The 72089-nt window shown below is 37.1% G+C and overlaps 2 protein-coding genes across 4 annotated transcripts in view; one reads left to right on the top strand and one right to left on the bottom strand.

Moving 5' to 3' along the window:
- Window positions 1–33030: 33030 nt before the first annotated feature.
- Window positions 33031–47191, top strand: LOC107831452 (serine/threonine-protein kinase MPS1-like). 3 transcript variants are annotated; one of them, XM_075232865.1, is made up of 6 exons: window positions 33031–33572; window positions 34499–34909; window positions 35199–36127; window positions 42948–43148; window positions 45804–45965; window positions 46128–47191. In XM_075232865.1, exons 1-6 carry the CDS (start codon window positions 33383–33385, stop codon window positions 46704–46706), a joined length of 2472 nt encoding a protein of 823 aa, XP_075088966.1. In that variant the 5' UTR covers window positions 33031–33382; the 3' UTR covers window positions 46707–47191. The 3 variants fall into 3 exon arrangements, with proteins under 3 accessions (XP_075088966.1, XP_075088965.1, XP_075088967.1); XM_075232864.1 differs by having other exon boundaries at window positions 33033–33572; window positions 34499–34918; XM_075232866.1 differs by lacking the exon at window positions 42948–43148 and having other exon boundaries at window positions 33033–33572; window positions 34499–34918.
- A 22244-nt stretch (window positions 47192–69435) lies between these two features.
- Window positions 69436–72089, bottom strand: part of LOC107787841 (uncharacterized) — a 2669-nt gene continuing 15 nt past the window's right edge. The window contains exons 1-3 of the mRNA XM_016609446.2: window positions 71313–72089; window positions 69883–70248; window positions 69436–69808 (exon numbers count right to left, since the gene is read on the bottom strand). The exon at window positions 71313–72089 is cut by the window's right edge and continues 15 nt beyond it. Coding sequence (XP_016464932.1) covers window positions 69537–69808; window positions 69883–70248; window positions 71313–71928 — 1254 coding nt within the window. The 5' untranslated portion in view covers window positions 71929–72089 and the 3' untranslated portion in view covers window positions 69436–69536. The remainder of the gene's footprint in view (window positions 69809–69882; window positions 70249–71312) is intronic.

The following is a 72089-nucleotide window of genomic DNA, read 5'->3' as shown; positions in this document are numbered from 1 at the left end:
GTTCAGAAAATCGCAGAAGACTGCCAGTATATATTAATTTAAATGGTTGGTGCTGTTTTGAACAAATGAGACAGTTCCGACTCGAAGTTCCTATAGACATGCTTTATATACGTTAAATGATTTTAACACTTTTTAACAGGAGTCTTACAAACATGGTATCTATATGCAACTTTGTTATTAAGCCTACAGTTTGCCTAATGGTATCATTATGTGCAGAAAATATAAACCCCTATGAGCATGGTATCTATATGCGTAGTTGCATAAAGTTTAGAAGTTAATCCCTATAGACATGCTTTCTACGTGTAGAGTTGCACAGACCAGAAATTAAATCCTATAGGCATGGTTTCTACCCTTTGTGCATAAAAGTAACCCCCTCCCTTTTTCACTAAATCCCCATGAGTTTGTTTAAATTATTACAGGCCAATAAAAATAAGACAGAAATTAAAAGTACATCAGAAATCACAGCTACATCCGAGCAGCATAATTCAGACTTAGTGTCTAACAATATGAGATTGAACCACTTTCGAGATCAAGATTTCCAAAGCCTTCTCTTATCTGGGGTGTTTCAGAGATCCAAGGAGTTTTAGGAACTCCAGGCAGTGCTTACACCCAAGATGTTAATTAGAAAGAATTACAGTGCAGTGTGGAAGAGCCAACCCTCAAGTGTCCAAGTTCAGAGGGAGCTCATGGATCCCAAAGCAAGGCTCACAAGAGGGGGGCAGAACTTAATGCTCTAAGAATGAGTGCAAGTGCAATAGAGGGGTAGGGGTGCCAAGGCAGGCTGGTGGTCGTACCTAGTCATAAGGTAGACTGGCACACCCCTGACCAAGACTGTTTAGCCAACAAATATGAGCACAGACCTGTTGAAGGTCAGGCTATGGTCCAGACAATGATTAGGACATTGTTATACCATAGTCTTAAACTCAGAATACATGTAAAGGGGAAGGGGAATGGGAATTGGAAAGAGTTTAGGACAAAGGGAGTCTAGCCCATACACATGAACAACAATGTCAAGTGTTGTCATGCTTTCTGGACCATAACTCAACATACAAAGGGAATTGGGGGTGGGAGTTCATGTAAGCACAGAGAAAAAAAGTAAGTAAACTTGTAGAAATTACAGCATCGAAACAGTAAGACAAACAGAGGAAAGGCTGAAGAATAAACATGTAGTGGAGAGGCAGAATATAAACAAAGAGAAACATACCAGTTGCAGAAAAAGTAAGCAAAGGGAAAAGCAGGATTTCTTTCAGCCAAACCACAATCAGAGAAGAAAGCTTTAAACTTGTGAGTTCAGAGAACTCGAATGTTTAAGAAATTCTAAGTGTATTTGAGAGAAGTAGTGACTTGTTCTGTTAGAACTTGTTCTTGAAAGAGAAAAAGGTACAAGTATTTATATCTTTGAAAACGAGTAGAAAACAAGGTAACAAATAAGGTTTTAACACAAACATGGAAATAATCACAGCCAAAATCAATTAACACAGGTTTTTCCCTTTAATCAAGGGATTACTGCTCAACGGACACTAACAGAATTAACATAAGGAAAGAAGGTCAATTTGTAAGCAGAATGATTGTTGCCATAAAAGGAGCAGTAAAACGATATAGTAAGGGATTAAGTCTAAATATAGGAGTGTACTTATTTTTGGAAAAGGTCTGGTAAGGCCAAGCAAAGAGAGAGAATCAATTAACCCTTAACGGGCGAATAAAAAATCAGAATTTCATAAGGAAAAGTTTTGAAAATCAATCACAGAAGGGACTCAATATATAAATGAAGTGCACGAGTAATAGACATGTGAGGCCAAGCTATGGCAAGAAGAAACAGCATACAGTAATAGCGTGATAGTCACGTAGGTCAAATTTCATTGGTTTAGTAATAGAGAAAAAATCAGAAGCATGCAAAAGTTAGGTGAAAACCTTTCTGAAAATATAGTCGAGTTTGACAAATAGCAAGAACCTAGAACAAAGGAATCACATAAAGAAAACGAGATGCTTGAAGTAAAGGAATCAGATGGAGCGATTTCAAACAGGCGAGTTGCACAAACAAACTCAAGAACTCGAACAGACCCCAAAGAACTAGAGTTTTCGAAATCAACAGAGTTTAGAGGCGATAAGCAAGTGAAACAAATAAACAGTCTCAGAATCTCAAATAAAACCCCAAAAATTAGGGTTTTCAATACTAATCTGGCGTAAACAAAGTAAATCAAACAGATAGACTCAGAAACTCAAACAAATCTCCAAAAATTAGGTTTTCAACACCAGTCGAACTTAGAGATGATAAGCAGATGAATCGAACAAAACATTACAAACAGACTCAGAAACCCTAGTTTGAAATCAAAAGATTTGGAAAAGGAAATTTGGGGAAAACGCATAAAACATCAAATATTGCACAGATCAAGCACAGATCTAAACAAATAAACGAAAAAGAACCTCGAATAGGCTAGGGTTTCTGAGAACCCTAGAAATGAGAAAAGCTTGGAAGAAACAAGATCAGATCTGGAGTTGATAAGGTCAGAATCAGGCTCAGGAGGCTAAGACACGTCGGAGCAAGGCCGAAGATGGCTGAAAACCTTGAATCGACGAAGGTCTGGGCAAAGACCCTTGAAGACTAGCCTTAAAACTTCAGGTATCTAGCACGTGAGAGTAGTAGGGGTAAGTATAGGTCGTCCATGGTCAAAACAGCCATGGATTCCGGTGGATTTGGGGTTGGAGGTGGCAGAGAGCGATTAGGGTTTCGAGAGAGCTCAAGAGCATTTGAGATAAGAGAGGAGTTAGAGGCGGCGATTCTGAAAGAATGGGGTAGGGTTTAGGGGTCGTTTGGAATTAAAAAGGAAAGAAGAGATCTGGGTCGTTGATCAAAAATGATCAACGGCTCAGATTTTTTTTAAAAAAGAAACGGGCGGGTTTGGGCAATTGGATCAGGTAATTGGGTTGAAATTGATTTGGGGGTTGGGATTGGGTTGAATTGGTATGCAAATTGGGCTGTAATTGAAATGTAATTGGGGCTAAATTTTAAATAGTCATTTTTCCCATTTTATTTTATAAAAAATAGTAAAAGGTTTTTTTTCTGAAACCAATTGAAGGTACTAAATTAATAAATAATATACAAATATTAAATTAAAAACACTGGAAGTAATTTTATAATTATAAAATGTTGTAAATCATAAAATAGGCTATAATTGTAATTACATACAATTTAGCTTTAAAAATGCCAAATAAATTTGTAAAATATGCAAAAATTACCTTAATTATATTTTGGCGTAAACGTGAGAACGAAATGAGTTATTCACCAAAATGATAATTTTGGGAATAATTATTGCATTTTTGTGGTGTAAAAATAGGCAATAGGTAGGTTTAAAAATCATTAAAAATACCAAAATTGTTGGGTGTGCTTACATATGCACGTATATGCTATTTTGGAAATATTTTGGGTATAAAATTACCTAGGGAAAAATTGGGTATCAACAGCTGCCCCTCTTTATCTGAGGAGGATGAAAGAGTTGTCGGGTAAAGACAAGATGGCCAATTTTGACCGGAAGTGGCGTTTTGAAAGGAATTTTGACCGAACTCTGGTTTCTGAGCTGCCTACATATCCTTGGTCTTACAGGAATCAGGCCATATGTAGTTCAGGAACCATTGACGGAATATGCCGATTGTGATTTGAAACGGACGGACGCGATGTTTAGATTGAGAGAGGTTTCTGAAAAATCGATAGGCTGGGGGAACCGGAGCGGGATCGCTCCTTCTGAGACGGTCGTTGCCAGCCGGTGTACCTGCAAGTGGGCAATACAACATAGATTGTACATAAATTTAAACGTGATGCAAGTTCCCATTGGACCATGAATGTTGTCTTTGGATGGTTAGGATGACGTCCTTGGACCATGACGTCCCGGGCTATGAAGAGCGTAAATAAAAATTTGCAGACCATGAAATGATGTTCTCGGGCCATGTAGATGATGCCTCCAAACTATGATGCCTTTGAATAATGATATGCAAAAGATAAAATGGGGTCCTCATGCCATGACATGGCGTTCTCGGGCTATGCAAATGGTGCCTCCGAACAATGACGACTTTGGACAATTTGGCGATCTTTCAGCCTATGAAATGTAGAAGGTGGTGATCATTCAGCCCATGAAATGTAGGATTTGGCGATATTTCAGCCGATGCAAGACGTAAATAAAAGGTGGCGATCTTTCAGCCATGCGAGAGAGATAAGGTGGCGATCTTTCAGCCGATGCAAGAAAATAAAGTGGCGATATTTAAGCCATGTAGGATGGAGACAGAGCTTAGTCTCAGAAGGCAGAAAGGTAGACTTATGCAATGCAGGAAATGCAGATGGAGGCAGAGCTTAACCTCGGAAGGCAGAAAGGTAGCCTTATGCAAAATGCAGATGGAGACAGGGCTTAGTCTCGAAAGGCAAATAAGGTAGCCTTATGCAATGCAGGAAATGCAGATGGAGGTAGAGCTTAACCTCGGAAGGTAGAAAGGTAGCCTTATGCAAAATGCAGATGGAGACAGGGCTTAGTCTCGAAAGGCAGATAAGGTAGCCTTATGCAATGCACGGAAATGCAAGATGGAGACAATGCTTAGTCTCGGAAGGCAGAAAGGTAGCCTTATGCAATGCAGAGGAATAGGATGGAGACAATGCTTAGTCTCAGAAGGCAGAAAGGTAGCCTTATGCAATGCAAAGGAAAGAAGGATGGAGACAATGCTTAGTCTCGGAAGACAGAAAGGTAGCCTTATGCAAAATGCAGATGGAGGTAGAGCTTAACCTCGGAAGGCAGAAAAGTAGCCTTATGCAATGCAAAGATATGCAGATGGAGGTAGAGCTTAACCTCAGAAGGCAGAAAAGTAGTCTTATGCAGTGCAAGAATGTAAAAGGATGATTAGTAGTAAGATCTCTTAGCTGATAGCCGATTATGACAATATGACTGCTGGGGAGATTGTGTACGGATAGCAATTGCGGGCACGTGATGGTTCTAAGAAGTTGCATTCTTAGGAAAGTGTGAGTGCATAAATATATCTAATGATATTGCAAATTGAGTGCCTGCATCCAAAGAAAAATTGTGAGTTCTGTAAGGGGAAAAGGTTAGTTCGTCTTCCCCGGGATCTTGACGTTGCGTGTCATTAGGGTAGTGTCGCTAAACAACAGCAATCCGGATAATATTTATGCATGATTTAGTAAATATAACGTAAGTATATAATCGAAAATAGTTTTCTTTAGATGAACCAACGACTGCGACGTGGTTCCAGACATTGCAACCTCTTTCGCTCCGGAATTTTGAGGGTCCTCCTCAAAATTCTGTCCCAGTTTGCTGAGCGGACATTTCTGACGGCTGTGCTGAATGACTAAAAAAATCATCTTCAAAATTTTGAGGGTCCTCCTCAAAATTCTGCCCCAATTTACTGGGCTGGCGCTTCTGACGATGCATGGACTAAAATCAACTTCGGAATTTTGAGGGTCCTCCTCAAAATTCTGCCCAGTTCCAATAGCGGTGGGAGGGAGGAATGGAATTTTTATTAAATTGTGACCGAACCCATAGGGCTGCCTACGTATCCCCTCTTAAACGGGAATCAGGTCAGGCGTAGTTTAAATTACATCGTAATAAGTGGTTACACATAGTATCGTTTCACTGCATCTGAATTGATTGGCTTCGGTTAGACTTCTCCATCCATTTCTGCAAGAATAAGGGCTCCCCCAATTAGAACCCAGTGAACCATGTACGGACCTTGCCAATTGGGAGAGAACTTCCCCTTGGCTTCATCTTGATGTGGGAATATTTTCTTCAACACTAGCTGCCCCGGTGTAAACTTCCTTGGCTTAACTCTTTTGTTGAAGGCTTTGGACATTCTGTTCTGATACAACTGACCGTGGCAAACTGCATTCATCCTTTTCCCATCTATAAGGGTTAACTGCTCGTAGCGACCTTTTACCCATTCTGCATCATCCAACTCCATTTCTTGTATGATCCTTAAGGAGGGAATTTCTACCTCGGCGGGGATGACCGCCCCTGTACCATAAACCAACATGTAGGGAGTTGCTCCGATCGATGTGCGGACTGTGGTGCGGTATCCCAATAAGGCGAATGATAATTTCTCATGCCATTGTTTGTGCCTTTCGACCATCTTCCTTACTATCTTCTCGATATTCTTGTTCGCTGCCTCCATAGCTCCATTCATCTGAGGCCTATAGGCTGTAGAGTTCTTATGTTTGATCTTGAATGTTTCACACATTGCTTTCATCAAGTCGCTGTTGAGATTGGAACCATTATCAGTGATGATTGATTCCGGAATTCTGAACCGACAAACAATGCGGTCGCGGACGAAATCTGCCACAACCTTCTTAGTGACCGCCTTGTATGATGCTACTTCAACCTATTTGGTAAAATAATCGATTGCCACTAAGATGAACCTATGCCCATTTGATGCGGCAGGCTCAATAGGTCCGATAACATCCATTCCCCAAGCGGCAAATGGCCATGGTGAGCTTGTTGCAGTAAGCTCGTTTGGAGGCACTTTTATCATATCTGCATGTATCTGACAGCGATGGCATTTGTGAACATACCGGATACAGTCTGTTTTCATAGTCATCCAAAAATACCCTTCTCGGAGTATCTTCTTTGCTAAGATAAAACCATTCATGTGCGGCCCGCAGGTCCCTGCATGCACTTCGTACAATAGCCTGGATGCTTTTTTTGCTTCGACAAACCTTAGTAAACCCAAATTGGGAGTCCTCCTATACAAGATTTCTCCACTGTGAAAGAAGTTGTTGGATAACCTACAAAGTGTGCGCTTCTGAGTAGCGTTGGCAAGTTCTGGATATTCCCCTGTTGTCAGGTACTCCTTGATGTCATGGAACCATGGTTTTCCATCCACTTCTTCCTCAACGTGGGCGCAATAAGCTGGCTGATCATGAATCTTTACTGGGATGGGATCAATGAAATTTGTATCTGAATGCTGGATCATGGACGATAAAGTACCTAATGCATCAGCAAACTCGTTCTGGACTCTAGGGACGTGCTAAAATTCTGTCTTTGTGAACCTTTTCCTCAACTCATGTATGTGATGCAAGTAGGGAAGTATCTTAGAGTTCTTGGTTTCCCACTCTTCTCGAACCTGATGTATGAGCAAGTCTGAGTCCCCGATCACTAGCAACTCCTGAACGTTCATGTCAATGGCCATTTTGAGCCCCAAGATGCAGTCTTCATATTCGGCCATATTATTGGTGCAAGGGAACCTAAGCTTGGCGGATACCGGGTAGTGCTGGCGGGTTTCTGATACTAGGATTGCTCCTATGCCAACTCCTTTAAAATTCGCAGCTCCGTCGAAAAACAACCTCCAACCATCATAGGATTCTGCAATATCTTCTCCTATGAAAGATACCTCTTCATCGGGAAAATACGTTTTTAGGGGCTCGTATTCTCCGTCCACGGGATTCTCGATGAGATGATCCGCCAAGGCTTGCCCTTTGATTGCTTTCTGGGTCACCTAAACAATGTCGAATTCACTTAGCAGGATTTGCCACTTGGCGAGCTTGCCAGTGGGCATGGGTTTCTGGTAGATATACTTTAGAGGGTCCATTCTGGATATGAGATAAGTAGTGTAAGCACAGAAGTAATGCCTCAACTTCTGCGCGACCCAAGTCAGAGCACAACAAGTGCGTTCTAAAAGAGAATATCGGGCCTCGTACAATGTGAACTTCTTACTGAGATAGTAGATGGCCTGCTCCTTTCTCCTTGTTTCATCATGTTGTCCCAGAACACAACCGAATGCTCCATCCAATACCGCAAGGTAAAGCAATAGGGGTCTTCCTGGCTCAGGCGGAACCAAGACTGGTGGCGTTGATAGGTATTCCTTGATTCTGTCGAAGGCTTTCTGACAATCATCAGTCCACTTGGTAGTAGCATCCTTTTTCAACATTTTGAAGATAGGTTCACAAATGATAGTGGACTGAGCTATGAACCGGCTAATATAGTTGAGTCTCCCCAGGAAACTCATCATGTCCTTCTTGTTCTTTGGCGGCGGCAATTCTTGGATAGCTTTGACCTTTGATGGATCCAATTCTATTCCTCGACGACTCATGATGAAACCCACTAATTTCCAGAAAGAACCCCGAACGCACACTTGGCGGGATTTAGTTTCAGATTGTACCTCCTCAGTTTGTTGAAGAACTTTCTTAGGTCTTCCATGTGATCCCTGTCTTTCTTGGATTTGATGATGACGTCATCCACATATACCTCGATCTCCTTGTCTATCATGTCATGAAAGATGGTAGTCATGGATCTCATGTAGGTGGCACCAGCATTCTTCAAACCGAATGACATCATTTTGTAACAGTACATTCCCCATGGCGTGATGAAAGCCGTTTTCTCTGCCCACACGCCGGTCACCAAGCATGTGTGTCACCTCATTTATCAAAACAGTATGAAATTCTGGGGTTTCATACCCTCAGGTCTAGATTTACAATTGTTACTTACCTCAAACTGAATGAAATCCTACTCCGCGACGCCCTTGCCTCTCGACTCGGCCTCAACTCCCATTGAGTCTAACCAAAATCATAATCTTAACATCAATATATGCTAAGGGAATGAAGCCCATGCAAAAATAATCAAATTACATCAAAAATCCCGAAACTGGTCAAACCCGACCCCCGGGCCCACATCTCGAAATCCGATAAAAATCACATCAATGGAATCCCTATCCTCCCACGAGTCCATACATACCAAGAACATTAAAATCGAACCTCAAATGGCCCCTTAAATCCCAATATACACTCTCCAATTTCAAGCCCTAATTCCCCAAATTTAGGCTTTAAATCCCACTAATTTCATGTCCAATTAGTTAGAAATCACCATAGAATCGGGTATTGAGTTCAAAAATCTTATCTCCAAGTGCTTCCCTTCGAATCCCTCTTCAATCCCTCTCAAAAAGCTTCAAAACCGCTTAACAATGGTGAGAAATGGCCTAAAAATTCGTGAAGATGGCCTTATATACATTCTGCCCAGGTATTTTTCCTTAATCGCGATCGCGGAAATGACCTCGTGATCGCGAAGCATAAAAATTGACTGCCCTCATTTAACCCTACGCGATAACGTAAACCTCCACGCAATCGCAAAGAACTGCCTCTTCTAACTCACGCAATCGCGGTCTCTCCCATGCGATTGCATAGAACAAACCTCACCACTTCACACCAGCTCTTTCTCTTCTACGCGAATGCGACTTTGGCCATGCGTTCGCGAACAATAACCTCCCAAACAATTGCGATCGCGTTCTGACCTTTGCAATTGCACTGAACAAATTTCACCTCTGCCCCACAAACCCTACGCAATCGCGGACTCTTCTACGCGATCGCGAAGAACAAAATGATACCAGAAAACCTGCTATCTCCTCAAGTCCAAAAATGCCCCGTTGAGCATCCGAAACACACCCGAGGCCCTCCGGACCTCAACCAAACATGCCAACACATCCCATAACATCATTCAAACTTGCTCCAACCTTTGGAACACTCAAAACAACATCAAAACATCAAATCACCATCGGATTCAAGCCTAAGGATTTCCAAACTTCTGAATTCCGCAAACGATCAAAAAGCCTATCAAACCTCACCCGAATAACCTAAAATTTGCACATACGTCAAAAATGACTCAACGGACCTACTCCAATTTCCGGAATTCTATTCCAACCTCGATAGCAAAATTTCCACTGGCGACCGGAAAATGCCAAATTTCCAATTTCGCCAATTCAAGCCTAAATCTACCACGGACCTCCAAAATACATTTTGATCATGCTCCTAAGTCCCAAATCACCTAACAAAGCTGTTTGAACCATCGGAATTCACATCTGAGACCTTTTTCACATAAGTCAACATCCGCTTGACTTTTCCAACTTAAGCTTACTTAAAAGAGACTAAGTGTCTCATTCCTCTCCAAAACCACTGTAAACCCGGACCAACCAACCCGATACAACATAATACCACTAAACAACATATAAAGAAGCAGAAATGGGGGAAATGGAGCGGTAACTCATGAAACGAACGGTCGGGTCATTACAAGCTATTTCAAAAAAAAATTAAAAATATAAATTCAACGCTCACGTGGCGATATAAGGAAGATTGTGATTATGCCTTGTGAAATGTGAAAGTGAGGTGTACTACCTCAGTTGTGATTCTTGTTGTACATTCTACGTGAAAAGACTTGTTGATTTGAACGGTTATTGTCTTTCCTTCACTTGTTGTTACTTAGAACTTTTATGGTACTTGATCACTTGTAGTTCCTATCATATGTTCTCTCTTGGTTGTCCTTTATTTCTCTAATTTCCATTGTTGCCATTTACTTTTTTACTTTCCGTTATTAGATTATATTATACTCTATTCAGTTTTATTTGTCTAGTTGGTGTCTTAACCTGGCCTTATCACTTCTCTACCGAGGTTTGGCTTGATAGTTACTGGTTACCGTTGTGGTGTTGTAACGACCCGATCGGTCGTTTTGAGCATTTGCACTTCGCTCGCTAGATCTCGGGCATGACTAGCCTCGTATGATGTATTATGACTTACGTTGATAGCTTATATGAATCCACCAAACTATAGAGCACCTGATCCTCTATGAGTTTCTACTAAGAATACTTATGAAGCAGTAAGTAAAAGACACATGGGATTTTTACGTGGAAAAATCCCACTCAAGGGGACAAAAACCACGACCTACACTTGTAAGCTTTCAACTTTACTAACTTGTAATCTCACTATTACAAGCCACTTTGTAATAACTCTATTAAAAAGACTTCAACTTAACTAACTTGTGATACTCTTACCACAAGCCACTTTATCACTCTCTAGTTACAAAGACTTTAACTTATGACTAACTCTAGTCACAACACAAACTTAGAAGGTTTGTGATTTTTGGGTTTCCTAAAACACAGCTTCTAAGAAAGCAAGATAGGAGTTACAATAAAGAATAAATAACAAGATTACAACTCAACTACTGATACACATAGACTCATTGTGAAACTGATCCTTTAGTGGAGTTGTCTTCTTGTTCTTGACACACTTGTGATTTCAATGCTAGATGAATGCTTTACTACTTAAGAGAATATCACTAAATGCTCAAGTAAAGTTCTTGTGCCTTGCACCAGGTTTTTATACTACAAAATACATCACAATGGTGATGTCAATTCTTGATACATGCTTCTTCCCAATGAGAAGTGATTGTCGCACTATATGTTGTACTGTCGTGTATACAGTTGCAGATAGTCACTTTCTGCATTTGCGTTCTAGTTGTTGTTAACTTTTACTTCTGTCAGAGAATACCAAGGGATCAGGTCCCTATTGTGATCCTCTTTGTAGTAGTTCATTTGCTGGAGATCGGACTGGACTTTGTTCATTTGAGATGTGTACCAAGTGAGTCAGGTTCTCTATCTGGTTCTTAACAATAAGTTTGTTAGATCATCAAAACATAAGAAGCATAAGGCAAAGACATTGAAAACCCATCAATTTCCCCCTTTTTGATGATGACAAACTTAGGCTTTGATAGTATTTGTTTAGAGCAGAAATAACCAGATGAGGTACCAGGAACTTCAAGAGTTCCCCCTGACTTTTTGCTTTTTATTCCCCCTTAATCAGATCCCCTGTTTTTGCATCAATTTTTCACAAGTTCAAGTTCCCCCTGACCTTTTGCTTTTGATCCCTCGTTGACAATACACACTACTCACTAATATTACAATGCATGCACTACTATCTATCTTCCCCCTTTTGGCATCATTAAAAATACACAAGCAGACAAACGGCACAAAGAAATCTAACATAGCCAACTTATGCCATATATGTGCACACAACATGACAGAAAAGAGAAGCCAAAGAAAAAGAGCATTGTGTAGGCAAAAAGAGGAGTTGTTTCATTGATATTAATAATGGACTGAGCAAAACAGGAGCAGTAATGGTGAAATCTAGCATGCCATCAGCAAAAAGATAAACAAAAATAGAAACAGCAGCCATAAAACATCATAACAGAAGACACTGGTCATTAGGGGGTATCTAAGAGGCACTGGAAGAGGAAGGCTAGGAGAGAGAAGCAGTAAGGATTTTGAGAACCAGGTCCAGTCGGGCATTTGCAGACAGCTACTCTTCAAGCAGTTTTGTGCGAAGCTTATCATTTTCCTTTGTCAGGCGGGCAATTTCTTCATTAATGGAACCGGGTCCTTTAACCGCTTAACTGAGCTGAGTTTCTATTATGGTATTCTGAGCCCTCAACCTTCTTATCTCTTTAGAAGCAGTATTTTGAGCATTTATCAGTTCAGAAATGATCGAGATGTTTCCACCAACCCTTTCTACGCACTCACATTCTTTCAGAGTGGTTTTAGAGAAGGTTTTCTTGCGTGTGCCCACTCTGGGATTACCCAAAGGGACCTGGTAAAATTTAAACACTTGAGTGAGGAGAAAGTCATATGGTAGCCTATGATTCCCACCTTTAAAGTTTGCCATTTTTTTCATATGATCTATCATGATTGCTGGCAGATTGATTGGGACAAACTTATCAATAGCCTCCATTAAGACCATATCAGATTTTGTAGCAATAGACCGCCTCTTAGAACGAGGTAAGAGCACCTTATTAACTAGTTCAAAGAGAAGTTGATACTCAGGAAGCAATACCTTCTTATGCACATGTTCCCCTTGCTGAATAGCTTGCTCTTTCATGATAGCTCTCCTAAAGTTGGCACCACAGACACCTTTGAATGAGGACATTCCTTCACATGGAATTTGGAGAACCTTCCCCAATGTTGAAGCGTCAAGTACAATGTCTACTCCATTTACTAGCACACAGATGTGATCCCCCTCAACAGTGAAGAGAGATGCGTAGAAATTTTGTACCGCATCTTCGTACACCAAAGGCATGTTCCCTTGAAACAAGTGTTATCATTGCTGAAATTCCACTATCTCCAAAATTTGCCTCATACTAGCCATCTCTGAAATTGTTGGATCAAACGTACAACCCCACAAGACTTTCTGAGTTTTCAATCTCTCCTGCCAAAGACCGTTGTCACTAGGTATGGTTTTCAGAGAACAGGTTCCCTTACAGTTTCCCATTTTCATTTTCTGGAATCTTCAACAGACTTCCCTTTCCAACTTGCAAGCCCTACAGTATATCCTTCAAATATATCTTACTCAACTATACTCTTTTAGACTTAATGCTACCCATCACGGATGTTCCACTTTGTTTTTCAATAGCTTTATCGGAAGCTCCATCCACAGACTTCTAGATTTTAATGGGTCGTTCTACTAAGGAACTGAGTTCCTTTAGAGCATCTTTGTCAACCTCATCCACTGGAACACTTCTGTCAATCACAAATTCCCTTTGTTTCATTAACCTCTTCTTCCCTGTCTTGACATTCCTCTTACTTTTCTGCAAGGTAAACTCGTAGCCCTCTTTCTACTATAACCTAATAGTGGGTGACTTGGAAGAGGATTCTAAGGGCTTAGGATAATCAAGAGGTTCAGGAGTGGATTTATCTAAAAAAGAATCAGGTCCTCCAGCAGTCCAGCATGCTTTCTAGGACAGTTTCATAGATTAGGTACTCGAAGAGTACCATGGTTCTTTCATCACCTAGGAATGGAGTTTCTTCCCCCTGATACTTAGACAAGAGATAGGTTCTTTCACTCAACAAACTTTCAGTAGCGATAGCCATGATGTTGTGTGCTGCTTCCTTTTCTGGTGACTCTATGAGAGCCGCTAAGTCCAAAAAGGAGGAGTTCAGATACTGATTAGGATCATCCTCAAAAACCTCTGACACCTGAGATGTGACCCTTTCTGAGTGTTCTTTGGTGAGATAAGAGGAATGAGGAGACATAGGGTTTTCAACACATGAAAAGGAGACAGAGTTTGACAGAAAAGGAAAAACAATAGGAAATAAGGAGGAAACAGGTGTGGGTATAGTAGTATTGGAAGGAGTAGAAGAGTGAACTTTTGGAGATGACTTTAAGCATGATAGGGAAGTGGGAGTGGTGTTGATGGTGGGAGAAGCAACAATTGTTCGATCACCATTATAGGAGGATTTGATAGGGAATTTAAGTGACACAGAGATGAGGAGAGGATCATAGAGATACAAAAGAAATGAAGGTTCATGACTTGCTGTGAGAGAGAAAAAGAGTTTTATGAGAAGAAGGGCTATGATGAGAAGAGAGAGAAACGGGTTCTGAAAAGTCCTGAAAATGGTAGTAGGTTTGTGGGAAAACGTTATCGTGCAGAGGGGATGAAGGGATTTGAAAGACAAGGCATGACATGCAGATTTTGAAAAGTTGGATGATGTGGCAGTTGAATTAATTTTGTTAACCCTTTTTGAGAAAGCATTCAAAACAACATATTACTATTAACCTGTGGTACAAGAACCTGATGCCCCGAACAGTTTTTGAAAAAGATTTTAGCAGCTCTTCTTTCGCAATTCATAATTTCACCTTTAGCTTCTATGATCGTCATGCGTGTTTACCAACAACGGTATCGATGTGAGTTAGTCTTGGCTAGAAAACACTTTAGCTCATTTTACCTGAAGGTAATTTTCATAGCCAACTGATGGAAATCAGGTTCTCAATTTGGCTTAAATACCCCCAGCTTCACCTTGTTTCTTTCAGAGAGTTCCCTACTCAAGGATTTTATGAAGATATCTGAAATTTGGTCTTCTGTGCTGCAGAACTTCATACAGATCAACCCTTTCTCCACATTGTCCTTCACAGAATGATGCCATACATCAATGTGTTTGGTCCTTTAGTGTTGTTGATACCCAATTTTTTCCAAGGTAATTTTATACCCAAAATATTTTCAAAATAGCATATACGTGCATATGTAAGCACACCCAACAGTTTTGGTATTTTTAATAATTTTTAAACCTACCTACTGCCTATTTTACACCACAAAAATGCAATAATTATTCCCAAAATTATCATTTTAGTGAATAACTCATTTCGTTCTCACGTTTACGCCAAAATATAATTAAGGTAATTTTTGCATATTTTACAAATTTATTTGGCATTTTTAAAGCTAAATTGTATGTAATTACAATTATAGCCTATTTTATGATTTACAACATTTTATAATTATAAAATTACTTCCTGCATTTTTAACTTAATATTTGTATATTATTTATTAATTTAGTACATTCAATTGGTTTCAGAAAAAAAAACCTTTTACTATTTTTTATAAAATAAAATGGGAAAATGGCTATTTAAAATTTAGCCCCAATTATATTTCAATTACAGCCCAATTTGCATCCCAATTCAACCCAATCCCAACCCCCAAATCAATTTCAACCCAATTACCTGATTCAATTGCCCAAACCCGCCCATTTCCTTTTTTAAAAATCTGAGTCGTTGATCATTTTTTATCAACGGCCCAGATCTCTTCTTTCCTTTTTAATTCCAAATGACCCCTAAACCCTACCCCATTCTTTCAGAAGCGCCGCCTCTAACTCCTCTCTTCTCTCAAATGCTATCGAGCTCTCTCGAAACCCTAATCGCTCTCTGCCACCTCCAACCCTAAATCCACCGGAATCCATAGTTGTTCTGACCATGGACGACCTATACTCACCCCCTACTACTCTCACGTGCTTGATACCTAAAGTTTCAAGGCCATACTTCAAGGGTATTTGCCCAGACCTTCGTCGATTCGAGGTTTTCAGCCATCTTCGGCCTTGCTCCGGCGTGTCTTAGCCTCCTGAGCCTGATTCTGACCTTATCGACTCCAGATCTGATCTTGTTTCTTCCAAGCCTTTCTCATTTCTAGGGTTCTCAGAAACCCTAGCCTATTCGAGGTTCTTTTTCATTTATTTGTTTAGATCTGTGCTTGATTTGTGCCATATTTGATGTTTTATGCATTTTTCCCAAATTTCCTTTTCCAAATCTTTTGATTTCAAACTAGGGTTTCTGAGTCTGTTTGTAATGTTTTGTTCGATTTATCTGCTTATCATATTTAAGTTCGACTGGTGTTGAAAACCTAATTTTTGGAGATTTGTTTGAGTTTCTGAGTCTATCTGTTTGGTTTACTTTGTTTACACCAGATTAGTATTGAAAACCCTAATTTTTGGGGTTTTATTTGAGATTGTGAGACTGTTTATTTGTTTCACTTGCTTATCGCCTCTAAACTCTACTGATTTCGAAAATCCTATTTCTTTGGGGTCTGTTCGAGTTCTTGAGTTTGTTTGTTGATCGCGGCGAACTCAACCTTACACAACGGTAGGAGGAGCAGGTGCTAATACTTTTACCCGAATAGTGGTATCGGGGTCAATTTCCACAGGAAGCTTGGAATGGAGTTGCGTATTTGTTTAGACTAGGAATGCGTGTTTGCTCCTAATTGTGCTTCTACCATTTTTTGGGTTTTTGTTTAATCACTACTATTATCAACTACAAGTTTAAGCTAATTTATGCTAAAAGGGTATGTTCTAAGTTGTGATTAATATAGATAAAAGCACTAGGGTCGTGGCATCACTTAGGTGGTTAACTAATAGGTAGAGGTTACCAATAATAGATTGACATATTTGGGATCAATGTTATAACCGTGCACATTTGTACTCACTCTCACACCTCTCGGTAGAGAGAGCAATTTTGCCCGATTGACTCTCTCGAGATCAATTGGGTAGGCCAATTAGACCAAGCAACTAGGGTTCAAGTAGGGTGATTACTCTCTCGAGGTTTAACCCGTTAATTGGGACTACCATTTCTCATGGATCCACCCCAATCCCTTGTTGGGTCAATTCTGGGGTCATAGACTCTCTTTCTCAAGAAAGGTCAAGACCCACTAAGCTAGAATCAATGTTTGCAACCATCAATCCTTAATTAAACCATAAAATTAACCCAAATAACAAACACCCAATATCAATCTATCAATAAGAAGCAACACCCATTAATTACCCATACTAGGGTTAAGATACAACCCTAGCTAATGGGTTTAGCTAGACATAATTAAAGCAGAAAATGAAGAAATAGAAGATGAAACAACCATATTAATTAATTGCTAATGTTAAACTACAATAATCTATGATGATTAATGGGTGCACTTCATTTATATACTGAGTCCCTTCTGTAATTGATTTTCAATACTTTTGCCTTATGAAATTCTGATTTTTTTACTCGCACGTTAAGGGTTAATTGATTCTCTCTCTTTGTTTGGCCTTACCAGACCCTTTCCAAAAATAAGTACACTCCTGTATTTAGACTTAATCCCTTACTATATGGTTTTACTGCTCCTTTTATGGCAACAATCATTCTACTTACAAATTGATCTTCTTTCCTTATGTTAATCCTGTTAGTGTCCGTTGAGCAGTAATCCCTTGATTAAAGGGAAAAACCTGTGTTAATTGATTTTGGTTGTGATTATTTCCATGTTTGTGTTGAAACCTTATTTGTTACTTGTTTTCTACTCGTTTTCAAAGCTATAAATACATTTACCTTTTTCTCTTTCAAGAACAAGTTCTAACAGAACAAGTCACTACTTCTCTCAAATACACTTAGAATTTCTTAAACATTCGAGTTCTCTGAACTCACAAGCTTAAAGCTTTCTTCTCTGATTGTGGTTTGGCTGAAAGAAATCCTGCTTTTCCCTTTGCTTACTTTTTCTGCAACGGGTATGTCTCTCTTTGTTTAAATTCTGCCTCTCCACTACATGTTTATTCTTCAGCCTTTCCTCTGTTTGTCTTACTGTTTCGATGCTGTAATTTCTGCAAGTTTACTTACTTTGTTTCTCTGTGCTTACATGAACTCCCACCCCCAATTCCCTTTGTATGTTGAGTTATGGTCTAGAAAGCATGACAACACTTGACATTGTTGTTCATGTGTATGGGCTAGACTCCCTTTGTCCTAAACTCTTTCCACTTCCCATTCCCCTTCCCCTTTACATGTATTCTGAGTTTAAGACTATGGTCTAACAATGTCCTAATCATTGTCTGGACCATAGCCTGACCTTCAACAGGTCTGTGCTCATATTTGTTGGTTGAACAGTCTTGGTCAGGGGTGTGCCAGTCTACCTTATGACTAGGTACGACCACCAGCCTGCCTTGGCACCCCTACCCCTCTATTGCACTTGCACTCATTCTTAGAGCATTAAGTTCTGCCCCCCTCTTGTGAGCCTTGCTTTGGGATCCATGAGCTCCCTCTGAACTTGGACACCTGAGGGTTGGCTCTTCCACACTGCACTGTAATTCTTTCTAATTAACATCTTGGGTGTAAGCACTGCCTGGAGTTCCTAAAACTCCTTGGATCTCTGAAACACCCTAGATAAGAGAAGGCTTTGGAAATCTTGATCTCGAAAGTGGTTCAATCTCATATTGTTAGACACTAAGTCTGAATTATGCTGCTCGGATGTAGCTGTGATTTCTGATGTACTTTTAATTTCTGTCTTATTTTTATTGGCCTGTAATAATTTAAACAAACTCATGGGGATTTAGTGAAAAAGGGAGGGGGGTTACTTTGATGCACAAAGGGTAGAAACCATGCCTATAGGATTTAATTTCTGGTCTGTGCAACTCTACACGTAGAAAACATGTCTATAGGGATTAACTTCTAAACTTTCTGCAACTATGCATATAGATACCATGCTCATAGGGGTTTATATTTTCTGCACATAATGATACCATTAGGCAAACTGTAGGCTTAACAACAAAGTTACATATAGATACCATGTTTGTAAGACTCCTGTTAAAAAGTGTTAAAATCATTTAACGTATATAAAGTATGTCTATAGGAACTTCGAGTCGGAACTGTCTCATTTGTTCAAAACAGCACCAACCGTTTAAATTAATATATATTGGCAGTCTTCTGCGATTTTCTGAACCTCCTAAGTTAACAAACATTTTCTAAACAAACTGGCATTTTCTGAAACTCACTTTTTTCTGATAAGGTTCGTGAAACTCTTTTTTTTTCAACTAGTCTGCATGTCTTCTGAAGCTCCTTTCTTTTCTTTTAAATATTTTTCAAAATGGTACACTCTTTTCTGAAACTCGTTTCACTTTGAAAAAAAACTGGTAACTCTTTATAATCAGTCTGCTTTTCGAAATCGTTAGTTCTATCCAACACATAGCTAAAAGTGGACTAGTCTTTAACAACTGCATTCGAGCGAGCCTAATGTGGCTTCCTGTCTAAAAGTATGAGTTGAACCAGTCCGCTTATCGCTTTAAATTTAAAGACCAAACTAGTACATGCAAGACATGCTAAACTCCATGGCTTATCTGATTTAAGGAGGTTCACCTGAGCCTTACCTGCTTATTTGCTTTCCCCTCTACTTGTATTATGTGTTTTTGATTGATGCCTTAGTATTTTTGTCCTTTGAAAACTCTCAAAAGGCCCCAAATATCTTTTCCTTTAGGATTAGTAGTCCTAAATACCCCCGGGACTGATAGGATTGGGATGGGTACTAGCATGCAATAAGTAACGAAACTTTCTGCGCTTTAATACCTTAACGGGGTGGGAAGGGTAGAATATGGATATGATGACCGGTGCGCTAATATCATGTGTGACCCCTCTTCTGAGGATTGATTGTTGGATATTGCATTGATGTGATCCATATTTTTTGTAAACCGACCCCTCTCCCCTTTACTTGTTAATTTTTAAGTTTTCTTTTAAATTAATTTTCCAAACTCTCTACTCCTTCAATTCTTAAACTTGTTTGCAAAACTATGTGAAAAATCCTTTTCTTTTCTACTTGTCTACTTAAAGTCACAATTGTAGCATGGCCGGGAACCACACCAGTGAATCTTGAGGGGTGCCTAACACCTTCCCCTCGAGATAATTTCTAGCCCTTACCCAACCTCTGGTTTTCCAACTCAAACCTTTCTTAAAAGTGTCCTAAAGCACTATAATCATTAGGTGGTGACTCTTCAACTTCTAAGACCCAATTCTCGAAAGGGAATAGAGTTGTCTTCCCAATGTCGTATACCCGATTTCGACCCACGTATAGAAAAAGGGGGTGTCGACAGCATGGCGACTCTGCTGGGGATTCTTTAGGCTTTTACCACTCCATGCTGCTTGTGACTCTATTATCTCATTAATTGCTTTATTTACTGTCTTTTATTCTATCACTACGAAACTGGCTTGGCTCTTCATGTCTTTTCTTTCCTTTAACTGCTTTCCTTTACTGCTTTATTTCAATACTATTGTAATTACTGCAATTATTGTAATCATTTATCTTATGAACGTGGAAATACATGTCAATTTGTTTCATTCTTGTAAACTGCATCTTTAACGTCATATTCCACTTGTGCCAAACAAATACCATAGCAACGCTTATAATGAGTGGTTGCGCTCTTCCAATATTATCACCCTTTAAATTTGGCAAAGGCGTATTTGCGATAAACCCAGTCGATCAGCGGTGCAGTCGACAGTTCCGTGCCTTTCCCTCTTGAGTTGTCCGCTCAAGGGTACCTGTCTAATACCCCAATAGAAACCTTACTCTGTTTAACTGTGCATGCATCATGGTCAAACCTAGCCGAGTCAGTTATGTTGTCCACATAATGACTCATTAAGATAGCCTTGTCCGAAGTCCACTAGGTTTCCTTGAAACCCAAACGGACACCTACATGTTCTGTGCATTTATTTGGAGAACTAAATGCTTGTTATGCTGATTATTGGTATTAAATAGTCGAGTCCGGTGGGGGTGAGGTCTTAACCCTTTTGTTTTGCAGAAAATGAATGACAAAGTTCCTGACTTCGGTATGGTAAACATACCTTCACTCTTGCAGACTTGGTGGAGAAACCTCCCATCGAGCAACCAAATCAACGAATGGAAAGAGAGAGTCACCAAGGCTAGTGAGAAGCTAGAATACCTGGAGTACAACTTGCTGGAATTGGAAGGGAAAGTGAGGAAAAGAGTCATCGACTGTCAAAATGCTGAGGAAGGCAAAGGAGAACGTCTGGCGATAGCATTTTTACTGGAAAAAATCTGCGCGAGCTGGAGGACTTGATCAATGAGAACATTCAACCTGAGGAAGGTCCTTTTGGGACCAAGTAGTTAGGAGTCTTTCATTTTGCTTTAATGATGTAATAAGGCCAATGGCCACTAGTGACATTTTACTTTCCGTTATTTAGTGTCGTTTTGGATTCGTCTTATTTTTATCAATAAAATGAGGCATTTAGCATTATAAGTTCTCCAAATTAATTTGTCGCTAGGCCTACCTCGGGCACAACGAGGCACCCAAATTAGGACGCGATTTATATTCTTGCACAATGTATTTAAATACTACAACATTTTTCCTCATAATTCGCGCTAACTTGTTACCTTTTTTGTTTTTCTTTTATTTTTATTCCCCTGCCCAAAGGTTAGTTCGTGCACTCTCGCATCATCATTTTACTTCACAAGGCCCTCTATACAAGCTGTGAACCGAGGAGAACGCCTCAGCAATTGGTCAATCAGAACCACCAGGGCCCGGAAAGCTTCGGGGTAGCAAGGCTAAACAAAAGCACCATGCATCACATTTTTATTTTTTACTAGCTGATTTTATTTTCGTATTGTCGTTAATTTTGAAAAGAGCTCTGATATTCAAAACAATTATGAATTCAATCGAAGCATTTCAGTTTATTATATATCTCGCTCTTATTAATTTTTCTATCATTCACTTTATTTTACACAGCATTACTATTACTTGCCTTGACGATGAACCAATGATTGTGACTTGCAACGAGACCACGCAACAAACGGATATGGATTCAGAAGAGGATGATATACTAGAAGAGGTCGTCAGAGGGGTTGAGAATTTTGAAAATAGACCTAAGTCTAACTTGGACGAAACTGAGGTCGTTAATCTGGGAGATACAGAGAATGTCAAAGAAACGTGCATCAGTATTCACCTGTCACCATCAGAAAAGAAAGAGTACACGGAGTTCCTAAAGGAATATGAAAAAATATCCGCCTGGTCATATAATGATATGACTGGTCTCAGCACATCCATTGTAGCTCACAAACTGCCAACAGATCCAATATGTCCGCCGGTAAAGCAGAAGCTTAGGAAATTCAAACCCGACATGAGTTTGAAAATCAAAGAAGAGGTTACCAAGCAAGTCAAAGCCAAGGTTCTCAGGGTAGTAGAGTATCCGACATGGTTAGCCAACATCGTGCCAGTTCCAAAAAAGGATGGGAAAGTTAGAGTTTGGGTTGACTACCAGGATCTTAATCGGGCCAGTCCCAAAGACGACTTCCCCTTGCCTAACATACACATTCTATCGACAATTACGCCAAGAATGAGTTGCAGTCTTTTGTTGATTGTTTCGCTGGGTATTGATTGTCTTTCATTGAGCAGCTCTTGGGGATTTTAAGTTGGACCTGATCATATACCTGTTCGCCAAGTAGTAAGTAATGTCTGTTGCTTCTGCCCAAAATTCCTTGGCAATTCCTCTGTTGATGAGCATTGTCCATTTCTTCCAGAGTTCTGTTCTTCATTTCAACAACACCATTTAGATGTGGAGTCCTTGGTGCCGAGAAATTGTGAGTGATCCCATTTCCATTACCAAACTCATCAAATCTTGGCATTGACATATTCTATTCTATGGTTAGATCTGATACGTGCTTCTTTACTTGGACCTTTCTGAAAAGTGTCGCACATACTTCAAAAAAAATTCCTTTGCTCTAACAAGCAGTGTCCAGGTGGATCTTGAATTGTGCAGCCCACGAACCAGGTTCATCTGAGCCAATAGAACGAGTAGTGAGTCATATTTCGTTGCTTCAGTTTCCACTACCATCATGGAGCTATTTTCTGCATCTAGTTCCCTTTCTGATTCACTGGAGGAGTCTCCCTAAGCAGTTAGAGCCTGCTTCACAATATTGTCAGTTGCACTTTTTTGACTGAATCGTTTGTTTGGAACCGGGTTCCTTTTTGCTGCTTTGTCAGGGTTTTGTTTGTATTGCTCCTGTTTCAGAAGTGGACAGTCTTTGATGAAATGCCCTGACTTTCCGCACTTGTGATAGAGATCATTGTCCTTGCCTTACTTGAACTACCCCTCTTTGGTATACCACCATTCCTTCAAACCATCTTTTGAAACCTTTTAGTAAGATAGGTCATATCACTATCTTCTTCACTTGAGTCACTGTTTTCAGCCTTGAGTACCAGGTTCTTTTATTTCTTTGGCTCTCTCCTTTCACTGTCTTTCCTCCTTTTCATTTCGTATGTCTTCAGATTACCAATCAGCTCATCCATGGTTAGAGTTTGTAGATCTTTAGCTTCAGTGATGGCATTTACCTTACTCTCTCAAGAACCAGGTAGAATACTGAGAATTTTCCTTACAAGCTTGTTTCTGGGAATAACATCTCCAAGTGAATGAAGCTCATTTATGATGGATGTGAATCTAGTGTGCATATCTTGTATAGACTCATCATCCTTCATCCTGAAGAGCTCATACTCAGAGGTGAGCATGTCAATCTTGGACTAAACCTGAGTAGTTCCTTCATGTGTGGTTTGCAATGCTTCCCATATTTCTTTGGTAGAATCATAAGCTGAGACTCTGTTGTACTCATCAGGTCCTATACCACATAGCAAGATTTTCTTGGCGCGATAGTTCTTTTCTACGGCTTTTCAGTCAATACCACTGTACTCTTTCCTGTCTTTTGGCACCATTGGTCCAGTTTCTCCAAGCTTCTTCATAGGAACATGTGGACCATCACAGATGATGTGCCATAGTTCTGAATCTTCGGCCATTATAAAATCATGCATACAAGTCTTCCACTAGCCATAGTACTGACCATTGAATCTAGGAGGTCTGTAGGTTGATTGTCCTTCCTCAAAGTTGGGTGGAGCAGCCATTGAGATCCCTTCTAGGTGTTAACCTTTTAGAAAGAACCTGCTCTGATACCAATTGATAGATTATATGAGTCCACCAAACTATAGAGCACCTGATCCTCTATGAGTTTCTACTGAGAATACTTATGAAGTAGTAAGTAAAAGAGACACGAAATTTTTACGTGGAAAAATCCCACTCAAGGGGACAAAAACCACGACCTACACTTGTAGGCTTTCAACTTCACTAACTTGTAATCTCACTATTACAAGCCACTTTGTAATGACTCTATTACAAAGACTTCAACTTAACTAACTTGTGATACTCTTACCACAAGCCACTTTGTCACTCTCTAGTTACAAAGACTTTAACTTATGACTAACTCTAGTCACAACACAAACTTAGAGGGTTTGTGATTTTTGGATTTCCTAAAACACAGCTTCTAAGAAAGCAAGATAGGAGTTATAATGAAGAACAAATAACAAGATTACACTCAACTATGGATACACATAGATTCATTGTGAAACTGATCCTTTAGTGGAGTTGTCTTCTTGTTCTTGACACACTTGTGACTTCAATGCTAGATGAATGCTTTATTTCTTGAGAGAATATCACTAAATGCTCAAGTAAAGTTCGGGTGCCTTGCACCAGGTTGTTATACTACAAAAGACATCACAATGGTGATGTCAATTCTTGATACACGCTTCTTCCCAATGAGAAGTAACTGCCGCACTATCTACTACACTGTCACGTGTACAGTTGTAGACAGTCACTTTCCGCATTTGCGTTCTAGCTGTTGTTGACTTGTACTTATGTCAGAGAACACCAAGGGATCAGGTCCGTGTTGTGATCCTCTTTGTAGTAGTTTATATTCTGGAGATCAGATTGGACTTTGTTCATTTGAGATATGTACCAAGTGAGTCAGGTTCTCTATCTGGTTCTTAATAATAAGTTTGTTAGATCATCAAAACATAAGAAGCATAAGGCAAAGACATTGAAAACCCATCATACGTAAATTTCCAGTTTTGGTTTTCAGGATAATCGGAATAGATATGGAAGAATGATTCTCAGCTTGAAGCTTTAAATTTGAAAGGTTTGACCCAGTCTTGACTTTTTAGTATTCGATCTTGGATTCGGATTTTTATGATTTGGTTATCTCCATTGGGTGATTTTGGACTTAGGAGCGCATTCGAAATGTGATTTGGAGGTCCATGGTAGATTTAGGCTTGAATTGGCAAAATTGAAAATTTGGCGTTTCCGGTTGGCAGTGAAAATCTTGATATTGGGGTCGGAATGGAATTCTGGAAATTGGAGTATGTCCATAGTGTCAATTGTGATGTGTGTGAAACATTTCAGGTCATTCGGATGATGTTTGATATATTTTAGCATCGTTTGCGGAGTTTGGAAGTTTTGAAATCCTTAGGCTTGAATTCGAGGGTGATTTGATGTTTTGCTATTACTTTGAGTGTTCCGAAGGTTGGAATAAGTTTGAATGGTGATATCTGACTTGATGTTATGTTTGGTTGAGGTCCCGAGGGCCCAAGATGGATTTGGGTGGTTGACAGAAGGTTTGGTCTTGAATTGTTGTTGCAGATTTTGCTACTTCTGTTGTTTCCGCACCTGCGGAATGGGGACCGCAGGTGTGATGATTGCATAAGCGGGAAGCAACCGTAGATGCGGAGTTTGTCGCAGGAGCGGAGGGATTGATCGCACCTGCGAGCCCGCAAGTGTGAGGCTTGGGGCGCAGGTGCGGAAGCTAGTGACTTAAGTTAAAACCGCAGATGCGGTTATTTTGACCGCAAAAGCGGCCCGCAGGTGCGTGAAATGGGCAGCAGGTGCGAAAGTGCTAGGCAAAATGTATAAAAAGGCCCCTTCGCGATTTTCAGCCATTCTTTCACCATTTTTGTGCTATTTTGGAGCTCCAAGCCGGGAATTCAAGGAGGAATTGAGGGGTTTCAGTGAGGTAAGTTGCTTGGACTTTGTATTTTGTGTTTGTAATGAATTATCCACTACTTAATCATGAAACTAGTGGGGAATTTGGGGGTGAAATTGAAGGTTATGGATTGAGTTTTGGAGAGCTTTGATTGGGGATTTGAGGGGTCATTTGAGGTCCGATTTTGGTAATTTTGGTATGTATTGACTCGTGAAGGGATGAGGATTCTAGTATTGTAATTTTTATCGGATTCCGAGACATGGTCCCGGGGGTCGGGTTTGGCCAATTTCGGGAGTTTTGAGTTAATTTGATTATTTTCGCACGGACTTTGTTCTTTTAGCGTGTATTAATGATGTGATACTGATTTTGGTTAGATTTGGAGCATTTGGAGGCCGAGTCGAGAGGCTGAGTCGAGAGGCAAAGGCGTCGCGGGTTAGAGTTTGGTCCGGTTTGAGGTAAGTAATGACTGCAAATCTTGTCCCAAGGATATGAAACCCAGGATTTCACATCGTTTCACTATTTTGAGGTGATGCACACGCTAGATGACGAGCGTGGGGGCATGCACCGTTGGGGATAGTTACTTGGTTTGTCTCGTACGACTATTAAGTCACATATTTGACTGAAAACTATTTAATATTATTGTGCTTTGGAAATTATTACTATGTTTTGGGCTGAATGCAATATTTGGGCCTTGTGCCAAGCTGTTTGGATCCTTAGGGGCTTTTTACTACTATTCCTCACTATTTTAATTTAATATCTGTACTCAGTCATGCCGTGTTTTACTAATTTCACAATTCAGCCTTACTTACTCTGTTTTGATACTATAAATGATATTTTGGGCTGAGCGCCCTGTCTTACTATTAGCCCGAGTGGCTTGAGAGGTTTTTGACTGAGTGAGGCCGAGGGCCTGTGTTGTGAGGATATCATGGGATCGGGCTGCGTGTCGCAGCATGATGTATGGATTTGTGATATATGAGAGGTCGAGGGCCTGATTTATTATGCCACGAGATGGCTTATTATAGCGCTTGGGTTGTAGGAGCCCCTCCAGAGTCTGAACACCCTAGTGATTACGGGTACCCTGAGTGAGTGATATGATGTTGCCTGAGGGGCTGATCTTGATTCATGTTGTGCCCAAGGGGCTGATTACGAGTGATTGTGAGGTAGCCCGAGGAGCTGGTTCTAATTGATGTTATGCCCGAGGTGTGGTTTATGATACATGTCTTGCCCGAGGGGCTATTTATGACTTTCATCATTTTTATTTTAAACTTCATTGAATCTCTATTGAAACTATTAGAAAGACATTTTTCAAAGGATTTTTACTGAAATTGGATTTTTAACGAGACGACTTGACTTATATACTGTTTCAGAAACATCATGTACTTATTGTGGTGTTATGACGTGGATTATGTGTTTTCTTACTGCTCATCCTTTATTTACTTTTATTACGTACTGAGTTGGCGTAATCACATTACTCCCTGCACCTTGTATGCAGATTCAGGTATTTTTGAACCCGGTAGCGGGTGTTGATTACTCAGTGGTAGGTCCGTCGGAGTTAGCAAGGTAGCTTCATGGCGTTCGCAGCCTTGCTCTTCTCCCTCTCATCTTCCTTAGACCGTTTTAGTATTTTCCAGACCGTGGTAGTCGTCATTGTGTTCAGACCTTAGTAGATGCTCGTGACTTGTGACACCCCGATGTCGGGCTTGTATTTCTTTCCGCACTTGTTATTTAGACTCATGTTATGGGATTTTATTTGATTAACAGTTTAAAACGTTCCTTTTATGAAATATTGGTTTGATTTGGGATTGTATCGGCTGGCCTAGTTTCACGATAGGCGCCATTACGACCGGGTCAGTTTTGGAGTCGTGACAGGTGTACTCATGCTACACTTCTGCATATTTTTGTGCAGATTCAGGTATTTCTGCTCGTGTAGGACGCCAGTGAGCAGACTTAGTTACTTCGGAGACTTCAAGGTATACTGGCTTGACACTCGCGCATGCTTTAGAGACACCTTCTTCTATTGCCTTACTACTGTTTATCTTCATTTCAAAAAGAGTTGTATTTAGAGATTTCCAGTGCATTTTTTGTAGAGCTTATGACTCAGTCTCATCGGTTTTGGGGATATTATGACTGTTGTACTGTTTGTTTTTATCAGTTTAAATTTATTATCTTAGTTGTTAATTCTATTAAATTCTTAATGTATGTTAGGTTTACCTAGTCTTAGAGACTAGGAGTCCATTTGGCTTAGCTGATTTAAAGTAGCTGATAAGCATTAGGTGCTAAAAAGCACTTTTAAGCGTTGAAACTGATTTAATAAATAAGCAGTTACGTGTTTGGATAAAAGTCCTGAAATTAATAATAAGCAGCTAAAACTATTTGATTAAAAAGTGATGATAAGCTCTTTTTATGTTGAAATGACTTAAATGACCTTATAATAATTTACACTACTAAAAATATTATTTTCTTCAAAATTTTATTTCCTATATAGATTCAAATACAAAAATAACCTATTTATCATGTTATTTTAATTATAAAAATGATTAGATAATATCTTTTTTTATAAATATAGTTTATGTTATGATAAGTATACAATCATAATAAATTAGAATGGGTGGAGTATAAATTAACAAAAGTTAAGAAAAAAAACTTACATAATGCACACAGTATTTGTAGAGAAGAAACAAGCACTTAATATGTATTGTTTGTGATAAATAAAATCAAAATATTCAACTATCATAAATATCTTGAGCAATCAGATCACGGATTGCCATCCAAATATTATTATTTCCTTGATTTTCTACATTTTCTTTATTTGCAACGTTGACTCTTGTGGATCTTCCAACATCAGGATCAACACGTGGCACATATCTCTCATTCTCAGCTTCTTGGAGTGTATTGTCCACCTTACATTTCTTTCTAATATAATTGTGAATTACCATTGTCGCCAATACAATATCTCTTTGAGTGTCAATATGATAAAAAGGCATATCTCGCAAAATAGACCACCTTGCTTTTCATACCCCAAATGTTCGCTCTAAAATGTTTTTGCAAGAAGAATGCAAATAATTGAACATTTCTTTATGTCCATTTGGTGCTCGCAATTATCGTATCGCACCTCGACGAAATTCTGCAAGGTGGTATCTCACATTATCCCCATTATATGGAGCCATATATCCCTTTATGTGTGAATATCCTGCATCAACAAGATAATATTTGTCCTCAGATGGATGTAGAAAATTCAGTTCGGGTCTACGAAGTGCCTTACCAAATATACGGTTATCATGAGATGCTCCTTCCCACATAACTCATGCAAATATAAAACACATATTGATTCAATAGATATTATATATATATATATATATATATATATATATATAGAGAGAGAGAGAGAGAGAGAGAGGTAGAAATATAGATATAATATATTTTTAATGGGTTAATGGTTTATCTGATAAGAAGATTGAGTAATCCTCCCCCGAACCGATAAACCATTAATTAACTATAAAATTCCAATCTGTTCACCGGCCGTTAATCCGATAATCCGATACTTGTTTAGGTTTTGAAGAACTGGGAGAGAGTGAAACTATACGAAGAGTTTTGTTTTAAAAAGAAGTATTTTAGGGATAGAATAGTAAATATTTTAGTTAAATCTAAAGTGCTTATAAGCTGAAATTTGATAAGTTGGGGGAGACTAGCTTATGGCTTTTGGCTCATTTTTGACTTATAAGCACTTTTAATTTTACCAAACGCGTAGATAAGCTAAAAAGTGCGTATAAGCTAGTTTGACCAGCTTATAAGCTTAGTCAAACACCCTCTAGGCGCCATCACGATATCCTGAAGTGGAAATTTGGGGTTGTGACAACTCGATTTTAAAAATTGATGCTAACTTTGAATATATCTTTTAAAAACTTATTCTACTTTTTTTCCTTCTAGCCTGCTCTCTCAGGATTCAACTATTAGTTCACGGCCACAAAGTTTGCTCATAATGAAGCTAACAACTTGTTTGGATTGTTGTTACAGGTCGTTTCATAATGTATTGTATTGTATTGTATTGTTTGATGAATACAATATTTTAATAGATTGTATCATTTGTTGTCGTTTCATGATATTACACATCAATATGAAGAATAACTTGCTAAATTACTAAGAAAAAATAGGATACGAAGTAAAATTATTATATAAAAGGGGGTAAAATGGATAAAATATGATTATCTAATAATAAGGAAGGGCAAGATGAGATAAAAAAGCAAAGAAACGACGCCACCACACCAAATCCGTCGTTCCATAAAGTGATACTTTTCGTCATTACGTAACAATAAATTTAACAATACGGTATAATAAAATTTAAGTTACAATCAAAATAAATATTTTCTTTAAAGTAAATAGGTAACAATCATCCAAACAAGTTGTAAGTGGGTTACTAAAATGCTATGTGAATATGGACTTTTTTGTCAAACGCATCAAACCTTTCCTAATCAATATTATTAGTCCTGAGCAATCAACTTCTTACCTCATAGAAGAGCCTCAGACAATGTCATTATAGTGCAAGAAAGAATGCATCAATTTAGAAAGAAAACAAGGAACTCAGACAGCTTTCTTGCTAAAATTGGACTTAGAAAAGGCTTTTGATAAGCTTGAGTGGAGTTTTATACATGACACGCTTCAATATTTCCAATTACCACCAAAGTTTATAAAGCTCATAATGTCATGCATCACAACCACTTCAATTTCCATTTTAAATAATGGCCAACTAACTCCCTTTTTTTTTTCCTTCAAGAGGCATTCGTCAAGGAGATCCGCTATCTCCTTACATCTTTATACTCTGCATGGAAATGCTATCCAGAAGAATGCACATGGATGTAGACTATCTACGATGGCACTCTATTAAGTTATCCAGACAGGGACCACCTCTATCCCATCTACTCTTTGTAGATGATATTACTATAACCTCTAAATTGACTACTAAGAGCATAACTCAATTATAGACACGCTAAACCTTTTTACTAGACTGTCAGGGCTAACTATTAATTATACAAAATCCAAAATTTTCTTCTCAAAGAACACTCCTAAGGAAGCTCGAGATAGTGTTACTCAGGTTTTCTATATGAATGAGGGCATAACCTTTGGTAAATATCTTGGATACCCTATTTTCACCACAAAAGAAACCCCATCCCACTTCCAATACATAATAGACAATTTTAAAAATAAATTAGCAGGTTGGAAGATGAAATTCCTATCGATGGCGGGACACACTACTTTAATAAAAGCTACACTTAATTGTCTGCCTAATCATGTTATGCAATTAATCAAAATACCTCATATTATCATTAACAAGCTCGAACGATATCAAAGAAACTTCTTATGGGGCACTACTCCTCAAAAACGCAAATTATACCTTATTAAATGGGAAACAGTCCAATTACCAAAGGAAAATGGTGGATTGGGTATACAAAACCTCAAAGATAAAAATTATGCATTATTGGGCTCCCTAGCTTGGAGACTATTTCAATCACCTTCCTCACACTAGGCTAGAGTAATCATTACCAAATACTTAACAATTACTAATTCAAAAAATATGTCCTCCAACTCGAAAGTAATCACTCATGGTTGGTCCTCATGTCAATTAGGCATAAAGTGACATCTCTTAATGGAAAACACATTAGTTTCTAGAATGATCTTTGGCTAGACACTAACTTAACTCTAAGGAAAATAATTGAAGGTCCCCTACCCCATAATGATCAATCTTCATCACTTTTCCATTACATAATGGGGAACTACATAAATACTCAAAAAATACCCTTTGAGCTACCAAAGACTATAAATGAGTTAATTACCCATCACTACGTACCTACCATCCTAAACACTAACACATATGACCATATTTATTGGGGCATCACATCTAGTGGCCTCTTCACAGTTAAATCAATCTATCACACATTACACTCTTACGAACCAACCACATCCTTCCATTGGTTATGGAAACTACACTTACCCCACAAAATCAAATATTTCCTATGGCTTATGAGCCATCATCGACTGCCCACATTCAGTCATCTCCATCATATACATATTACCCAACATGCAAAATGCCCCATTTGCATTGCATAACATGATTATTCCCTACAACATAATTTCACACCATTAGAGGTCAATGTGGACTCAACTGAGGTAATTTTATGTATATGATGGAGATGACTGGATGTGGGCAGTCAATGATGGGGCATTTTTGGTTTACTTATGCCCTTTGACCGTTAGGTCAATGCTGAATTAAAAATAATTACTTAAAAAAAATATTTTGTAAAATATTTTTATTTTTTTAAACTAATGCACCAGTAGTCTACTAATTTAGTAAAGTCTTCTTCTTCTTTTTTTCAGTTTTTACAAAAAACAATTCAATTTTTACAAAAAAAAATATTATTTTTTTTAGTTTTTTAAACCATTTTTTTTGTAAAAATTATTTTTGGATGGAGTGACACGTGACAACACCAGACTAAAACGACCCATTTTTTTTACCTAACCCGTTTTTAAAAAAACCCACAACCCGACCCCTATTTTCATTTTTTTCCAGTTTTTTTTTTAAAAAAAGTTCGGTTTTTAAAAAACAAAAATATTTTGTTATTAGTCTTTCTAATAGGTTAGAAATTTTAATTTCAACCAATAAGAAGTTGCCGCGTGGAATTTAAATGCTTTCAAAAAATTTAAAAATGAAAAAAAAATATTTTTCAAAAACGAAAATATTTTGTCGATAATATTTTTCAGTTTTTAAAAAACGAAAATATTTTATTAAAAATATTTTTTTTCTTTTTTTATATTTTTTTCAGTTTTTTAAAACAAAATGTTTTTTTTTTGTAAAAACTGAAAAAAAGAAGAAGAAGACTTTACTAAATTAGTGGACTATTAATAATTTGCAAATATTTTTTTTAATTAATTATTTTTAATTGAGCATTGACCTAACGGTCAAAGGACATAAGTGAGCCAAAAAGTTGGATGAAGGGGTATTTTTAGCCCAATAAAAGTATTTTTAAACCTTTTCCAATAGTTTAGGAGCATTTTGAACCATTTTCCGTTATTTATAGTTGAGATACAAATATGAGTCAGTTGACTAACGGTGTGGTTCAATTTTTAGAATATTATATGTGATTATAATTCTGAAATATCTCATGGGGTTAGCTATTCCACCTTCTACGTGGAATAACTAATACCATTATTTTGGTATAACATTTATACCAGTATTAGCTATACCCACAAGATTAATATCCTCATTTATGTAACAAACGACGCCGAAGCAGATATTTAAGACCAAATTCAAATGAAGGTTAAAGTTATCTATTTTCCATAACTGAGGGGTATTTTTTGCCGTTTGAATTATTTTCTCCATAGAACACGTTGAAACTTGAACATAAAATGGATAGGGCGCAAAGTGCAAAATGACAGACACTAGGGCGCAAAGTGCAAAGGAAGCAGCCCATTTGTGGAGCGCCAAGAAGCCATTTTGAACTTAATGCGAAAGCCTTTCTCTCACCTAAGCTCTAAGATCTCTCTCTCTCTCTCTCTCCACAGTGGTGTTCATGGATCCACAGATTCGTCACCATTTTCATAAACTAAACACTATCTAAATTTTCATTTCTCTTATATATGGATATGCACGGATATGTACCGATATTTCTATCAGCGAATTGTGCACTACTGTAGCGAACAAATTGGAGAGAAATGCAAGTCGCAATTGATCAATGGAAAGTGAGACGGCGAACCTTCTAGAACGCCAACCAGCAGCAGCAGGGACTAAGCCCATTTCCATTCGTCCGTCAGAATCCGCCAACGTCAGCCGTTCGTTTACAACAGCGACGCCTTCATCTTCCTCATCTTCTCAGTCGGATTTAATCCGTCACATTCAAGCCATCAAACGCCCTCGTCCGCTCGGTAACTATTTCTCAATGCTGCCAATACTTTTAGGGCTTTTTTTTTTGGGTGATAATTATCTCTTCTAATGTTTTGGCTGTTTTAGGGCTTTTTATCTCTATAGTGTAAGCTTATAGGGTTTCTGGTGACATGTCCTATCAATTTTTGGTAATTTTGTAGTATTGAGCGCAGTGGAGCTAGATTAAACGAAAGGAAAAGATATACTGTGCAAATAGGCAAAAACCAATTTTCTGGGGTAAAAAGTAAGCTGTTGAATCCCTTAGACATAAGAGAAAATTCTAGTGTAGTGGCAAAGGGAGTGCAAAAGTTGCCACTTTTGAATCCCCTTGTATAAATTCTTGGCTCTCATAATTTCTATTTTATTAATTTGCACGGTCTTAGGCTTTTCTGTTTCTCTTTTGATAAACCTCATACTGCTTGTCGTCCTGATGCATATGCATTTTCAATCTCTTTCTAAATGTTTCACTTGAAAGTGGAACCTTCTGCTAATGAGGATGCTAGAAACTGAAAAGCAATGGTGCTTTTTGGCTGGCACTTATTTTCTAATGATTGGCATCATAGTCATTATTTCCATTAAACTACTACATATATTGTTATATTGATTAATTCTGCTTTCCCCTTATCTTATCACTATAAATTTCACTATCTTCCCAGCAACGGTTTGATCATCAGTACCTTTCTGACCATACTTAAGTTCTCCTTTCCCATTTTAAATGCATCTGTTTCATGTTTGTTTTATTCTTTTTGGAAATTGCTTTCTGTTCAGCTAAAGTTGGGCTTCCAAGAGCTTTTCTCTTTTCTTTTATGTTTTGGTTTGTCTTATTTTGTCTTTTTCCTTTCTCCCAAAATTTTGGAGCTTGGCCATTCTGATTCACCACTCAAAGACAACTTTAAAAGCCAAGAGATCTAACATAAGAATTCTTTAGGTACAATGCAGTCAAATGTTCTTATGCCAAGGAGATCGGTAGCTCCTCAGCGGGGAGCTTCAAAAGGCTCTACTTTGAATACAGATTGTGCACTTGATACAAAGAAGACCCAAGATGAGATTTCTCTGAGTCACAGGCTAATGGAATGTATTTCACAACCAAAGAACATTGGCTCTGTTACTGTTGAAGCTCAAGAGGATGCGATGCTACCTTCAGAATATGGTTCCACTGTGGATGCACATGAAGAGAATTATAATTCTTTCAACAGTTTGAGAGATCAACCCAGATCCTTTACTGGTCGTAGAAGCAACATCACAGCTGCTTCCTCGGTTACAGAGTGTGAACATATTTTATTGGCTGAAGGGCAGAAGAGGGTCCATTTTGCTGCTGAAAGCACTTCCAAGTCGCAGGGTAGTGATAGTATGCTTCATTTATGAACTCCTCTAACTTCACTGCATATGACCATCTTTTCTATTAGACATATCTTGAGCTTTTGCATATTTCATCGACTGAATAATCTGTTTAGTGCTTATCTATCAAACTAAAGGATGTCTTACTGGCTAATCTACTCTGTAAACTAGGTCAGTTTAGTAGTTTGCAGATTATAGTACATAGGATATATGCTTTATGCAGGTGTCAATGACCAAACAGTCACTAGAACAGTGCTTGTTATCTCATGTGAATTCACTTACATTGGCAGAAATGGATTGGGATGTAGGCAATCAGATGGAGGCTGTGACTGCTGCTAGCCAAGTCTTGAGAGATCAAAATATCCAAAGCACAGATGTGGATGGTAACAGGAATTCTTCTCTATTGGAAAATAGAACATTAGGAGCTGCAGATCAGATTCACCAATTCAGGAACTTCTTACGGAGTGATTTGAGCCATCCTATGACTCAAGCTTCAGTCGTTGGGTCATCTTGCACTACGACAACATTGATAAACTCCACATCTGCTCACATGCTAAACTCAACAACCTATTGTTCTCAACCTCATCTAACGAGCAACTCTATGGAGTCTCTGGGGGAACCTAAACTTAAATCTGAACATCAGATGCAGCCGTCATATCCTTTTCCAAAGCATGAAAACAGATTTTCAGTTGATCAGACTGCTGTGGCAGTAGCTAGTTCTACCATTGGAACTGATTCAGAATTTAAGAGACCTAATCTGGCTGAAGGACAAAAGAGTAGTATGCCGATTACAGGTGACATGCCTAAAGATACTTCCCCTCTTGAAGATAACTCAGCCAAAGAATGTGTCACCGATATACAATCAGAAGCTCCCTTGTCAAAAGTTTCATCTTCCAATGTGAAGTTGGAACCTTCTAAGTCTAAAAAGGAAGAAAAAAGCATAGGCAGTAAGGCGCCATCTTCTTCTCGTAAAAAAAGTTATGATCCTGATACTTTTTTCAAAGTTAATGGAAAGCATTACCAAAGGCTTGGAAAGATAGGTAGTGGTGGAAGTAGTGAGGTCCACAAAGTCATTGCATCAGATTGCTCAATTTATGCTTTGAAGAAAATCAAGCTTAAAGGTCGTGACTATGCTACTTCATATGGGTTTTGTCAGGAAATTGAGTATTTAAAGAGACTGAAGGGCAAGAACAACATTATTCAACTAATTGACTATGAGGTTTGTACTTTGCATTGGCATTTAAGATTTCTTTCGAAAATGATAAGTTTACTGCTGTTGGCTTATGTTCTAGTTGAAAAGATCAGGGAAACAAAATCAAAATTAAGTGGTTATTTCATGGGTGAAACAATTGAAAACATTCTGTAGCCAACAGGACGGCGATGGTAGTTGCTCATCAGTGAACATGCTGACAGAAATAGTAACAGCAGTTGGATTTGCCTAGGATTACCTCTAGCCTCTAGGAAAAGCTGCATAATTTAAAAATGCTTAAAAAGTAAACAACAACTGCCCCTCAATCCCAACTACCTAGGGCCACTGTATGAATTCTCACTATCCATGTCACTCATTCAAACTCGTCTCAATCTGATGCTAATCAATAACTTAGGCTTTCTAACACTAGAAGTTCTCTACATTTTCTACTATTGCAGTACGAACTCTAATGAGATTAAAGTCTCCTAATGGATATTGGATCTAACGTAAGACTATCTACATGACTAGGCTTTAATCCTAACTAATTGGTATCCCCGCTAAGCTTGCATGGATTCCAAGAGATTGTAGTTCTCTTAGGATAATCTCCTTCCATGTGATTTTAGGTTTATCTCATCCCCTTTTAGCACCTTCAATCACCATAGTTTCACACCTCAAACCAGTGCATTTGGAGGTGAACGTAGAACATGATCAAACCATCTCAAGCTACCTTACCTTATACCAAAAGAAAAAAAGCTTCTCAAGCAACCTTCTCTCTGCTCATTTATCCTCCATGTGTGCTATTTGCACCTGCTGCCGACTGTGATAATTTCTAATCTTGTATGATTGCATATCTATCTTGACATCCATGTTTGTGCAACACACATCTTGTGTATATGTTGGATCTTAGAGGCCGAACATTCATCCCATATAACATTGTCGGTCTTACTAGTGTTTTGATAATACTTGATTTTACTTTGGTAGGTATCTTCCTATCACATAACTTTACGATAGAATTTCTCCATTCCAATCATCCTATATTGACTATGTGTTACTTACATCTTCGTCTATCATACCATTCTCTTCGAATCTCAAGCCTAGACTTCGAATTGCTGGCTCTTAGACACTACAGTCCCGTCTGATCTCCTTACAACTTTACTCTTCTTATGTTGGCTAAACTTTACAGTGCATATATCTAGTCTCTCTGCTACTCATTCACTTACTTTCTGGAATGTTTCTCCACAGTTCAAGCTAGTTTCGTGTGTTAATTGTCTGCTAAACAGAAAAAAAAGAAAGAAGAAAAAAGCTTTTCTTTAAGTGAAGCAGATCATCCAACATTGAACATCATCCAATAATTCTTCACCATTGGATTGATAAGATCACTTAGGCATTTGGGAACTTTATTAGATTAAAAAAAAAAGCTTTTAGTTTAGGGGGAGAGGGTGGCACTCTGGGAACATGTTTTTGAATTCCTTAACTTCTTAGACTAGTACTGATTAAAGTGAGAACTAGAAAATTCAAGGATGCTAATCTATATCAGTTCCCACATAACTTATCTTCATAGTGTACAAGTTGAATACACCTGGGATTGACCACGTTAAACTTAAACATGCTGGAATTAGAAAGCTAGTTTCAAGTAAAGCTATAAATTTCTTTTTCTCATACATATCACTATTGGTGTATGTTCAAGAAAACTTATACTCCCTCCATTTCAATTTGTATGACACACTTTCTTTATTAGTCCATTCCAAAAAAAAATGATATTGGAAACAATTTAACTTTATACTTTTCGTTTTACCCTTAATGAGAAGCTTTTATAGCCACATTATTTTCTTTGATTTTGTGCCAAGTCAAATTGTCACACATAAATTGAAATGGAGGGAGTGGTTAAGTTTTTTGTGCTGCTATATGAATGTCCAATCTGGAAATGGACATTTCCATGTTAAGACTTTAGCAACTCCATAGGGGAGATGATAACTACACAAGGATGAGAAGATAGAAAAAGAGAAAAAACACTTCTTTTGTGTGAGAAGGCACGGGAGAAAATATGATATATTGATATTGTGTGTTCAATACAATACAAGAGGTCCTTATTTATAGCTATACTATACAAGGACATATTACTCTTATTCCAATGTGGGACAAGACTACATTATGTACATATCTAACACTCCCGTCAAGCCGGTGTATACACATCATATGTACCGAGCTTGTTACACATGTAACTAATACGAGAACCAGTAAGAAACTTAGTGAAAATATCTGCTAGTTGATCATTCGACTTTACAAACTTTGTAACAATATCTCCTGAAAGTATTTTTTCTCTGACAAAGTGACAGTCGATCTCAATGTGTTTAGTCCTCTCATGGAACACCGGATTTGACGCAATATGAAGAGCAGCTTGGTTATCACACTCTAGTTCCATCCTGCTGATTTCTCTGAACTTTAACTCCTTGAGCGACTGCTTGACCCAAACTAACTCACACGTTGCCATAGCCATGGCTCGATATTCCGCTTCGGCGCTAGATCGAGCAATTACATTTTGTTTCTTGCTCTTCCACGAGACCAAATTACCTCCTACTACAACACAATATCCATATATAGATCGTCTATCAGAAGGTGATCTTGGCCAATCAGCATCTGTGTACCCAACAATCTGCTTGTGGCCTCGATCCTCAAATAGTAATCCTTTGCCTGGAGCTGACTTTATATACCGAAGAATACGAACAACTGCATCCCAGTGATTATCACAGGGAGAATCCATAAACTAACTTACAACACTCACTGGAAAAGAAATGTCAGGTCTAGTCACTGTGAGGTAATTCAATTTTCCAACCAACCTCCTATATCTCGTAGGGTCTCTAAGAGGCTCCCCTGTCCAGGCAGAAGCTTAGCATTCGGATCCATAGGAGAGTCAATAGGTCTGCAACCCATCATTCCAGTCTCCTCAAGAATGTCTAAGGCATACTTCCGCTGTGAAATAACAATACCTGAGCTAGACTGAGCGACCTCAATACCTAGAAAATACTTCAATCTGCCCAGATCCTTAGTCTGGAAGTGCTGAAAGAGATGTTGCTTCAGATTAGTAATATCATCCTGATCGTTGTCAGTAATAACAATATTATCAACATAAACCACCAGATAAATACACAGATTCAGAGCAGAATGCTGATAAAACACAAAGTGATCAGCCTCACTATGAGTCATGCCAAACTCCTGAATAATTGTGCTCAACTTACCAAACCAGGCTCGAGAGGACTGTTTCAAACCATATAGTGACCTGCACAATCTGCATACACAACCACTAAACTCCCTCTGAGCAACAAAACCAGGTGGTTGCTCCATATAAACTTCCTCGTCAAGATCACCGTGGAGAAAAGCATTCTTAATGTCTAACTGATAAAAAGGCCAATGACGTACAACAACCATGGACAAAAAAAGACGAACAAATGCTACTTTAGCCACGGGAGAGAAAGTATCACTATAATCAAGCCCAAAAATCTGAGTATATCCTTTTGCAACAGGACGAGCCTTAAGCCGATCAACCTGACCATCCGGGCTGACTTTGATTGCATAAACCCAACGACAACCAACAGTAGACTTACTTGCAGGAAGAGGAACAAGTTCCCAAGTGCCACTCGCATGTAAAGCAGACATCTCGTCAATCATAGCCTATCGCCATCCAGGATGAGATAGTGCCTCACCTGTAGACTTAGGGAATAGAAACAGTGGACAAAAAAGATATAAAAGCATAATGAGGTGACGACAGACGATGATAACTTAGACCAACATAGTGGGGATTAGGATTAAGTGTGGACCGTACACCTTGCAGAGTGCAATTGGTTGACTAAGAGGAGACAAGTCTGCAGTAGGTGCAGAATCTGATGTAGGACGTGAATCACCTGGGCCTGATGCTGGATGTGGACGGCGATGATAAGTTAAGAGTGGCGGAGCTGCAGAAGGTTGAACTGGATTATGTGGAGGCATTGGACCTATAGGTGGTGGAACTAGAGCTATAGATGGTGGAACGGGAGCTATAGGTGGTGGAGCTGGAGATGTAGAGGCAGATGGATGGGAGATAGTGACTGAATCTCCAAAAGAAGAGACTGGTAGTACCTCAGAAATATCTAAGTGATTACTTGGACCTGTGAAGTATGATTGGGTTTCAAAGAAGGTAATGTCAGCGGACATAAGGTACTGCTGGAGGTCAGGAGAATAGCATCGATACCCCTTTTGTGTTCTCGAGAAACCAAGAAATACGCACTAAAGAGCACGGGGAGCTAACTTATCTGTTCCTGGAGCAAGGTTATGGACAAAACAAGTGCTTCCAAAGACACAAGGTGGAAGAGAGAACAAAGGTAAGTGGGGAAACATAACATAGGATGGAACTTGGTTCTGGATAGCTGAAGATGGCATACGATTAATAAGATAGCAAGATGTAAGAACTGCATCCCCCCAAAAACGCAACGGAGCATGAGATTGTATGAGTAGGGTACGAGCAGTTTCAATAAGATGTTTATTCTTTCTTTCAGCTACCCCATTTTGTTGAGATGTATACGGACAAGATGTTTGATGAATAATCCCATGAGATTTCATAAACTGCTGAAATGGGAAGACAAATACTCTCGGGCATTATCACTACGAAATATGCGAATAGAAACCCCAAATTGATTTTGAATTTCAGCGTGAAAGGTCTGGAAAAAATAAAAAACAACTCAGATCGATTTTTTATCAAAAATATCCAGGTGCACTTAGAATAGTCATCAATGAAACTAACAAAGTAGCGGAATCCTAAGGTAGAACTGACCCGACTAGGACCCCAAACATATGAATAGACTAAAGTAAAAGGTGACTCTGCTCGATTATCAATACGTCGAGGAAAATGAGAGCGAGTATGCTTACCGAGCTGACAAGACACACTCTAGAGCTGACAAGTGAGATAAATCAGGTACCATTTTCTGAAGTTTTGACAAACTAGGATGTCCCAACCGTTTATGTAATAAATCTGGTGAATCAGTAACAGGACAAGTTGTTGAAGGAAGACAAGATGTGAGTCCATGTGATTTAGCAAGGATAAGGTAATAAAGTCCATTTGATTCATATTCGGTACCAATGATCTGCCCTGTATTGCGTTCCTGTATAAAAACATGGTCATCAAGAAATAAAACGACACATTTAAGTGATTTGGCTGAGCGACTAACAGCTATGAGATTAAAAGAACTATTAGGGACATAAAGAACTGAATCTAAAGGTAAGGAAGGAATTGGGCTTGCTTGGCCTATTGTAGTTGCCATGGTTTGAGACCCATTGGCCATTGTGACTCTTGGAAGAGATTGAGAATACGAAATAGTAGTGAAAAGAGATTTGTTACCAGAAATATGATTCGATGCACCTGAATCAATGACCCAAGACTCAGATGATGAAGATTGAGAGACACAAGTCACGCTATTACCTGTTTGAACAACGGAAGCTATCTCAGAAGATGTCTGCTTACCTGCTTTGTGCTGAAGAAATTCAAAATAATCTACTAAAGAAACCATCCGACTATTCGAAGTATCGGTTCCTATGTTGCTACAATTAATAGTAGTAGGGTTAACTTGAAATAGTGAAAATTAGTAATTCCTTTGGGAAAACTGAAGAAATCACTGTTTACAGCAGGGAAACACTGTTCACGCCAGAAATACTGTAGCTCTCGGAATATTACTGTAGCAGCCGGAAAAATTCAAAGTGGTCGGAATGAAATAAAAACAGTAGAGATAGGATCGAAATTACCAGACGACCCAACTGTTCTGAAGAAACTTTTTCAAAAAATGGCCGGAAGTCCACTTCTGAAATCATTGTTCACTCCGGAAAAATATAAAAGTGGTCGGAATTTGGTGTAACCTGGATGGGTAGGCTCGGAATTGCAAGGGGAACAATCTGTCCCGAAGAATCGTCGCCAAAAAATGGCCGCAAGGTGGCGCACGCGACGTCAGAACTTCACCGGAAAATTTTCTTCCGACCGCTACACTACCGCCGGAGATTTTCACTGGGGTTTGGTCGCCGGGCAGTGACTACTCTTGTGGTAGTGTTGGATTTTGCACAACACTAACCGAGACAAAGCAGACGCAAAACAACTTTGAAAAGTCGCCGGAAAAAAGGGTTCCGGTGACTGATTTCACTTCCCGGAATCGCTGGAATTTATGCACAACGATAAATCTCTCATGATAGCTCTGATACCATGTGAGAAGGCACGGGAGAAAATATGATATATTGATATTGTGTGTTCAATACAATACAAGAGGTCCTTATTTATAGCTATACTATACAAGGACATACTACTCCCATTCCAATATGGGACAAGACTACATTATGTACATATCTAACATTTTGAAGTTAGTTTATTATGAACATTAGCACTCCTTATATAGTAATTATGAGCATAAAGTTTCCTAATTCCCAGGATTGAAAATATTATGTCATATATCTCAATGATTTTCTTGACCATAATGTAATCGTTAGGAAAATATTTACATAATATTCATGATGATTCTCTTGATTTTAACTCAGAACATTCAGTCTGTAATGTTGTAGTAGCTACAGTTTTGAAAAGCTGATAGGCAGATCTTCTTGTCTTGAAGAGTTAAAATCTTATGGGTTTATTAAACAAAAGCTGGGTTGACACAGAATGATTGATTGTTTCCAGGTATTATTGTGTTTAAATTGCTAGCTTAGCTACTCAACCTAAAGTATAGGCTTACTGATGAGGCTAGAATTTCATGTGCCTGTATTTGGTGTTGGGGGTCACTATCTGGGGTTTTCGATATCTGCAGTTTAGTTTCTGAGCAAATACTGACGTCCGTTTTGTTGTTAGGTCACAGATAAGAGGTTACTAGATGAAGTCATGAATGGTTCGATGAGTAATAATGAAAGCAGAGTCAAAGAAGACGGATACATATACATGGTTCTCGAATACGGTGAAATTGATTTGGCTCATATGCTATCTCAAAAATGGAAGGAACTAGATGACTCGGATTCAATTATAGATGAAAACTGGCTTCGATTTTACTGGCAGGTCATTTCCTTCTATTTTTCACCTTTAACTGCAGTTAGAAATTATTGTGGAGTTGCTGTCGTGACCTAACTTTACTGTGGATTCCTTGTCCTAAACTTAAGTTGTTCCTTTAATAATTCCAGGTCCTAAATTTTTCCTGTTCTGAGTCAAAGTGAACAAGTTTTACTTTTTTAGCTAACAGGTGTACTTATTTCTCGTCTTATGATAAACTTGTAACCAATTCTTCTATGCCCTTGCATCTATCTTACTTCGGCATTCTATGTTAATGCCTTTAGTATATACCTTACCCCCTAAACTTGTACGAAAATTCTTTTACAAATCTTTTCTTAGCGACTTCCTTTTACACAACCCCCAACTTGTGAAAGTGGAACTATTGCCCCCCTAAAACCACATATGGCATGCGCATGGAGAATAAAACAATCAAGATAACAGCGGAAACCTTCTCTCTGAGGCTTTATTTGAGTGCCACGTGTTTAAGACATACATTTTTCCTTAATTCCCTTTCCTTCCCCATTTTTTACCTGTGAATTTGATGGTTTTCTGAGTTTATTTGATGAAAATTTTTACCTTCCAGAAACTTATGAAAAATTACCAAGGAAATTCTCTTTCTTTGAATCCCCAGATGCCCTCTATCGATATTTTGGGTCTCTTCCAGCATTGTTTATGATTATTCTAGTACTGAAATAGAGGGGCAAATACCAGTCGGAGAAGGGCGGCAAGGAAGGAAGATGATGCTACAGAATAGTCTCTTCTTCATCACTACTAAATAAACCCTAATAATCTCACTTAAGTTTCCTTGAAGAGAAAGCATCATCTTGTTATCATATTCACTTTCTTCATCACTATTAAATAAACTCTTTTATAATCACACATCAGAAATTTGTCAAAAGCAAATTTGTTTATCCTGGAACGTGCTATCTTCTTCTTCTTCTTCCTGGTCGTCTTTCTTTAATTTCTTGCCATGTGTTTGAAGCTGCAATTCATTTGAGCATTATGATTCAGAGGTGAACTCGTGATGCAGGAGGACATTTTCCGCATCTATATTAGCTGTAAAGAGAAGGGATTTTCAGTCTGAAATTTTGCGTTGTTGGACTTTGAAACAGAGTTTTGTCAACAATACAGCTTTGCTGCGTTTGAAAAATGTTCAGGCCTTTGGGGTCTATGCATGGAAGTAAATTGACAGGGGATATGAGATAAAGCTCTACTGACTTGGTAATGTGGGCTATTCTGAGGGAAAAACCACCCAGCAGCGAATCAATGTGCATTAATGGCCTTTCCACTTTTCTTCGTTTGTTTGTCTCCTCTTTCTTTTCTTTTTTTTAGGAGTTGGGTAAGGGCGATTAAAGGTGTTGGACAATGAAAACTGAAAATTAGGAATGGAAAATATCAGCTTGCCTGTGTTGGTTGGAAATGGAGGAAGAAAAAGAGAAATAAAGGGGAAATTTTTAGTTTGCTTTTTAAGTATGCTTTTTCTTTTACTTTATGACACATATTGAGCCGTGAGTGGTGCGTGTTGTGGACTTTCGTGAAGAAAGTGATCGTAGGATGTTCATAGGAATTTAGACACGAATCTTACAAATTAAGGTGTAAACGGATGCTTGCAAAGAAAAGGCGTGTAAAAGGAATTTCCGTGGAGGGGTAAAATATGTGTTAAGCCAATATTAATTTATGTTTGACTTCAATATACATCATTATGGTACTTCCAGTTTAAGTATTTAATTCTGGAACAATTAGGATTACAGCTATCGTTCGGTTGGTGTACAATTCAGGTTGCTCAATCCGTAATTCATCTTATGCTTTTAAAGAGTTATAACATTTCATCATTCACATCTCATGCCTGCATATTGATATAAGCGTGCATTTTAGGAGGTCACAAGATTCTAGGGTCTCATTAGAAAGATGTAACAATCTCAGAGGGGTAAATCGACTCATTTGCGAATACCTTTTACGCGCTGTTCTTTGCTAACAGTGGTTTTAGCATATATTCATGAAGGTCAAAACCGACGGGATCCAAAATACCTTTCTCGGGCTTTTGGCGAAGATGAAATACTGTTCCAAGTTCTCTTATTGGGAATGTGCTTTCGATGACCATTCTCAGTATTATGTCTTGATGAGCTCTTGAACCTCAACGTTCTTTAGTACTCCTTCAAAATGAATGGTGGAAAGTTGATCCATTCCCCATTTTATTCACTCTGTTCTATCAATTTTACGGTGTATGCAATTCCATATTCAACTTAAATTCACAAACCTAGAGACAGACCTAGGGCAAAATGCCTTATCTGAGACTGGCCATCACTTAAATACAGTCCAATTTTGGAGTCTGTTCCTGTATGTCATAAGCAAATGCTATAAACAACAGAACAAAGGATCTTTAGTCAGTTGCTTTTCCAAAAATTGAGATCATTGCTTTTTCTATCTCAATCTGCAAACCTTTTTGGTTTATGGTTTTTTAGGGTACTGAAAGAAAATCTTTCAATACCCACCTCTATACCTAGTTGTTGTTGTTCGCCCTCAACAAAAGCTTATAATTCAAAGTAAGACCAATACTTATTCTCATTTTCTACTGTTGTATGTAGTACATTATGTGGTTTTGTGAATCTGGTAAAAGTTTAATATTTTTGAATTGCACTCAAAAGTTCTTAACATACTTTGCAGCAAATACTTCTTGCTGTTAACACCATACATGAGGAACGGATAGTCCACTCGGACCTAAAGCCAGCTAATTTCCTTCTTGTCCGAGGCTCACTAAAGCTGATTGATTTTGGTATAGCGAAGGCTATAATGAGTGACACAACCAACATCCAACGTGATTCACAGGTATTCCACTCTTTTGCTTTATGATTTACATGGAATGCATCTGATTGCCTCACCCCGGCAGCTAAAAGAAATAAGTGTACTTCCAAAAGGAAGATAAAAACATGGTTATCAACAATGTCAACTTCATCCTTGCTTTCTTAGTGGATGTTAATTCTTATACAGGTGGGTACTTTAAGCTACATGTCCCCTGAAGCCTTTATGTGTAATGAGACAGATGCAAATGGCAATACCATAAAGTGTGGTCGGCCCTCAGATATCTGGTCGTTAGGATGTATCCTTTACCAAATGGTTTATGGGAGAACACCCTTTGCAGAATACAAAACTTTCTGGGCGAAATTCAAAGTTATAACAGATCCAAACCATGAAATCACATATGAACCTTTGTCCAACCCTTGGCTACTTGATCTTATGAAGAAGTGTCTAGCATGGGATCGAAATGAAAGATGGAGGATTCCTCAACTACTCCAACATCCTTTCCTTGTTCCCCCTGTTCCGCCACAGTTACCTGCTCCTCCGGAGCAAAGCTGTACACTGCTTCAGTTAATTGCTAAATCATGTGAAAATGATGGAAAGGCATCGATGCTATGTATGCAACTCCAAAATTTACTAGTGCACCCCAGTCAAATATCTTATGAGGCATTACCTGTATGCCAATACCAGAAATTGCTTTGTGATGTGTCGGCACTCTGTCTTCAACTCCAAAAACAGTTGGGAAACACAGAAAGAGGCACAAAGATGTAATGTTAAAGATGATTTACGCATTAAGCCTTCTTTGGTTCCTAGGTTCTTTATGATTTTTGGCAGTTACAAGGGTCTTCATCTTTGAAGCCTTCTGCCGAGTTACCGCTGTGTATGCTAAAACTATTCGAAACAACGTGGCGATTGCCACCTGGTTTTGATTTCTTGAAGTGGCTTGCAGATAATAGGTGAAGAACTGTTGTAACTTTGCCCAGGAAACGACTCCTATGTGTGTGCACGTGTTGGTAAAATGTTCTGCAAAATGCATAATGCCATTTTCATCTGTAGTAATGCTCACTGCTCAGGCTAATTTATACTTCCGGTTTTTAGTCTTTTTAGCTCAGAAATCGTGTTAAAATATCGAATTGAATTGAGAGATGTAGAATGAACAAGCCATTTGGATAGAGATGGCTGCAATTTCAACAAACTTGTAAAAAAAAGTTAATTTTCTTATTATTTATATCCATGGCATCTTTTTTGATTCTCCTTCAGTAGTGGATTTGAGATGCAACATTATCTGTTCTTCAATAGCTTCACCGAATTACCTACTCAAGTCAGGAAGCTTTTAGATGTAACAGCTTCATTTCCTTACATTAGAGTTGGGAAAACATACATCTTTCTTTTTTTAGTTAGTGTATGGTCTCTTTGTTACATAAGCTAGGATTACTATATGTTATACTTGCAGCAAGATATGGTCTCCTGCGTTTCAAATGCATTTTGTAATACTTTTTCTATTCGATGAAGTAATCTACCTATAGCTCCAATGTTGGGACTGTGGTATCCCAGGGAAATAAATAAATAAATAAATAAAGAATTTGCATCATAGTGTTGATTTGTGGCATGAGATGAGATTTAATCGAGTAACGTGGTTAGTGAGAATTCATATGACCCTAACTTATTTGGGTCATTCGGTTTTTTTGGTTTGCTTTGCATTACGTTGTTTCTCTTTTCAGTTTTTGATTTTGAAAAAAAGTATCATCCAATTCGAACCAAAGTAAATTTGGTTAGGTTTGGGTTTTTTCTTTTTCGGCTTGATTTTTCGGTTATTCTGTTATATCATATACTCCTTCTGTTTCAATTTGTTTGAACCTTTTCGAAGTATGAGGGTTAATTTGATTTAATCTTGGTGTGAATTTAGACATAGATTAAAGTTCTAGAAGTCACGATACTTAACAATTCAAAATATTCAAAAACTAATTGCAAAAGACATGGTAAAATAACCTTATTTGATTCCCAAAATAGTAAAATATTCATTCTTCTTGAAACGGATGGAGTAAGATAATATGAATCTAATGTAATTGAATAATTATATTAATAACTATTATAAAGAAGGAGAAGTATTCCTGTCAAATCTCTTAACTATTTTTTCAAAATTCAATTCATATGATTTTAAAAGTTAGTATTGATAAGATAATTATATATATTTTGATGAGATAGCCAAACACTTCTGTTGCTGCTTTATTATATGATCTTTTATTGACTTTAAAAAGTCAATTTTTTTCTTTTTCTCGGGCCAACTTATCTCTATAAAAGCATAATGCCACAGCCAACAACAATAAGCTTGCACGCCGAATATCATAAATGTAGGCATTATTTAAAGCAAGTTAATTTCTTTACCGAGCAGATACCAAGAATCACAATGTGTTATATATATATATAATCGATTTTTTGATTTTTATTTTTTTAAAACCTAAAGTGAAACAGCTTAACATAAATAAACTGGTTCGATTTGATTTTTCTGTTTGATCCGAATAATCCACACCCTTTTTGTTTTATGTGCTTGTTATTCTTCATTGGAAGGGGAGCCTTGGCGCAACTGGTAAAGTTGCTGCCATATGACCAAGAGGTTACAGGTTCGAACCGTGAAAACAGCCTCTTGAAAAAATGCATGGTAAGATTGTGTACAATTAATAGACCCTTGTGGTTCGACTCTTCCCCTAACCCGGCTCATAGCAGGAGCTTAGTCCACCCGACTGCTTGTTATTCTTCAAAATGCTTATGAGAGCTTGGGAGAAGTCTCAACGAGTTTTTAGCCTTGTTAAGTTAAGTGAACTTCCTCTTCATTTAGCCTGCATTTATAGGTTAAAAAAAAGAGATTTTGTTAAGGATTAGTCGTTGCAGATTGTACGCCAGTTTATTATGATTATCAAGCAATATCATCAAGAGCTTATTGCCAAGTATACAATGGTAAATCAAGACATCTGGAGTATGAAATAGCTATATGAATAATTCATGTTATTATGATTGATTCACAAGATAAGCACACAGTTTTTGCCAATCCAGTGAGGCTCGTGGGAGCTGTATATTATTTAAAAAGCATCAAAAGCAACGAGTCTCAACCCTATAAATCTTGATCACCAGCGACAACATAACACTTGGTATAACGTCAATCCTTGAATTCAAGCAGCTCAACATTTTTATAAATCCAATATCCCAATATTGTAGAAATTCATGACATTCGTAATGTTTTCAAAAGTTAGGGTGAGTATCAAATAGTCATGTCTTCGGATAATTAGGATTACGAAAAATTTAGATGCATACTGAAAAGTTAGGGTGAGTATCAAATAGTCATGTCTTCTATTGTTGCGAGTTGTTGATTGATATTAAGGAGGAAAGTTGTCGTACTGATGTGTAACTATATATAAAATATACGAACAATGTTATATATCTTCAGATCATTTTAGAGCAATCTGATTCGTGATTCAGGAGGCTCGACGAAAGTATTCAGCAGTACTCGTTCGTCTTCGAGGTAATTCAACAACTTCTTATATATATATATATATTTGATATATTCAAAACCAAGCTAGTCCAAGCTTTGGATACCCATAAGCATACAATACTATTAATGTAACGTTATTTAATATGAAAAGAACGTATGATTTGGCACACGATCAAAAGATAACATCGCATTTTAACTTGCTCATTTTGCGAGCTGGAACGAGTTAGAAGATGAGTTTCTCCATTAAAAGTTAGCTAGACAATTTTTGGGGTCCAAAGCTTGACATTATTTATTTCCAGACAACAATAATAATATTAAAATGATTATATTGACTTCCCCATGAACCCAAAGATAGTAAAACACATAGTAATAGGTAATTAAGTGATTCGATAAGTTGCGTAAACTTTAAGACAACCCATGCCTCATTGCCCAACTTTAGTCAAACAAGTCATCATGTCCAAATCATCAGCTAATAAGTAGTACAAAAGAAGAGTCAATAATATAGTAATAAGAAAGAAATGAAATCTCTACTCCCAAAAACAAAGGGACGATGGAAACGTAACGAGAACCGAAGAAGTCATGCGCGACCATAAATCCAGGCTAAAAGACAAGCACAGAGCATAAACCTCTCTACTTTCTCTATTTAAGGTACTGAAGTATCCATGTTGCCTACATTATGTGGGCGTTTGGACATAAGAATTGTAAAATTCAAAAAAAAAAAAAAAAAAATTTAAGTAAAAATGGTATTTGAAAAAAAAATTGTGTTTGAACATGAATATAATTTTGGATTGTTTTTGAAGTTTTGTGAGTGATCTGAGTGAAAATTTTGAAAAACAACTTTTGGGAGTTTTTCAAATTGTCGAAAAATTCCAAAATACATCTTCAAGTGAAAATTGAAAATTTTATGACCAAACGCTAATTTAAAAAAAAAATGAAATTTTTTCGAAAAAAAGTGAAAAATTTCTTATGTCCAAACGAGCTATTAATATGTCCGATTTTGGATACCACACTTACTAAGCTGAAAAAAGTTGTATCGTTCATTTTATTTTATAAGTCGGTGTTTGATTTAGTATGAAACTTAAAATTTTAATTTGACAAATATGACATATTAGTGGCGATAGAAAAGAATATTAAACTAGCAATTGAGAGCAAACATCACATCATAGTTAAAGTCAATATTTTCAGTAAGAAAATTCAAAATATGAAAAAGTAAACATACGATAAAATCGTGGGTATCATAGGGGAGTCGGAACCAAAATGTTATTTTTTGGGCTCAAACTAGACAAATAGGTGGTAAAAAAAAAGACCTTTTTATATATAGCGTCATAATACCTGGCGCTATATACTAACAGTAACGGAACCGTTAATGTATAGCGCCAGATATTGTGGCGTTATACTGTAAAAGCTGACATGGTCAGGTATAGCGCCACAATACCTGGCGTTATATATACAACATTAATGTATAGTGCCAGGTATAGTGGCGCTATACATAGATTTTTTATACCCCTCCTTTTTCTTCTCCGATTCCATTCACCATTATTTTAAAACCCTTCCCCTCTTCTTGGTCCCCCACCGTTTCTGCCATTTTCTTTAAAAAAAAAAAAAAATTGGGTCCCCCCGACACATAAAACTCGAAGAAAAAGGGTCCCACATTCGAGTAGAGTTTCGTGCTATTGTTGATTCACAATTCCGTAGTCAAAATTTCAATCTTTTTGCTTTGCCAAAATTCTAAATCGAGGTATTTTGATTTATTTTAAGTTGAAACATTTATAATAATGTATATTATTTGATTTGAATGTGTTCTATTTCGGTTTGTGTTTTTTTTCGAAACTAGCATATTAAATTTATCCGGATTTAATATTAGTGTTTTCTAAAAATATAAATTAGTAAAATAAATTTGTCTGTTAATATCCTGATTTATATATATGTTTTTTCATTCCGTTTTGTATTTTATTTGCAATTAAATTTATTTGTTGTTTATGATTAGTTTAGATTATTTTTTAGCGTAGTAAAATCCAGACCTTTTTAGCGTAGTAAAACGTAGACCCTTATAGCGTAGTAGAATTTAGAGCCTTGTAGAGTAGTAATGTGTAGTATTTTAGCTTAGAATTCCTTTTGTTTAAGTATCTTATATTGGTAGTTGAAAATACAAACTTTGTACAATTAAGTTAATAATTGTATCAACACACATAAATAGTAATTTGTACAATTAAGTTATTAAAAAATATGAATTTAAATTATAATAAAAACACATTATTATATATATATATATATATATATATATATATATATATATATATATATATATATATATATATAATTTGTACAATTAAGTTATTATAAAATATGAATTTAAATTATAATAAAAACACATAATATATATATATATATATATATATATATATATATATATATAATTTGTACAATTAAGTTATTAAAAAATATAAATTTAAATTATAATAAAAACACATAATTATTAATGATAGTTTGGTGTCACTGGTCCTCAAAATATCGAGCCCTGAACCCATATATATATAATTTGTACAATTAAGTTATTAAAAAATATGAATTTAAATTATAAAAAAAATACATAATTAAAAAATATGAATTTACAGTTATTAAAAAATATGAGTTTAAATTATATATATATATATATATATATATATATATATATATATATATATATATAATTTGTACAATTAAGTTATTTAAAAATATGAATTTAAATTATAAAAAAAAAACATAATTATATATATATATATATATATATATATATATATATATATATATATATATATAATTTGTACAATTAAGTTATTAAAAAATATGAATTTAAATTATAATAAAAATACATAATTATTAATGATAGTTTGGTGTCACTGATCCTTAATATATCGTATAATTAAGTTATTAAAAAATATGAATTTAAATTATAATAAAAACATATTATTATTATTATTATATATATATATATATATATATATATATATAATTTGTACAATTAAGTTATTAAAAAATATGAATTTAAATTATAATAAAAAACACATAATTATTAATGATAGTTTAATGATAGTTTACAGTTGACGACATGGACGCGACTATACATAATTATCAATAGCTTGATATCGTAATGCTGTATATACCTGGCGCTATACATTAATGTTGTATATATAGCGCCAGGTATTGTGGCGCTATATCTGGCCATGTCAGCTTTTACAGCATAACGTCACAATACCTGGCGCTATACCTTAACGGTGTCGTTACTGTTAGTATATAGCGCCAGGTATTATGGCGCTATATATAAAAAGGTCTTTATTTTTTACCACTTATTTTTGTAGTTTGAGTCCAAAAGAACCACATTTTGGTTCCGGACTCTATCATAGGAGGGTACTTTCCCCATGCATTTCTTGGTCCATGAATACCTCAACCTGTAGTAGTTGGTATCCAATTGCATGCCTTGATGGCACTCATGAAAGACAATCTCACGTTAGTCTATCGGTGGACCCTGACTTGAATATGGTTCTTAAAAGTTTTTTTCGCTAGAAGAGGCTGAATTTATTATTATGCAAAGAAAGTTATTACAGTGCGGGATTGATTTTAACCAAACAATCCCTAGTAAGTTTTTACAGAAAGTAAAGAAAGCAAATAAAGATGGTTTACTCCAGAAGTGTTCGTCACACTCAACATCAATATGCGAGTTACATTTGTTCCCAAACTGCACCAGTGTGTGCGCCACTTGATTTTCTTCAAGATAGACATGCCTAACATCTGGTTGGCCCAATGTGGCGTGCAAAAACCTGCAATCATAGAGAAAATTAGCATTAGTTTTACTGTTAGACGAAGAAAGAACAAGAAAAACACTTGGAAAAACTAAATGAATAAACTAACAAAAACTCCTCTTCTATCCGGCCATCCGTTGGCCACGATAGCTCCTACTAATTGTATATATGAATTTCTGCCGTTACATGTGTTCCTATATATGCATGGTTTATGACTATGTTTGATAAATTAAGTGATGTTTGAAATGGTTTGGTTGAATCAACATTTTAAGGGTTAGTCGGATTTGGGGCCCTTTTTTATCCAAACACTTGGGATTTGACCTAAGAATTTTATATTTAAATAGAGATTGTGAATTTTGACCATGGGATTCTCATCTTTAAAGCTTCTCATGACTCCTGGATGAAGCAAGAACACCTCCTCGAAATTTGTGCCTTTTGGTCAACAAAGGGATAATCTCTAAGTCTAAAATTGATAACTTGAGATAGAGTGCACTTAAGCACGGCTCATCACGTGCATACCTGATTCTTCTTCATGGCCAAGCACACGTAAAATTCTTTTGATAATAGGTGACGGCAAGATTCGAATCCAAAATTTGTCTACGATACGTACAATTATTTCATCTAAAAGTTTAAACGGTTAGGAAGTGCATACTTTTACTAACTTAATTTTATTTTTAACATTAATAAATAATTAAACCTGACGTGCAAATATTTCAAATTATATGGGCAGGTCAAATGGGTCTATTGATGATGCAATTGCACTACCCATTACATAGGTAATCCCAAATTATTGAGTTGAGGGTAAATTAGCCTACTCGGTGGTTGGGTACTGTGAATTAATTATATAATTTGGTTCGCTAGAAGTTAAATTATGTAGGGTAAAATTAAAGTTATAGTAACGCAAAGAGAGTACTAAATGAGAAATCTAATTTAATTTTCAAAAATTCACCTTGCGATTTGGAGAATTATTTTGCATTTGATTTCTAAAATATGCGTTATAATATTTCCTGCCGATGATATCGATTTCCTAATTAATTTGTTCAGAGGGACAATTGTAAAAGGGAGAGGCGGATAGCACAGAACAGTTCAACCAATTTGCACTTGATTTAATGATAATTTGGAATCTTATAAAGGTTAATACATTTATACTTACCAAATTTAACTCTTATCTTGATACCACAATAAAATTGAACTCCGTACATTTCAAAATTGGGAGTATGTAAACCATTACTTAGGGGTGTTCAAACCGAACCGAAAAACCGTACCAAACCGAAAAATCAAACCAAACTGATTAAAAAACCCAACTAGGTTTGGTTTGACTTAGTTTGGTATTAAGTAAAAAAACCTGAACCAAACAAACATATAAATATATAAATTTTATTTATATTTTTAAGACTTTATAATGAATTTTCTTTAGAAAATGTAGAAATATTTGGGATCCTCTCATGTATTAACCTTGAAAGCGTAAATTAACGAAAAATTATTGTTAGACGACTAAGAAAATAGCTATCATGTGTTACTAAAAAAATTCTCTCATTAGAATATTTTAATAGATCATATGTTTGTCAATTTTTTTTCCATATTTACTAAACATATATTCACTTATCAAAGCTTTATCTATAATTTTAACAAAGTAAGATTGAAATAATATTCATGTAACAAAAAAAACTCGAAAACCCGAAAAACCCAATCAATCCAAACCGATAAAGTTGGTTTGGTTTGGTTTAGAAAAAACCGAACTAACCCGGTTCATGTACACCCCTGGCATTACTAATGGAGCATCTAATTAACTTGCTTGTCTTTGATTAAAAAATATATTTTAAAAAATATTTAAAATAAATTCTTCTGGAATGCTTATGGCATTTATAGTTATCTAAAGTTTAACTAAAAGAAGGTTTACAACAACAACATACCCAGTATAATCCCATATGTGGGGTCTGGGGAGAGTAGTATGTATGCAGACCTTACCCCTATCCAGAGGCGGATCTAGAATTTGAAGTTTATGGGTTCCTATTGTAATCTTAAATTAGAATACAATAATAATTGGGTTCACAATTATATATTAATAGATATTTAATGAATTTTTTAATAAAAATACAGGGTCTCCGCAAAAGTTACCGGGTTCCCGGGAACCCAGTAACTATACTCTGTTGAGTTTCTGTTTAATATAGAAAGGTATTAAAAAGAGGGTGAATGGGAAATGGAGGGAATGAAAATTTTGAGTAAAATTTTAAATTTCTCTCTCCTTTTAATGAGACATTGTCCCTCATTGGTAGAGGAAAAGGAGTTTGGTGGGTTTATATACAAATGCACTTCATGTATCTCTTAAAGAGTTAAGAAGAAAACAAGCCTTGCGCCGTCGTTGTCGCTCGGCTCGGCTACGGCTTCGGCTTCGGCTTCGACTTGGCTTCGGATTCGGTCAAATGATCGATTGATTGATTAATTTTTTGGACCAAATTTATTTGTTAATAGTAGATATTAATTGGATATGTTCCAATCTGTGTATTGTACCACCAGTTGCAATAGAAGCCGCCTAGTGCTCCTCCCACCATGGCTAAGTGCTTGCTCCATAACAAGCTAGTGCATGCTCCACCATGGCTTGCTCCATAACAAGCTAGTGCATGCTCCACCATGGAGAGGGGGCGGGTCTCACAACTGACTGCTATAAATATGAACAGTAGCAGTTAGAGAAAAACACACCAAAACAGAATTGAGAGCTATTGATCTTCTCTTCACCGAAAACTCAACGTTGGCTATAATTTGCATTCCTTCCTCTCAGAATTTCCATTCGACTTCTGAGTTATCCTCCCTTGTTCTGCATTGTTTTAAACTACAAACAAAGCAACCGTAAGTGTGATTTGCTGCCGAACTTTGTGTTCGCTAAAATACTGGGGTTTGAAGTACCGCTACACCAGTGTGTAATTCGTTCTATCCTGGGAGCAAATAATCCATAACCTTGGGTACTAGGAGGGAATAAAATTTCTTAAGGAAACACTGTGAATTTAGTGGGCTCGAATTAATTTCTGGTTCATTTATATCATTTATATTTACGTTTATAAGTTAACGTTCTAATTTCCAGAATCATTATTTACAAATACAGGCTTAATAACATACTCTACATCCGTCACTGCCCGTATCCCTACCTGGAGAGGTAGAGTAACTAAAAGAAGGTTTACAATTATAATAATATACTACCTATTTTTCATATATACGCTTTGATTATTCAACTTGAGATAAGAAGACAACAAAAATTTTGCACAAAATAAATTAATAAGATAAAAAGCATACAATTCTGAAAAATGGAGAGTATTTGTCAGTTTAAAAGTGTGATAGCCTTATAAGATGACAAAGGTAATTTAAACATATAATTTAAATACTAGTATAAGTTAAGAAAAATTATATACGAGAAGTTATTGACATTTTCATTCATTTAAACAAAAGAAAGTACATTTTATCTGGAGGATCCAAGACGTAGTAAACGTCAAAGAACGTCTACTTCGTTTGGACCAGATTTTGTGACTTTCTTATTGGAAAATGAGCCTCGAACATTTAAAGAAGCTATGTCTTATTCGGAATCATTGTTCTGGAAAGAGGCAGTCAATAGTGAAATAGAATCCATATTGAACAACCATACATGGGAATTGGTTGATCTTCCTCCTGGAAATAAACCTTTGGGGTGTAAATGGATTTTTAAAAGAAAAATGAAAGATGATGGCACTATTGATAAATTTAAAGCAAGACTTGTTGTCAAAGGGTATAGACAACCAGAAGGTCTTGACTACTTTGATACATATTCTCCAGTGACGAGAATTACGTCCATACGAATGCTAGTAGCTTTAGCTGCAGTTTATGGTCTTGAAATTTATCAAATGGACGTAAAGACAGCCTTCTTAAATGGAGATTTGGAGGAAGAAATTTACATGGAACAACCTGAAGGGTTTGTAGTTCCAAGTAAAGAAAAGACGGTATGTAGACTTGTTAATTCCCTCTACGGACTAAAACAAGCACCCAAACAATAGCATGCGAAATTTGACCAAACAATATTGTCAAATGGTTTTAAGATAAATGAATGTGATAAATGTGTGTACATTAAAAATGTTCCAAATCACATAGTCATTGTTTGCCTATATGTGGATGATATGCTGATAATGAGTAATGACATTGCCAACATAAATGCGACTAAGCGTATACTAACTAGCAAGTTTGATATGAAGGACTTGGGAGTTGCGGATTTAATTCTGGGGATTAAGATCCAAAAGACTCCTCAAGGTCTGGCATTGTCACAATCTCATTATATTAAGACAGTACTTGAAAAATTCAAGCACTTAGGCTTTAAAGTTGCAAAGACTCCAATTGACGTGAATCTTGCATTAGCAAAGAACAAAGGCCAAAACATATCACAATTGGATTATGCTCGTGTGTTGGGATGGTTAATGTACATCATGAATTGTACACGACCAGATATAGCTTTTGTTATAAGTAAACTGAACCGATACACGAGCAATCCAGGTCAATCTCATTGGATGACAATGAAACGAGTTTTGGGATATTTAGAACATACCCAAAACTTTGATTTGCACTACAATAAATATCCTGCGGTGATTGAAGGATATTGTGATGCAAATTGCATCACCGGTTCAACTGATTCGAAGTCCACAAGTGGATATGTATTCACTATTGGTGGAGGAGCGGTATCTTGGAAGTCGTCCAAACAAACATGTATTGTCCGCTCTACAATGGAGGCTGAGTTCATAGCCTTAGATAAAGCCGGTGAAGAAGCTGAATGACTCCGGATTTTCTTGGAACACATTCCATTTTGGCCCAAACCGTTGGCACCAATATGCATACATTGTGATAGCCAAGCAGCAATTGGAAGGGCTGGGAGCGTTATGTATAACAATAAATCTCGTCATATACGACGAAGACATAAAACCGTTAGGCAACTACTCTCTAGATGAATTATCACGATTGACTATGTAAGGTCAAGTGATAATGTGTCGGATCCACTTACAAAAGGCCTAACTAGAGAGGTAGTTGAGAAATCATCGAGGGGAATGAGACTATGGCCGAGAACAAGTCATTGTGGCGGTAACTCTACCTAGAAGACTGGAGATCCCAAGATCTAGGTTCAAGGAGATCAAACAAAGTCATTAATGACGGTTCAACATTGTCAACAAAATTTTTTTAGTCCATTCTCGTGATGAGACAATGTTCAGTACCAAGGATAAAGCATTAAGGCTTTTTAATGATTTCTAAATTTGATACGGGGTATATTAAATAGTATATCTACGGGATGACACGTTTAGGAATCACCTATGTAAGTGTGAAGTGTTAGCCGCTTCAAGGAGAATTTTGTAAGGCCAATTCTCTATGCACTTATGAAACCAGGCAGTGTTCATGGCTAAAACGAACACAACAATGAGAACCGAAGACAGTTAAGGTTGATTGTGTGACTTATGGTTGTCTAGGTATACACTAAAGTTCGACGGTTCAAAGATATCAAATCTACCGATTGACCGAGTATATCCGACATAAGTTCACTACGGAAAGTTCAAAGGGAAACCTACTTATCCAGATGCAATTAATCCTTGCTTGCAAATCACACAAGTTTTTCATGCATACTTCCGTGATATAGCCATTCCCCATTCATGTGGGGGAGTTTCTTTTTAATATAGAAAGGTATTAAAAAGAGGGAGAATGATAAATGGAGGGAAATGAAAATTTTGAGTAAAATTTTAAGTTTCCCTCTCATTTTAATGAGACATTGTCCCTCATTGGTAGAGGAAAAGGAGTTTGCTGGGTTTATATACAAATGCACTTCATGTAGCTCTTAAAGAGTTAAGAAGAAGGCAAGCCTCGCGTCGTCGCTCGCTCACTCGGCTCGGCTTCGGCTTCGGATTTGGATTTGGATTTGGTCAAATGATCGATTGATTGATTAATTTTTTAGACCAAATTTATTTGTTAATAGTAGATATTAACGTAATATTATCCGTGTTTGTAACGGATATGTTCCAATCCGTGTATTGTACCACCAGTTGCAATAGCAGCCGCCTAGTGCTCCTCCCACCATGGCTAAGTGCTTGCTCCATAACAAGATAGTGCATGCTCCACCATGGCTTGCTCCATAACAAGCTAGTGCATGCTCTACCATGGAGAGGGGCGGGTCTCACAACTGACTGCTATAAATATGAACAACAACAGTTGGAGAAAAACACACCAAAACAGACTTGAGAGCTATTGATGTTCTCTTCACCGAAAACTCAACGTTGGCTATAATTTGCAATCCTTCCTCTCAGAATTTCCATTCGACTTCTAAGTTCTCCTCCCTTGTTCTGTATTGTTTTAAACTACAAACAAAGCAACCGTAAGTGTGATTTGCTGCCGAACTTTGTGTTCGCTGAAATACTGGGGTTTGAAGTACCGCTACATCAGTGTGTAATTCGTTCTATCCTGGGAGGAAATATTCCATAACCTTGGGTACTAGGAGGAGATTAAATTCCTTAAGGAAACACTGTGAATTCAGTGGGCTCGAATTAATTTTTGGTTCATTTATATCATTTATATTTACGTTTATCAGCTAACGTTCTAATTTCCAGAATCATTATTTACAAATACATACTTAATAACATACTCTACATCGCCCGTATCCCTACCTGGAGAGGTAGAGTAACTAAAAGAAGGTTTACAATTGTATTAATATACTACCTGTTTTTCATATATACGCTTTGATTATTCAACTTGAGATAAAAAGACAACAAAAATTTTGCACAAAATAAATTAATAAGATAAAAAGCACACAATTCTGAAAAATGGAGAGTATTTGTCAGTGTAAAAGTGTGATAGCCTTATAAGATGACAAAGGTAATTTAAACATAAAATTTAAATACTAGTATAAGTTAAGAAAAATTATATACGAGAAGTTATTGACATTTTCATTCATTTAAACAAAACAAATGAAAAATATTGATGTCATAGAATGAGAAGGAAAAAACAACCTAATTGTCTCACTAGAAACCCTTGTAAATGACAACAAAGCATGGCAATATAGCCTTAGGATTAAAAACATACAACTCATCCAAATTGGAATAAACTCCAACAGCTCCAGCAATTGAATCCAAATTGGAATAAACTCCAACAGCTCCAGCAATTGAAAGAGGCAGTCAATAGTGAAATAGAATCCATATTGAACAACCATACATGAGAATTGGTTGATCTTCCTCCTGGAAATAAACCTTTGGGGTGTAAATGGATTTTTAAAAGAAAAATGAAAGATGATGGCACTATTGATAAATTTAAATCAAGACTTGTTGTCAAAGGGTATAGACAACCAGAAGATCTTGACTACTTTGATACATATTCTCGAGTGACGAGAATTACGTCCATACGAATGCTAATAGCTTTAGCTGCAGTTTATGGTCTTGAAATTCATCAAATGGACGTAAAGACAGCCTTCTTAAATGGAGATTTGGAGGAAGAAATTTACATGGAACAACCTGAAGGGTTTGTTCCAAGTAAAGAAAAGACGGTATGTAGACTTGTTAAGTCCCTCTACGGACTAAAACAAGCACCCAAACAATGGCATGCGAAATTTGGCCAAACAATGTTGTCAAATGGTTTTAAGATAAATGAATGTGATAAATGTGTGTACATTAAAAATGTTCCAAATCACATAGTCATTGTTTGCCTATATGTGGATGATATGTTGATAATGAGTAATGACATTGCCAACATAAATGCGACTAAGCGTATATTAACTAGCAAGTTTGATATGAAGGACTTGGGAGTTGCGGATTTAATTCTGGGGATTAAGATCCAAAAGACTCCTCAAGGTATGGAATTGTCACAATCTCATTATATTAAGACAGTACTTGAAAAATTCAAGCACTTAGGCATTAAAGTTGCAAAGACTCCAATTGACGTGAATCTTGCATTAGCAAAGAACAAAGGCCAAAGCATATCACAATTGGATTATGCTCGTGTGTTGGGATGCTTAATGTACATCATGAATTGTACACGACCAGATATAGCTTGTGCTATAAGTAAACTGAGCCGATACACGAGCAATCCAGGTCAATCTTATTGGATGACAATGAAACGAGTTTTGGGATATTTAGAACATACCCAAAACTTTGATTTGCACTACAGTAAATATCCTGCGGTGATTGAAGGATATTGTGATGCAAATTGGATCACCGGTTCAACTGATTCGAAGTCCACAAGTGGATATATATTCACTATTGGTGGAGGAGCGGTATCTTGGAAGTCGTCCAAACAAACATGTATTGCCCGCTCTACAATGGAGGTTGAGTTCATAGCCTTAGATAAAGCCGGTGAAGAAGCTGAATGGCTCCGAAATTTCTTGGAAGACATTCCATTTTGGCCCAAACCGTTGGCACCAATATGCATACATTGTGATAGCCAAGCAACAATTGGAAGGGCTGGGAGCATTATGTATAACGGTAAATCTCGTCATATACGACGAAGATATAAAACCGTTAGGCAACTACTCTCTAGAGGAATTATCACGATTGACTATATAAGGACAAGTGATAATGTGTCGGATCCACTTACAAAAGGCCTAACTAGAGAGGTAGTTGAGAAATCATCGAGGGGAATGGGACTATGGCCGAGAACAAGTCATTGTGGCAGTAACTCTACATAGAAGACTGGAGATCCCAAGATCTAGGTTCAAGGAGATCAAACAAAGTCATTAATGACGGTTCAACATTGTCAACAAAAATTTTGGTCCATTCTCGTGATGAAACAATGTTCAGTACCAAGGATAAAGCATTAAGGCTTTTTAATGATTTCTAAATTTGATACGGGGTATATTAAATAGTGTTTCTACGGGATGACACGTTTAGGAATCACCTATGTAAGTGTGAAGTATTAGCCGCTTCAAGGAGAATTTTGCAAGGCCAATTCTCTACACACTTATGAAACCAGGCAGTGTTCATGGCTGAAACGAACACAACAATGAGAACCAAAGACGGTTAAGGTTGATTGTGTGACTTATGGTTGTCTAGGTATACACTAAAGTTCGACGGTTCAAAGATATCAAATCTACCGATTGACCGAGTATATCCGACATAAGTTCACTACGGAAAGTTCAAAGGGAAACTTATCCAGATGCAATTAATCCTTGCTTGCAAATCACACAAATTTTTCATGCATACTTCCGTGATATAGACATTCCCCATTCATAATCCTTGAGTTTCTTTTTAATATAGAAAGGTATTAAAAAGAGAGAGAATGGGAAATGGAGGGAAATGAAAATTTTGAGTAAAATTTTAAGTTTCCCTCTCCTTTTAATGAGACATTGTCCTTCATTGGTAGAGAAAAAGGAGTTTGCTGGGTTTATATACAAATGCACTTCATGTAGCTCTTAAAGAGTTAAGAAGAAGGCAAGCCTCGCGCCGTCATCGTCGCTCGCTCGGCTCGGATTCGGTTACGGCTACGGCTTCGGCTTCGGATTTGGATTTGGATTTGGATTTGGTCAAATGATTGATTGATTGATTAATTTTTTGGACCAAATTTATTTGTTAATAATAGATATTAATTGAATATGTTCCAATCCGTGTATTGTACCACCAGTTGCAATAGCAGCCGCCTAGTGCTCCTCCCACCATGGCTAAGTGCTTGCTCCATAACAAGCTAGTCCATGCTCCACCATGGCTTGCTCCATAACAAGCTAGTGCATGCTCCACATGGAGAGGAGGCGGGTCTCACAACTGACTACTATAAATATGAACAGCAGCAGTTGGAGAAAAACACACCAAAACAGAATTGAGAGCTTTTGATCTTCTCTTCACCGAAAACTCAACGTTGGCTATAATTTGCATTCCTTCCTCTCAGAATTTCCATTCGACTTTTGAGTTCTCCTCCCTTGTTCTGCATTGTTTTAAACTACAAATAAAGCAACCGTATGTGTGATTTGCTGCCGAACTTTGTGTTCGCTGAAACACTGGGGTTTTAAGTACTGCTACACCAGTGTGCAATTCGTTCTATCCTGGGAGGAAATAATCCATAACCTTGGGTACTAGGAGGGGATTAAATTCATTAAGGAAATACTGTGAATTCAGTGGGCTCGAATTAATTTTTGGTTCATTTATATCATTTATATTTACATTTATAAGCTAACGTTCTAATTTCCAGAATCATTATTTACAAATACAGGCTTAATAACAAGCTTAAGGAATTTAATAATTTTTATTTCTGTATTTGTGTTACTTTTATTATTCTGGAAACTAAAACCTTTGTGGTTTTTGTGTAGTCCCGTTTGGAGAGTAAAGCCTTCGTGGCGGTTTGTTGGAGATTAAAATCTACGTGATTTTTTACTCCAGTTTTAAAGCCTTCGTGGCGTTTTGTTGAAGATTAAAATCTACGTGATTTTTTACTCCAGTTTTTAAACGTTTGTTTGTGTCATTTTTTTCCTAGAAAAAATGGCGAATGACAACGGAAATCAAGCTTTTCCGATGGTGACTGCCAACGCATCGACAAGCCGAACACCGGTTTTAGCACCGACCGAAAAACCCGAAAATATTTCCGGGATTGATTTCAAGCGCTGGCAGCAGAAGATGTTCTTCTACCTGACTACGTTATGTCTACAGAAGTTCATCAAGGAAGATGTTCCTGATCTGCCAAATGAAACTCCAGAGAATGAAAGCTTTCTCGTGATTGAGGCGTGGAAGCATTCTGATTTTTTGTGCAAGAATTATATTCTTAGCGGACTGGATGATAATCTGTATAATATATACAGTGGCGTGGAGACATCAAAAGAATTGTGGAATGTGCTTGAAAAGAAATACAAAACTGAAGATGTCGGGATGAAGAAATTCGTGGCTGCAAAATTTTTGGACTACAAAACTGTAGATAGCAAGTCTGTTATTACCCAAGTCCAGGAATTGCAAGTAATTATTCATGATCTACTTGCTGAAGGTATATTTCAAAAGAATACTGATGTTGAAAGTAAAATTTTTAGTAATTTTATTAACGAAATTTTCATTGAAAGTCTTATCATCAATGAAGAATTCCAAGTAGCAGCAATACTTGAGAAGTTGCCTCCATTGTGGAAGGACTTCAAAAATTATTTGAAACACAAATGAAAGGAGATGTCCCTTGAAGATCTCATTGTTCGATTGAGAATCGAAGAGAACAATAAAGCTGCTGAAAAGAGAGGCCATGGAAATTCAACAATAATGGGAGCAAATATTGTTGAAGATAACAAAAAGAGAAAGAATGCTTCTGGTCCGAAATACAACCCAAGCAAGAAGCGGTTCAGTGGAAACTGCTACAACTGTAGGAAAACCGGACACAAATCTAAGGAGTGTCGTGCTCGAAAGAAAGACAAGAAAAGGGGTCAAGCAAACATGGTAGAAAAGCATGATGATGTTGATGATTTGTGTGCCATGCTTTCTGAATGCAACCTGGTAGGAAATCCTAAGGAGTGGTGGATTGATTTTGGAGCCACTCGCCATGTTTGTGCTGTGAGGGAAGCATTTTCTACTTATGCTTCTGCTGGACCCGAAGAGACGCTTTCTATGGGAAATGCTGCTACAGCAAAAATTGAAGGATATGGGAAGATATTTCTCAAGATGACTTCTGGCAAGGTCATGACTTTGAACAACGTCCTTCATGTTCCCAAAATTAGGAAGAATTTAGTCTATACTGGACTTCTTGTAAAGCACGGTTTCAAGTGCGTTTTTGTATCCGACAAGGTTGTAATAAGTAAGAATGAAATATTTGTATGAAAAGGTTACCTCACCGAGGGCCTTTTCAAGCTCAATGTAATAGTTGGTGACAATAATAATAAGACTTCAGCTTCTTCTTACTTACTTGAGTCAAATGATTTATGTCATGTACATTTGGGTCATGTCAATTATAAAACCTTGCGGAAAATGATTAACTTGGAAATATTGCCTAAGTTTGAATGCAAAAAATCAAAATGTCAAATATGTGTGGAATCTAAGTATGTTAAACATCCTTATAAGTCGGTAGAAAGGAATTCAAATCCTTTAGACTTAATTCACACAGATATTTGTGATATGAAGTCAATACCATCTCACGGTGGAAAGAAGTATTTCATAACTTTTATTGACGACAGTACTCGATATTGCTATGTTTACTTACTTAATAGTAAAGATGAAGCAATAAACGCATTTAAGCAATACAAAAATGAAGTTGAAACGCAATTTAACAAGAAAATCAAAATGATAAGAAGTGATAGGGGTGGTGAATATGAATCTCCTTTTGAACAAATATGTTTAGAATATGGAATTATTCATCAAACAACAGCCCCTTACACGCCCCAATCCAATGGGATTGCGGAAAGAAAGAATCGTTCATTAAAGGAGATGATGAATGCATTGTTGATAAGTTCTGGTTTGCCGCCGAACTTGTGGGGGGAAGCCGTTCTTACGGCTAACCGGATACTAAATCGAGTACCCCATAGCAAAACACAATCCATTCCATATGAAAAATGGAAAGGAAGGAAGCCAAACTTGAATTATTTGAAAGTGTGGGGGTGTTTGGCAAAAGCTCAAGTTCCTAATCCCAAAAGGGTAAAAATAGGACCAAAAACAGTTGATTGTGTTTTCATAGGATATGCGACCAATAGTAAAGCATATCGATTTCTAGTTCATAAATCAGAAAATCCTGACATTCATAATAATACGGTTATAGAACCAGATAATGCTAAGTTCTTTGAAAATATATATCCGTATAAAAAGGAATGTGAGTTGTTTGGTGAAGGATCTAAACGACTTCGGGAAGAAATAAAAGAAAGTACATTTTATCAGGAGGATCCAAGACGTAGTAAACGTCAAAGAACGACTACTTCGTTTGGACCAGATTTTGTGACTTTCTTATTGGAAAATGAGCCTCGAACATTTAAAGAAGCTATGTCTTCTTCGGAATCATTGTTCTGGAAAGAGGCAGTCAATAGTGAAATAGAATCCATATTGAACAACCATACATGGGAATTGGTTGATCTTCCTCCTGGAAATAAACCTTTGGGGTGTAAATGGATTTTTAAAAGAAAAATGAAAGATGATGGCACTATTGATAAATTTAAAGCAAGACTTGTTGTCAAAGGGTATAGACAACCAGAAGGTCTTGACTACTTTGATACATATTCTCCAGTGACGAGAATTACGTTCATACGAATGCTAGTAGCTTTAGCTGCAGTTTATGGTCTTGAAATTCATCAAATGGACGTAAAACAACCTTCTTAAATGGAGATTTGGAGGAAGAAATTTACATGGAACAACCTGAAGGGTTTGTAGTTCCAAGTAAAGAAAAGACGGTATGTAGACTTGTTAATTCCCTCTACGGACTAAAACAAGCACCCAAACAATGGCATGCGAAATTTGACCAAACAATGTTGTCAAATGGTTTTAAGATAAATGAATGTGATAAATGTGTGTACATTAAAAATGTTCCAAATCACATAGTCATTGTTTGCCTATATGTGGATGATATGCTGATAATGAGTAATGACATTGCCAACATAGATGCGACTAAGCATATACTAACTAGAAAGTTTGATATGAAGGACTTAGAAGTTGCGGATTTAATTCTGAGGATTAAGATCCAAAAGACTCCTCAAGGTCTGGCATTGTCACAATCTCATTATATTAAGACAGTACTTGAAAAATTCAAGCACTTAGGCTTTAAAGTTGCAAAGACTCCAATTGACGTGAATCTTGCATTAGCAAAGATCAAAGGCCAAAGCATATCACAATTGGATTATGCTCGTGTGTTGGGATGCTTAATGTACATCATGAATTGTACACGACCAGATATAGCTTGTGCTATAAGTAAACTGATCTGATACACGAGCAATCCAGGTCAATCTCATTGGATGACAATGAAACGAGTTTTGAGATATTTAGAACATACCCAAAACTTTGATTTGCACTATAGTAAATATCCTATGGTGATTGAAGGATATTGTGATGCATATTGGATCACCGGTTCAACTGATTCGAAGTCCACAAATGGATATGTATTCACTATTGGTGGAGGAACGGTATCTAGAAAGTCGTCCAAACAAACATGCATTGCCCGCTCTACAATGGAGGCTGAGTTCATAGCCTTAGATAAAGCCGATGAAGAAGTTGAATGGCTCCGAAATTTCTTGGAAGACATTCCATTTTGGCCCAAACCATTGGCACCAATATGCATACATTGTGATAGCCAAGCAGCAATTGGAAGGGCTGGAAGCGTTATGTATAACGGTAAATCTCGTCAGATACGACGAAGACATAAAACCGTTAGGCAACTACTCTCTAGAGGAATTATCACGATTGACTATGTAAGGTCAAGTGATAATGTGTCGGATCCACTTACAAAAGGCCTAACTAGAGAGGTAGTTGAGAAATCATCGAGGGGAATGAGACTATGGCCGAGAACAAGTCATTGTGGCGGTAACTCTACCTAGAAGACTGGAGATCCCAAGATCTAGGTTCAAGGAGATCAAAAAAAGTCATTAATGACGGTTCAACATTGTCAACAAAATTTTTGGTCCATTCTCGTGATGAAACAATGTTCAGTACCAAGGATAAAGCATTAAGGCTTTTTAATAATTTCTAAATTTGATACGGGGTATATTAAATAGTGTATCTACGGGATGACACATTTAGGAATCACCTATGTAAGTGTGAAGTGTTAGCCTCTTCAAGGAGAATTTTGCAAGGCCAATTCTCTACGCACTTATGAAACCAGGCAGTGTTCATGGCTGAAACGAACACAACAATGAGAACCAAAGACGGTTAAGGTTGATTGTGTGACTTATGGTTGTCTAGGTATACACTAAAGTTCGACGGTTCAAAGATATCAAATCTACCGATTGACCGAGTATATCCGACATAAGTTCACTACGGAAAGTTCAAAGGGAAATCTACTTATCCAGATGCAATTAATCCTTGCTTGCAAATCACACAAATTTTTCATGCATACTTCCGTGATATAGACATTCCCCATTCATAATCCTTGAGTTTCTTTTTAATATAGAAAGGTATTAAAAAGAGGGAGAATGGGAAATGGAGGGAAATGAAAATTTTGAGTAAAATTTTAAGTTTCCCTCTCCTTTTAATGAGACATTGTCCTTCATTGGTAGAGGAAAAGGAGTTTGCTGGGTTTATATACAAATGCACTTCATGTAGCTCTTAAAGAGTTAAGAAGAAGGCAAGCCTCGCGCCGTCATCGTCGCTCGCTCGGCTCGGATTCGGTTACGGCTTCGGCTTCGGATTTGGATTTGGATTTGGTCAAATGATCGATTGATTGATTAATTTTTTGGACCAAATTTATTTGTTAATAGTAGATATTAATTGGATATGTTCCAATCTGTGTATTGTACCACCAGTTGCAATAGCAGTCACCTAGTGCTCCTCCCACCATGGCTAAGTGCTTGCTCCATAACAAGCTAGTGCATGCTCCACCATGGTTTGATGCATAACAAGCTAGTGCATGCTCCACCATGGAGAGGGGGCGGGTCTCACAACTGACTGCTATAAATATGAACAGCAGCAGTTGGAGAAAAACACACCAAAATAGAATTGAGAGCTATTGATCTTCTCTTCACCGAAAACTCAACGTTGGCTATAATTTGCATTCCTTCTTCTTAGAATTTTCATTCGACTTCTGAGTTCTCCTCCCTTGTTATGCATTGTTTTAAACTACAAACAAAGCAACTGTAAGTGTGATTTGCTGCCGAACTTTGTGTTCGTTGAAACACTGGGGTTTGAAGTACCGCTACACCAGTGTGTAATTCGTTCTATCCTGAGAGGAAATAATCCATAACCTTGGGTACTAGGAGGGGATTAAATTCCTTAAGGAAACACTGTGAATTCAGTGGGCTCGAATTAATTTCTGTTTTATTTATATTTACGTTTATAAGCTAACGTTCTAATTTCCAGAATCATTATTTACAAATACAGGCTTAATAACATACTCTACATCCGTCACTGCCCGTATCCCTACCTGGAGAGGTAGAGTAACTAAAAGAAGGTTTACAATTGTATTAATACACTACCTGTTTTTCATATGTACACTTTGATTATTCAACTTGAGATAAAAAGACAACAAAAATTTTGCACAAAATAAATTAATAAGATAAAAAGCACACAATTCTGAAAAATGGAGGGTATTTGTCAGTTTAAAAGCGTGATAGCCTTATAAGATGACAAAGGTAATTTAAACATATAATTTAAATACTAGTATAAGTTAAGAAGAATTATATACGAGAAGTTATTGACATTTTCATTCATTTAAACAAAACAAATGAAAAATATTGATGTCATAGAATGAGAAGGAAAAAACAACCTAATTGTCTCACTAGAAACCCTTGTAAATGACAACAAAGCATGGCAATATAGCCTTAGGATTAAAAACATACAACTCATCCAAATTGGAATAAACTCCAGCAGCTCCAGCAATTGAATCATACTCCTCCAAATTCCCATCCAAATTTTTCTTCACCCTTCCTGCAATCACCCTGCAAACTAACATTGCCCTCTTGTCATTATCATCATCATCATCATCATCATCATCTGGCACAACTCTCGTGCTATCGTGCGCCTTCCCACTCGTTGCCGTTGTCAATATACCTGTTAAAAATTCGAATCATTTTCTATCGAAAAGTATGAAAAAAGAAAAAATTGTCTCTTCATTCAGTAATTACCTTTCTTTGTACCATCAGTAGTAGCCAACTTGAAGCCATTTTTGATGATAGTACAAATGTTACAATTTGGGACAGTGCACAAATTTGAGGAGCCATTTAGGCCAAGGGAACACATGAATGTTGTGCAATGAAACCTTAGGAGTTCATTTCCATCAGCAATACAACGTGGGTGTTTTTTGGGAAGGTTAGTGGCCTTAGCCTTGATACCATCTCTATACTCCTCAAATCTTGATATTGTTCTAGGAGTATTTCTGATTTTCAAGATTCTGTCAATCTTGCATACTGGGGTCTTTTTGTTCAACCAGCTTGACTGAAATATGATTTCCACTATGTTTCTACTTGTGTCCTCTGGACCCAACTCAGATACTGACATTTGATATGATCAAATCAGTAAATAATACTAACAAATAGAATAAAGTATAGACAAAAGGATAAAGAATGGGCATGTTATGTTATGTCTATTTTTTGTTCTTTTTACCGTATTTAATAAGACTACTTATTTTGGGGAGATTAGTGCAGAGTATTAATTAATTAAAAGGAACTTCCTAGGACACTGGCGATAGAACTTGAAAATTTTGAAGAAAGGACGACATTTTTATTTTTTATTTTTTATTTTTTATTTTAAATGACATAGGTATTTGATGTTAAACATTGTGAAATATTATTTGAAATCATAGAAACGACAAGACTATGATTTTGGGAGACGAACATTATCAGTGAATAGACTCAGCTCCGTGCCCAAAAACTTGTACTAATAAAATATGCCAATCAGCCACAGGGAGACAAGAGTCATTGAGTTCGAGACTTCACAGAAAAGTTTGACTAAAGAATTGAGGAAAAAGAGATTCCCTTTTAAAGTATCATCCATGAAACAAAGGATTAAAAAAAATACATACATCATTTTTGTAAATGATAATAAAGGAGAAAAGAAGAATTAATCCAAATAGCAGCATAGTGTAGCTAGTAATTTTTCCAAGGGTGTTTAAATTTAAAAAAAAGTGAAAAGAATTTCCTGTGACAAAGATGTTCAATATATGTTATATACCTTTAAAACGTAATATTTTATTTATGTACACAGTGCAACTTATGACTATGTGGCTTCGCCATTGGGCACACTCAATAAATTAAATTAAAAATAGCTGACGAATAGATAATATACGGTCAAACCTGTCTATAATATAATCTCTATATAACAACTTCATTATAAAAGCCAAGCTTTTCCGGAATCAATTTTCATGATATGTTATAATATGTGTTCTATATAACAGCACTCCGCTATAACATCCAAAAATATTCCGAACAAACAAAACTGTTAGAGAGAGATTTGACTTTATGTATATTCAAACATAATTTATATATATAATATGTATACCGGCTAGAAAAAAAATACTATTTGTATAAAGATCCGAAAAATAAATTAGAGAAATTACCAGCATGTCTAACAGCTTGATGAAGTTCCAAATTCTCAAGTTTCGTAAAGATGTCTCCACATTCAGAACAAATAGTTGATCTCAAAGAAGGGTCTCTAGCAATGGGATCAACCACCATTCTACATTCATAGCAACCAGAAAGTTTTCTGAATGGCATTCCTCTTAAAGAGGAAGTAGTTGGAGAAGTAGAAGGAGCAGAAGTAGAGTGTAGCGAAAAAGAAGAAGAAGAAGAAGAAGCAGAGGAAAAACTACTAATGGCATTATTATTATTCAGAGTAACTTTTGTGGATCCATTATTTTTACAAGAACGTCCTTTGGGAGGAGATGGTGATGGCTCAGGCCTGTGCATGACTTTTGTGTTGCTACAAATGGACCCTGAACACTTCATTTTCTTGCACTTTTTGTTGTTGTCGCCGCGTTCTTCACATTTAGGAATCTTCTCTTCTTTCAATATTATCTGCTGTTCTGGCCTTGCTTGTAGATGTTTACAAGTAAATAGGCTCCTTACAACTGCCCATGAATGTGGTTTCTCTTCTTTCTGGCCATGGCTGCTGCTTCTTGATTTGGAGCTTTGTTTGGATTGTTTAATACTGGGATTTCTTTTGCTTTTGGCCATGGCAAGAAAGAGAGAATAATAACAATACTGTAAAAAGAGTAATGTTGGGGTTGTGGTTTTTATAAGTAAAAAGTGATGGGCATCTCTCTTTACAAGTCTCAGACTCTAGTCGGGGCCTTTTGCTTTAGAATAATGAAGTGAAAACAGGTGGGAGAGTGGAG

Source organism: Nicotiana tabacum, chromosome 16 (genome assembly GCF_000715075.1).
Source record: "Nicotiana tabacum cultivar K326 chromosome 16, ASM71507v2, whole genome shotgun sequence".
Lineage (NCBI taxonomy): Eukaryota > Viridiplantae > Streptophyta > Magnoliopsida > Solanales > Solanaceae > Nicotiana > Nicotiana tabacum.
Note: the sequence above shows the minus strand (reverse complement) of the source record. Positions and strands in the feature narration are given on the sequence as shown.

Excerpts from the sequence above, each read along its gene's own strand:
- LOC107831452 (XM_075232864.1), top strand. The coding sequence starts at position 33,383 with ATGGAAAGTGAGACGGCGAACCTTCTAGAACGCCAACCAGCAGCAGCA. Across the intron at positions 34,919-35,198 it reads CAAGTCGCAGGGTAGTGATA|AAATGGATTGGGATGTAGGC; the intron begins GTATGCTTCATT and ends TTACATTGGCAG. Across the intron at positions 45,966-46,127 it reads ACATCCAACGTGATTCACAG|GTGGGTACTTTAAGCTACAT; the intron begins GTATTCCACTCT and ends ATTCTTATACAG.